The sequence below is a fragment of the Molothrus ater genome, chromosome 3 (genome assembly GCF_012460135.2).
Source record: "Molothrus ater isolate BHLD 08-10-18 breed brown headed cowbird chromosome 3, BPBGC_Mater_1.1, whole genome shotgun sequence".
Taxonomy (NCBI): Eukaryota; Metazoa; Chordata; class Aves; order Passeriformes; family Icteridae; genus Molothrus; species Molothrus ater.
The window spans coordinates 38205996-38278084 of NC_050480.2; the positions used below are offsets into that span (position 1 = coordinate 38205996).

Consider the following 72089-nt stretch of genomic DNA (forward strand, 5'->3'; position numbering starts at 1 on the left):
ATATCTTATGAAATAGTATGGTTTAAGTCCCATAACTGCTGCTGGGAGATTTCCTACCTCAGTATCTTTTTGTTTTGCTGTACTTTCTTTCAGACCAAAGGGGAGCTTTGCTGGTGCCAATACTGTGTTCAGAAAGTAACCTTACCCAATGTCCTCCTACAGCAGGAAAGCACAGCTTACACAGCAAGTGTGGTTTACAAGGGCATGACACAATGTGAAGCAAAAAACATCCAAATGCCCTCTTTATCTATCTTTAAAAAGAAGAAACTTAATTCGAAAGCAGAGAATGAATTCAAAGATCGACTAAGCCAGGTTGGACGGATTCTTGGTCTAGTGGAAGGTGTCCCTGCTCATGCCAGGGGAATTGGAACTAGATGATCTTTGAGGTCCTTTCCAGCCCAAACATTCTATGATTCTATGACTTCTGCCACTGTTAATATGTACCAAGGCCTGTGAATCTGGAAAGCCCATCCAGTTTTGGATAGGGGGCAGCTGGATGAGTACAAGCACATAGTGCATATCCAGTGGGTCTCATGAGGACAATTCTTAGTACCAGTTGCGGTATGGTGCAATTTAAGGAATACTTTAAAGTTACCAGTGGCCCAAAATGAATCATAATTCCAATTTAAATATATAGACTTCTTATGAGACATAAAGACTTTCTTGTGTAAGAATTAGATCCACAAAAGGCAGCATACTGAGGGGGGAGCAGGACCTGAACAAAGAGAAGTGAGAAATGACACAGAGGAGGTAGCGGTGGTGTCTTGTAATTAATAAAATGAAGAAAAAAGACATTCTGAAATAGCATCTGGTTACTTATTAATTTCAAAACATCTTTGCCATCCAAAGCCTCTTTATATGGGGGCCATTTTGGGCCTTTACTGTCTCAGTCTGTTGCTGATCATAATTCTCTTCCTTGTATTCGTCTTCTAAGAGTGATGATCCTCTTCTGTGAATTAGAGAGCTTGAACCCTAAGAAGGTATTTACAAATCTTGTGGGGCAAGATCCCTCTTTCCTTGCAAAAGCACAGCTCCTTATACTCCTCAGTAAAGCTACAGAGGTCAGTAGAATAAAGCCAGGCCCCATGTTCCCCTGGGTCTAGAGTAAGGCCCACTGCCTGCAAATGAACTTTTCTGTACCAGAATAACAATGAGGAGGATAGGTTTTATACACATCAAGTATCCTATCTAAACAGATATTTTTTAAAATTATAACAATAAACATGTCTATATTTTTAAACCAGTAGATTTTGTGTGGTTTCAAAATTTTTACATTCAGTTATGCATGGCAAAATAATGTTTACAGAACAGATAAAGGCAAGCAGGAAGCTGTAAGTAATGGATGTCTAGGAAAGCTGTCTTAAAAACAAGTGCACCTGTGAGGAACAATTGGCAGACTGTTGGGACTTTTATGGAAAATTACATTACACAGGCTCTCATAATGTCAGATGCAATATTGTTGCAGTGTGATGCCATTTCCTGTTTCACCTATCCCAACCCCCCAGGTTGAGAGGAAACCTCTCCTTTCCTCTCCCCCTTTGCCCTCCTGCTGAGAGCTGTCCATCAATCTTAACATTCCAGCAGGGTCGTCGTGTATAGTAGAGGTGGCCTTTGAGTCCTAGCAAAACAGAAGTATTGTACTTGAATATCTGTATAGGCTTTGCCCCGGGGGGTCCCGGTTGTCCTTGATGGGCTGCAGCTGTGATGTGCTTGATTGGGCTGCAGCTGTGACCAATGAAGATAACTGGGCTAAAAGGGGGCAGGTGGGCCAGTCAGGGAGAACCTTGAAGGAGCCCTGAACTAAGAAAGAACAGCATGCAGGAGAAGGAGTCTGTGCTGTGAATATCTGCAGCCATAAGAATGCACTGAGGAGGTATGGGACTTTAGAAATCTGATAACAGTATGGGACTCTAGAAATAGAACCACAACAGTCGTGTGATTGGCAGAAGTTCAAAAGATGCCCCTCAGGTCCGGGTTCATTGGCCTGTCCAAGTGTCTTTATCCCTTGAGCCTTCCCCTTCTCCCACCTGGTGGGTGCCTCACCTGTCCCTTCCCCTCCCCCTGTCCCTGGGGCTTAAAAGGAGATGGGACCATGCGGTCTGGATTCTGGTGGGAGCTGTTACAAGATTCAGAGGTTTATCATCCTGAAATAAAACTCTGGATTAAAACTCTATGATAGAATCCTCTCCTTTTTCTCTTCACCGTCGCCTGAACCTTTTCCACCAGAGATAAACTGAGTTCCTACTATGCCTAGATTTGTTCTGAGTGCCCAGCTGCAGCATCCAGCCAGCCAAAGGTATGTCTGGGGTGAAACACCACAGCTGCCGCCTTTGGCCCAGCAGCAAGGGTCAGACGAGGCCAGGCACGTCCCACCTGGAAAATATTTGGATTAATATTCCATACAATATAATAAATAGGCTGCTGACTTTGGTGTTCCCTATAGTCAGCTAGAGCTATCTGGGAGGCTACTCTTCATTTTTCTGGTTTGTGTGAAAATTATGCCTTTTTTTGTTAGGAGCTCCTTACTTTGCAGAACACCACACCACCCAGAAGCTGCTCATGGAAGCTGTAAATTGATTATACCAAATGTCAGTGTGGGAACACTGGTGCTTGTGTTGTCTTTCTCAGCTCTAACTCCTGAGCTCCTCCAAAGACCTAAGCTTGCCACAGGGATGCTTCCTTGGGATGGACCCTACACTTGATGGTCTTAAATACACCAGTCATCACCTCTCACTCTGTGGCTGCCTGCTGTGGTTGATGGTGCTCTGCACCTTGCAGAGGGAACTCAGGATCTCTCAAGATTGGACATCTACTTTGTTTTTTTCCTGGGGAACCAATGAAATTCTGCTGGGAAATTTCTGTGGGGAGAGGTGGTTTGTTTTTTGGGTGTTGGTTGTTTGGGGTTTTTCTGTTTGTTTTGAGGGGCTTTTTTTGTTGTTGTTTTGTGGGGGGTTTATTGTATGGTTTGGGGTTGTTTGTTTGTTGTGGTTTCTTGGTTAGTTGGGTTTGGATTATTTTTAGCAGTATAAGAATATAAGTCAGAAAAAAAAAAGATAAATACATATGGAACTTATATGCATTTTGCCCTGCCCTGAGCGCAGGTTGCTCCTCAGGCCTTTCAGGAAAGCATCAAGGGAAAAGAAGTGGCAACTCTTGAGCTGCTCTGAGGTAAGGATTGTTTTGGAGAGGCAAATCTCAGGCCCGTGTTTCTCATTGTATACTCCCCTGCATGCCCCTGTGGTGGATATCTGTGATGAAAAGGTGTTGTTGGTCAGCTCTGCATTCAGCTGGGCTCTCCTTCTCACCTGGCTGCTAATAGCAGACACCTGAAGGGATGCCTTTCCCTGCAGGAAGGAAAGTGCAGGATCTAGCTCCAGCTGGAGGTCAGCCAGTATCTGCTGATGCTTGAATTACTGCTCAGACAGGCACACACAAAAGACAGAATTTGTTAGCAGAAGTTGGGGTAGATTTTCTCTACAGAGCTCCCTGTTCACACAAGACAGGGATGGCAAAAAGACAAGCAACACTTCCGTGGTGTTTTTGTCCCAGCTTGACCAACATGGTCATGCCATCATGAGGTGGAGGATCAGCTCTTTCCTATCAAGTGTCTCCATGTCTTTGCTGCTGAGTCTTATGGATTAGAAATGAGATGGACACTTAAGCATGGAGAATTTCACTGCATTTATGGATAGAGCTTGAAGCAAGTAGGTTTTTCAAGAAGTGGGGTGAGGAGAGTACTGGTGAGGTTTTATTGATTTGCACTTTTTTCCCCCTTGTGTATATTTTATTCCTGCTCCGGTCCCCATCCCAAATCTATGGGATGCATGGAATAGATCTGCAAACAGAGAAATGTCCCAGTTTGCTCAATATTTACCAGGAACATAATCTTGCTCTAGGCATTTCTGGTTGTCATTTGAAGCAGAGAACAAAATAAATGCAGCCATCTTTCAGAGTCTGCTTGAGGAGCCAGTCATTTTATGTTGTAATGACATGTGCATTTAATAAAGATATAGAGTATTCTAAGGAGAACAAAACTGCACTCTTATCTTAGAGACATATAGACATTAAGAATGAAGATTTCATTTAATTGTGGCTTGCTGCTGTGCACAATTTACCAAAATGGCAGTAAACTGCTATTGAACTGTAACATCTAAAGATGTCTAAGTGCTTGTATAATTTGTGTCTTTTTCCTCCTTTGGAAGATAGTAATAAAATAGCTAAAAAATAGGAAGAAAATATTGCATCAAGGCTTTCAAAGCAAAGAGGGAAGTAGTCATATACTCAAGGACTAATACAAACATCATCCCCAGGAGAGGCACACCTTGATCCCCTTACCTTTACCATTACAAATAAATAAAATGATGGGCTTGTATCCCAGAGAGGTGCAGTCCAGCAGTACTGGTGCTTTTGTAAGTTTAAGAGCCCTTCAAGAAAGTTCCCATAGGTAAACTGTGGATTTAGCTTTCCCAAATTGGATTTTACAGGCCTCTTAAAAGTAGTGTGTGATCCCTTCCTCTCCTTAGCCCCCATTCCATGGACAGACGTAAAACCCAATGGCTGCAGATGCATAGGATTCTGTCCACAGCTGAATCCCTTTATTGTCACTTAATGCAGCTCTGAGGGTCTTGTCTCTGCTGGGGTGGCCCAGGGAGCTCCCTTTGATCCCTGCCCATTCATGGAATCCCTTTGGAATCAGACCAACACCCACTGACTTGCCCATGATGATTATCTGGCTGAAACACCTGAGCCCTATGGGACTGACAGAAGCTTTTGCACGTTTTCAGTGTCTCCTGTGGGGCCTTTGGTTGAAAATGACTATGACAAGATGTAAGTGGGTGGAGCTGACAGAGCTCTGAGTATAAAATGCAGAAGAGACACTTCACACCCTGGCATAGCAAAGAGAGCCTCAGCTGATGAAGAGAAGGCATGGCATCCAAGTAACTGGACAGCACTGGCCTCCTCAGTAACAGAAGCAGTATCAGTGGTGGCTCCAAGATAAGAGTTGGAGGAGATCCAAGCAGGCATTCAGGAGATGAGTTTGGGAGGAGCACAGACAGCAGAAAAGAAGTGGGAGAAACCAAAAGGAAGATTCTGTGAAAGAAGGAATGCTGAGTTTTATTCAGACTTTTCTTATCTATGAGTGTATTTGTTTGTTTGGTATGGGGTTTTGTGGTTTTTGTTGTTTTTTTGGGGGGTTTTTTTGTGGGTTTGATGCAATCTGTGGTAATATTTGTGTGCAACTGGTCATGGCAAGCATTAGTGCTAGGTGCAGAGATTTTATTAGGCTAAGTAATGGGCTCCTGTTCCTTGGATGGGTAAATGAAGAATAGCCAGCAGCCAGCTCTCTGCAGGGATGAAGCATGGGAGGCAGAGATTTTATAGATGGCAGTGTTACAGCATCAGTGTTGACCTACCTGCTTACAGAGACAAAGAAAATTGGCACTTGGGTAACATTTATCAAAGGTATTGTGTTGAAGCACAATCTCAGGATTGTGGATTATTCTTATTAATAGAAAGTGTAATCTGTCTCTAGGAGATAACAAATAAGTAAAGTTCATAGCTATTATTACCTCCAGATACATTCAGTGTGAGTATTTCATACTGAAAGTTATCTTGCATTCATGTAAATTACATTGACTAGAAAATACTAATGCTCTCCCAAAGATAACAAATGTAAATGTAAAATATTCTAATCTAGTGGTGCTAATGTGTCTAGGGAAGGTTTATTACACTATGAAATTTAGATGAATCAAAGTAGTGGAGTGTTGAATGAAATTACCAGGTAGTGATGTCTTCAGCTATGAGCCCAGGTAGGTGGATGGCAAACTGCAGAAATTAAGAACTCACTTTGCCATGAGAATCCCTCTTTCAGCCATCATCCAGAGACTGGACTGTCCACTTTCCTCTGCGTTTGCCAGTGGGATCAAGAAAACACAATAAATTCTTTATTTCTCCTTACCTTTGAAATTTTGTTTTGTGTATTTGTTTTGCTGTTTGTATTGAGTTGCTCATTTCTGACACGTCTGCTAGCAAGGAATGAATAAATAACGCCAAATGAGCTGAATGAGTTGTCTGAAGAGTAGTGTGAAATTTACTTGAAAAATCATTCAGAAGTTGTTTGAGACAACAAAGAAAACTGAGGAAAGTCAGTTGTGTATTTATAGAAGTGTTCTCAGCATCTTTCAGATCGGTCTGCAGTGCTTCTCCCATTTTCCCCACATGAAAGTGGGAGAGCTTGTAATTTTTTTGCCAGGCAGCTGTGCAGCCATCCATTAGCCAGGAAGGCTGCTCCAGAGCTCAGGGGAAAGATTTAAAAATTATTTTTGTTAGCGTAACATGCTACTTCCTAAAATGAGTTTTTCACTTAGTTTGCCCCAGGGCCTGAGAATTCAGAGCTCGCACCCCCTGGCCACACTGTAAAGTAAAACAATGCCCTGCCTGGCAGCTGAAGCCCTTTCTTTGTGTGCAGCTCTCTGTGTTTCCAGTGCAGGTGAAAGGTGCTAGGCTGGCATCCTGGGACAATAAAGCCCTTCACTAGTTTGTGTTGGTTTGCTACAAGGTTTCATACTAGATTGACAAATGCAATTCACATTACTGGCCAGAGGGGCTACCCCAGAGGTGCTGAGTAATTCTGTCACCTGCAGCTCCCGAGTCCTTTGCCACCTGGAAACTCATAGAGTTAGTTGTTAATGTAATTCCTGGTCATATGTTTTATATCACAGTCAGCATCTGCCCAGGACCTCACTGAGCCCATTGAGTGTTTGACACAGACCCCAAGCAGCTGTGAGATGGTGACAATGTAGAGTCACTGCTGAACTTGACCAGATCTGAGACAATAACCTTGAGAGCTAAGGCTCAGTATGGATTTGCAGCCTGGTGCACAGGAGACAAAAATATCGAGAGTGACAGAAGAAAACTACTTTTAGATAAGAATGAAAGGCAAGTGCCATGAAGAATGAAAACATTGATTCCACTTCTAAGTGCTTGCTCAGTTAGAAAAAATTATTGTCCCCTTCTCTTATTTGATGTTCAAAAAGTCATGATTTTCTGAGCTTGGCCTTGTATGAGAAGATACAATATTTGAATTTTCATATCAGCAAAATGACAAAGATCAAGGACTGAATCTTGGCTTGTTGAAGTCAATGGAGTTTTGCCATTGATATTCAATTGAGGCAATTTTCTTCCCCAGGCACATTGTGAATCAAGATTAAGGCATTTATGCTCTGATTTAATTTTTTTTTAGTCATCTGCGGTTCAGGAAATGTATTTATCAATCTGGGACTTTAACCAAGAGGAAGAGGTTTGTAAGCAACTAAAGTATGTTCTTTCAAGATTTACAAAACTAATAAACTAGCAAACCCAGTATTTATCCATGAATAACTTTAGCTAGGAAAAAGGATGAAACAGAAAAACAGAACTGACATTATTTAAAGGATTTGTCCACAATTTTTTTAAATACTAGGAAGAATTTGCTTTAACAGCAATAATATTTTCAGGGTTATTTATATAGGTTTCTTTCTGAAAAAGCTGACTCCTACAGCAGACATATAAAAGAAATAAAAAGAACTTTTTATTTCTTTACCTTTTAATCTTTAGATTACTTTTTGCCTTGAATCATCAGTCTATCCTTCAAACTTTTTTGATGTCATCAATAGTGGAGAAGAATGAAAATATGGTCCTTGAATATTATGTTCATTCTTAAGAGCATATTTTTTTCAAATATGTTGTATTGCATGACTATTTTTCAGTCCTAGGCTCTTCACAGATATCATTTACTTTGAAGAAGCCTCTAATCCTTTCTTCTCTCATTTCCTCTGTCTTACTGTTTTGACTTCAGAGAGGGAAAGAGGTTTCTTCTTTCACATTTTCCTTGACTGACCCATGAAAATGATGTATGATAGAAGCTTTAAAAAGAAATATGTCTGTTAGTGCCTTTGAAAATTAGTCTCTTTGTTCTTACGGCTGATGTTTTTGTTGCATAGCCATGATCTATTATGTGTGTTTATTTTGAAGATTCAGTTACCTTCCCTTATTCCACTGCAGTTCTCAAAGTCTGGAGTAGAAGCCCCAAACTTGAGGAGTGGGCCCATGAAAACCTCAGGAAGTTCAATAAATCCAAGTGCCAGGTGTTGCAGCTGGGTCAGGGTAATCCCAGGCATACGTGTGGACTGGGAGAAGAACCCATTGAGAGCATCCCTGCAGAGAAGGGACTGGGTGTTCTGGTGGGTGAAAAGCTGAACATCAGCCAACAGTGTGCGCTCGTAGACCAGATGGCCAGCTGCATCCCAGGCTGGGTCAAAAGCAGCATGGTCAGCAGGCTGAGGGAGGTGATTCTCTCCCACTACTCTGCCCTTGTGATACCCCACCAGGAGTGCCACATCCAGCTCTGGGGTGCATGGCACAAGAAGAATTAGGATCTGTTAGAGTGGGTCCAGAGGAGTGTGACAAAGTTGTTCTGAGGGCTGGAGTGCCTCTCCTGTGAAGGCGAGCTGAGAGAGCTGAGGTTGTTCATCCTGGAGAAGAGAAGGCAGCAGGGAGACCTCATTTTGGCCTTCCAGTAAGTGAGCTTATAAAAGAGAGGGGAAGGGACATTTTATATGGGCAGACAGTGATAGCACAAGGGGTAACAGTTTTAAACTAAAAGATGAGAGATCTTTCCTCCTCTAGAAAGGAGATCCACCATTACCTGTAAATTTCTAAATATGAACAAATAGGCTAAGTAGAGTAGGCAAATTCACATCTGACTGCAGTATGTATAAATTAAAGTTTTCTTGGTGCAGTTATCAAAACAGTCTTTGGTTCACCACAAAGACTGTCTTACTTACAGGAACTGTATCAATCCGTGTTATATATATGGATTTGTGCTTTTGAGTCATCTTCAAATCACCATCAGCTGATATTTTGCCAAGGATGTTACCACATCATATTTACTTAAAGTCAATTTAATTTTAGTAGAACCCATACACATTTCAATGAAACTGCTTTTATTGCATTTGATAACCATCTGTCTTGAGAAGCATCTAGTCTATTGGTCTTAGGAAATCCTTTGATATCAGTAGGATTCAAGATCAATAGAGAGCCAACACCTGAAATTCACAGCTACTGATATAGAACAATTTTGATACCTATTGATAGGCACTAGTACCTTTCAAACTTGACAGGCTACACCCATAGGTCACAGAATCCTAGAACATAGAATCATAGAATGTTAAGGGTTGGAGGGGAGCTAAAAGATCAATTAGTCCCATCCCCTTTGCCCTTGGGCAGGGATGCTTCCCACTTGACCAGGTTGCTCAAGGCATTGAAACCTTCTCATCTCAATAGGCATTTATTTCCTTTGGTCTAAGAATTGTTCTTTTCCTTATTGGTACAAATCAAGACCTAAAGATAACAAGACCTTCCAATATTTGTAGGCTTCAGTATCTACCAATTCTACACAATTTTAGTGATTGCCTTGTAATGTACTAGAATTAATAGTAATATTCTGTGCTCCCCAACTAAATAGTTCTGCAAATTGCTATTTCCCCAAAACTGAAGGGCTTAATAAGAAATTGTGGAAATAATGGAAGTTACTCTTAGACTAAGAAAATTGCAGAATATATTCCAGTTAACAATTTTTTAATGAAAAATTATTATCTAAGTGCACATGAATTTCCTGTTAAGTGTCAGTATAATTGTTAAAAATCATATAAGACATAAGAGTAATTGGAATGTAATTAACCACTGATCACTCCACTTCTTTTCATCCATTTTGCATGTGTATAGGAGAACAACTAAAAAGTTATAAAAGAGTTCATATTGATCTGCACAGCTCTGATTCAAAGTAGAGCCAAATCCCAGATGGGCAGAAAAATAAAAACTGCACTATGGCAAAATAAAAAAATAAATGTATTAACTTCCTTTTTTTTGCCCTACTTTTTCTGAAAGCCTGTAAATTAACTGCTACTTACAGTTCTAATACAGAGCAAAGCATTTGTTATCCACTTAGCCGTGCTACTCATCTCTGCTATGGAAAATATCAATGTTAGTGCACTTCCACTAAAAAGCACTCAATAATTTTTTTAAAAAAGCCAACAACTAAATCAGAAACAATTTCGCTTTGATCTAAAATCCAGCACTTGTATGTAAGAGAAATATAACTTGAAGGTTACTAATGCATTTTCTATGTCACTTCTATTTGTATAGAAATAAAAATAAAGTCACTTCATGGCAAATGCACTTATTACTTTCTCCTGCAGCTGAGTCCTTTTCAGGAGGACCTTAATTTCTTGCTATTGTTAAGGGTTGCATTTGCTGGGCTTTATGGACAATGTTTCAGTGAAATAATAATGAAATAGCACAACCTAGCACTCAGTAGTTGTTTTGTAGGCAGTGATATTGTTCTTTTATACATCATTAAAACTTGTTACTGAGATGCTGAAAAAACTTAGAAAGTCTTATATACCTAGATATACAAGACAGTGAGACAACTGAGTCCTGAAAAGAGGGGATCTTCACAACTGCAGGACTTTGTAGGGGCTCAGCTCTTTCAGGCTTCAGTCAGCTCCCAAGCCACATCTTGGTATGCACATATATTATTCACTAAAACAATTGTTTTGTTTCCAAATAAATATTGTGTTTTGGAAGTATTTTCTTTCTGTCTTTTTTTAAGAACTGAAAAACTGCATATGATAGAAGAGAAAGGCCTGAAATGATTTCTTAGGACTTTCAGAGTCCTAAATCTTGACCTGGGTTTTTACTAGGATGTACTTCACCATTTTTGTTTATTTCACTGTACATATTTATCCTTTTAATTAAATTATGTGCTTGATAAAAATTCTCAGCTTGAAAGTTTTGGCTCCTAATATGTTTCAGGAAATGTAATATCCTTCTCATTTTCCCCTCTGCTTGCATGCTGACTGGGAGAGTCTGCGTATTGTGACCCTGATTTACAGACTGTGAAAGCATGCTTTGCTCCTGGGTCTCAGCTGTGGCACCTTCCCTGGGATGTGCCAGCAGTGCCAGGCACTGCATTCACACAGGCTGTGCAGAGGTTTTCAGGGGGCTTCCATGAATGTGATGAGACATCAGATATCAGCCTTAAGTCACCGTGAACTCAGCAGTTCAGATCAAGATAAGATCTGTAGTTGTCTGTCATCCTCTCAGAAAACATTTTCCTCAGGTTCCCTTCTATGTTGAGGTACCATGGAGGGAATGTGCATGCCAGTAGTTAACTGTGTTTCTCAGGAAAGAACTTATTCTCTGTGGTTATGACAGGATCATCAGGGCTGGTCTCTGCAAGCTCAGCTAACAGATCTGCCTCCATGCTTAAACAAAGTGAGGTTTGGTTTTTTTCCCCCCTCATTCACCAGTGCCCACTGTGAATTGCACATAGTCCTAATTCACAGTTTGTACAAACAGTATCAATTTGAATGGTGAGTGGCCTGCTCCTGTGAGGATGTTACCTGTTACCTATTCCTCTGAACTATCCTGTATTACTGATTTTGTCATTTGCTAATTTTGACTCACAGAGTGCTCTAAGAGCATGGGTAGGTCAGGTTGTATGCATATTCTTTATTTTACTTGAACTACTAAAACATGATCTGTTTTCTCTCTCTGGATACATTACATGGCAAAGCATAAACAAATCATAAGTAATAAATTGAGTATGGTGTATGAATGCCCTCTGTGAGGTTTTCCCACAATGTCAAGGACACCTCTCCATTTTCCTGATGCATTTACAGTTGTTTTATTTCTACTTGTTAAGAGCTGTGGAAAAGTCTGTACAGCAGAAAGGTGTATAGACTCTAGCACTCAGACATGACTAAAGAAGAAGCTGTTGGCTTCAATGACCTGTTACTGAATGGGCATGTCTAGCAAGTCCCTTCTGTTTTACAGGTTATAAATAATGCACATCCCTCAGGTGCACATTCTCTGCTGTTTCAGAGTGAGGTACACATATATGTAATACAGAGCATGTTGTGAAAATACGGTCTCTAGCTGAAAGAAATGGGTGCCTGTGTTGTGATCAACATCAGAAATCCAATCTAGAGTCCTTCTGTTTAAGCATGTATGCAGACACCAGTCAGTCTGGGTCTGTTGGGGTTTTTTTTCCAGTGGTACAGATGCATCCAAAAGAATACATCACAAGTCTTAACAATGCACATGGGCATAAAATTTCTAACAGACAAGTTGCCTTCTGGAGCTGTAACAGGTCACACACATCCCACTTACTTCCATTGATATGAGGACATCATGGCTCCGAGCTCAGCAGGCCACAGTCCTCAAGAAAGAGGAACAATTCCTTGAGTTCAGCCTCTAGGATCTCCCAGAAAGAAAGCCCATGGGTAATGACTGATTTCCTTGCCCTCAGCCTGTTTACAAGGGAGTGCTTATCTCCTCACCAGAGCTAACACTGAAGGATCCACATGGTCATTTGAGCTTTTTTGTTGCTCCAACGAGAGTTGTGGAATCTTACTGTGGCAGATATCACTGTGAATTATGATTACTTAACTGGCACACGAGAGAATCAGCTGCTGTCCTCTGGAGCTTGGGAACCAGCCACTGTTAGGTGCCATGCAAAAGTCATGTTACGCCTATAAGCTGAAGGCTACAACAGCATTTTAATGCTCCAAAATTTTTATTGCTAGTTAAATAAAAGAAAACTGGAGCTTTCATCGCAATGAAGCCTGTAATTTTGTGGGACCCAGTGGCTACATTTTTCACATGGTTGTGGGAAGGGAATGAAATCTCCAGACAGCACTTATTATCCATCCTCCTAGGCATTCACTCCATATTCCGATAAAGATCAGCCTTGGGCTTTCTGGTTATTGATCTCAGCCGAAAGGCAGATCTTTTAGATCCAGCAAGTGTTTCTGCTAATATATTTTCCTTCTAATATTAATACTCTTTCTAATTTCAACCTCAAGAAGCAGCCATAAATTGCAATCTGAGGCTTTAGCTTGTAAAAGCAGAGTGGACTGTATGAATATGTGTTGGACAGCTTGTCACAGACTGCTGCAAAATCCAATTATTTCTGGGGTTATTTTACCTTCTTTCACTACATCTATTCTAATTGAGGGGAGGGGGAGGGAAAAAAGGTTGAATGTCCACCTCAGTGTTAGAAAAACACTAAATCTCAAATAATTAGCTGAGATGCAATCAAGCTTGCCTCTAGTATCTAATGAAATGCACTGTGTAGTTTGAGCTTGTTATCTAAACTGATAGGCAAAAAACACCAATGTATCTGTCTGAAAGTCAATAACTACGAAAGTTACTTTAAATACAGTTGTGTGTCTTAATTGCCTTGACTGGGCCAAGTTCTGGCTTCTTCACTGGGTGGGACTGTTACAGACTTGTGATTCTTCTGGTGGGCTATTTCCTCATAGACATCAGAGCCCTGAGCGTTGGCTCAACCTCCCCACGGAAACCTGCCAGGAGGAATGGGTCTGTACCCTGCAAAGGGAAGGTACAGCCTGGAACTCAAGGTGGGAACAGAGATGGTGTTGGCTCAAGACCAGGATACCAAAGATATCAGTCCTGGTTTTCTCCAGGCACAGTGCAGCCATGTGGTCTCTTCCTTGGGTTCCTGTCCAGAAACATGGAGTTTTACTCCATCTGAAGTCTTAAGCAAATCAATTGAGAGTACATAAAGGTAGGATAGAAGAGAAAAAAACCCAAAACATTGAGCCTGCTGTTCAGCAAGTCTGATACAAAAAAAGGACAAGCTCTTTTTTTAACTTACAACATTCTGAATTAACTCCTAAATATATGGAGGAAGGCGTTGCAGTCCGTACAGAGAGATTTAAGGAGCAAATCACACTTTGGTATACATAGTTTATTATGTGCACTGGTATTGTAAAATCTCAGTTAATAACTGTGAATTATTTGCTTATTGTGGATCCTTGGAATTTATGGGACAAAGATCAGGTTTAAACAAATCTTTTTTGATCTTTTAATGGATTTTGCAAAAGCAAAGGTAAGAAAATTCCATCTGTACTTCTACATATTTAAAAATTATTAGAATTGGGGTTTTTTTTTTAAGCTGTTGATGTAGAAACAAAAAGGAAATTTCATTTGCATAAGCTACAGAGCAAGTATCAATCCCAGCATTAAATGTTGTTACACAGCTCTGTGAATTATAATAACCCTTTGTTTCATTATAGAACTGACATCAGTTTTTCTAGATGATACTAACAGAAATGTTTTGGAAGCAGTTAGTGTTAAACAAATGGTCTGGCTCTTGGGTGATATTAGCTAATCAGATATAAATGAGGGCTTGAAAAATAGGATAAAAACAACTTAATTTGTAGACTGGATATAAGTCAAATGGCTTTTGTTTGCCCTTTATAGTCTGGAGGAGTTTTCTCAGAAACCAGCTACCTAGATGAAGAAAGAATACAGTGACATTTGTCTGGATCTGACGATAGTCCCTTGAATTTGTATGCACCATATTCAATTTTTTTTATTGTGTAGTTCAAGTTTACAGTCTTGAAGCAACTTATAGGCTGGAGCTAGCTTCTGACAATGGGCTACCAAGTCAGCTCAAGGCCATGCAGACAGTCATGAATTAGCCACCTCAAATTTGAAGGGCCAAGACCAAACCAGGCCTGTACAATTTCTGGTGTGGAATGTGAATGTGGCAGTGGGCAGAAACTGAAACACTGAGGCTCTATCTGAACATCAGGAAACCCTTTATTTTACTGCAAGTGTGACCAAACACTGGAATATATTATCCAGGGAGTAAGTGGAGTCTCCCTCCTTGGAGATACCCAAAAGCCATTGGGACACAGTCCTCAGTAACTTGCTCTAGGTTACCCTGCTTGAGCAAGAAGGTCAGACCAGATGACTTCCAGGGATCATTTCCAACCTCAGCAAGTCTGTGATTCCATGAAGAGGGGTAAGGACTCAGGGAAAGAGCCTGCCTCATTTTATATTGCCTGAGAGCTAGTGAGATAAAATGAGGTATCTTGGCATAATCCATAGTTCAACCTCTCCCTCAGCATGCAAAACTAACCCAGATATCGACAGGTCTGAAGCACAAGCCTTTGGCAGAAGCAAAATTTACTGGCACAAGCAACATCCCAGCACTCTCCTACCCTAAGCAGTGGCCTGCCATGCTCATGGCTCAAGATAGTCCAGTCTACACCTCATTTAGGTTATGTTCTTACACATCCAAATGCTGTTTCTTCTTGAGTGTATGCCTTTTCATTGCCCACTGAAGCTCTCCTCCAATTGCACATTTTTTAGTAGCTTCAGTGTGTTCTATCTAAAAGATTTCTGCAATCCATTACTGGATAATTGTTTTTCAGCAGAGGCAGAACCAGAAACATATTCCTATGAGTGACAATTTTTAAAAACTAGAGTAACTACAGTGAGTGCTCATCCTGACAAGGTTCAAAGGGTTACTAAAGCTTTTCTATAAGCTGAAATTGGTATCATACTTTCTACAAGCTAATTATACTGTATCTGTGAAAACTGATTTAGTGGTTTAGACTTGGTGAGAGTAACACTTGGACTTGATGATCTTAAAGATCCAGCCTAAAAAACTTCTAATTCTATGATTTTGTAGTAGGATAACAAGTTCCCTTCATGCTGAATCCATGCACACTGCAACAACCCCAGTCACAGCACAAGGTGCTGCAACCAACAGAATTTGTTGCTGACATTTTATGGCAAGCTGAGTTCAGATTTGTTGTGCAATGCAAGAAATTGCTAAAAAATTGATAATTGGACATATGTGACCCAAAATTGATCTTACACTTTAGAATTTTTTCTGCATATTTATTTACAATTCTAAGGAGAGAAAGAGTATAATCTATGGAAAGATGCCAAACTGCCCATTAAATTGTTAGTAATTAAATGGTAACACCAACCAAATTTCTTCATTCCTTAGACCCTGTGCAAGCTTACTTTAGATTCCTGACAGCTATTTTTTGTTTGATGATAGCAGATATGATAAAGAATGTCCTTAAGCTGGTCATATCAAAAAACTTCATGGACCGTATGTGTCATCTGATCTATGCACTTCATCAGCTTGGGACCCTCCACACATCTAACTCAGTTACATTTTCACATTGCATTTAGCATGCCTTTCATGCAGCAAAAAGCTTTGAGTGTATCTCAGAGGTAGGAAAAGGGCTAGAAAAATATTGCTCTGCTTTCACTGTCCTCTGGTTCCCAATTTCACTCATGCCTCTCAAGTTTGCTTCCACAGACAGCAAACAGTGTCACAGTTTCCCAGTGATCTCCCACGAACGTTCTCACACAGTTAAACTTTATAAATCCTGCCCTTAGACATTGAAGACACTGAATATTTACCTGGGTTCAAAGAGAGACAGGCAAATGAGTATCTTCTCTAAATTCATACAAACCATGGACACATTAGAAAGTCCACGTGATATGTAACTACTGGTAGGTGAAAAAGTAACTGAGGAAGAAAATTTAGATATGAATGTCCTATTCTCCTGCTGTTCCCCAAGCATCTGCTGTTGGCTATGTCAAAGGCAGAGAGGTGGCTTAGCTGGCTCTTTGGACTGACCCATTATGTCTGTGTTCATGCTAAAGAGCTTCATTTATTCAAGATATTCCTTACTCATGCACTTTGAATTGTTCCCCAGTGAATATGTAGAGGACCTCAGTGCCTGTATTAGATAACTGAAGTTTGGAAGTATGCTTCTTCTGCAGGAGCCTTGGGAAATGAAAAGCCTTCACAGCAGAGGAACAGATCTGCTCATTTTGGCCTGTCAGCTGCATAAAAGTATAAAGGAAATTATTTATCTTGGCTTTTAATTGGTGGCATGAGCTATTCCTTCCCTTTTTAAGTAGTCTCATCCTCCTCTCTTTAGACCTGCTGTCAAGGAGAATAAGATGGGCCCTGAGCCCTGGGTTTCAGGTTTCTGTGACTCAAAGCTGCAGAGCCATTACGCATCAAATCATCACCCAGACCAGGGGCTGTGATGTGCCTTGCCTGCAGCCAGTGTGTCAGCTCCCACACCCAGGTCAGGATGTGAACTCATAAATGTCATCTCCCTTCCTTGAGGCTACACAACAATGAGCCAAAATTTTCCAGCACTGGAAATTCAGATTTAGATATCTGAATTTGAATGTTTGTGACTCAGTCCTTTACAGGAGCTATCTGTAAGCAAATTATTTAAATATTTATTTAAAAGTTAACATCTGAAGACAATGAATAGGAAAAAAATTAACCAAGATGACTTAGATGACATTATTCTGGGAATAAAATTCTGCTCAATTGTGATTTGTGTGTTTAAATAGAAAGACCTTTAAATCATGGTTAACCTGATACAAATAATATTGGCTATCCACAAAGCACCACAAAATGTCGAGGCAGGTTCCAAACATCCCTGATGTAGTTTCAACTGTGGATTGCTATTTTTTTCCCTTAAGTAAAGGTTTATTTTTTAAATTTCTTTTCCTTTGATTGTTTTTACCTACAGAGATTATGTTTTCATGTCCTTTTTTGAATAAAGAAAGTGGGAAAAAAAAGGGCCAAATTCTCATATTGGTAGCAGAGATTTCTTGGGGGAAGGAAAAATAGAAAAAGAAAGGTAGAGAGATTTCTCATGAGCATAGAAAAGGGTAAAACATTAATGGAAATCTGACAATACAGTTCTCTGAAATTGAAAACTTCATTTTCTAATGCTAGTGTAAGTTCTCTGAGGGAGTGAGGGGTTTGCTTTTGAACTACAAAAAATATTCACAAGTAGTCCCCATGGAGGAAGGGAAGAAGGGAGGGAGGAAGTGAGGAAGGGAAAAAGGGAGGGAAAAAGGGAGGGAAAAATGGAGGGAGGGAGGGAAAAAGGGAGGGAGGGAAAAAGGGAGGGAGGGAAAAAGGGAGGGAGGGAGGGAGGGAGGGAGGGAGGGAGGGAGGGAGGGAGGGAGGGAGGAAGGAAGGAAGGAAGGAAGGAAGGAAGGAAGGAAGGAAGGAAGGAAGGAAGGAAGGAAGGAAGGAAGGAAGGAAGGAAGGAAGGAAGGAAGGAAGGAAGGAAGGAAGGAAGGAAGGAAGGAAGGAAGGAAGGAAGGAAGGAAGGAAGGAAGGAAGGAAGGAAGGAAGGAAGGAAGGAAGGAAGGAAGGAAGGAAGGAAGGAAGGAAGGAAAATGTTTCTGTTTCTAATTTAGATATGTGAAGAGCAAAGGACAAACCAGTTCCTGGTCTTGACAGATCACAACATAGGAAGAAAGGAGAAAACAGCTTTTCAGCTCTCCTGCAAACAACTATGATCAGGCTGCAGCATGAGACATGGAGAGTTTTCCTTCTCTCTCTCTTTCTCTGGTTGCATCAAGCAAACCAGTTGCCCGGAGAGAAAGATAACATGTGTCACCTCAATAAATGCTGAGCTTTATACCCATACTTATTTAGTTTATTCAGTTACACAGAGTAATGCTTATTGTTAAGTCATCTGCAGAATATTTAAGCACAGCCACAGCTCTGCACAGCCTTAGCTCTCATGCTATCTCTGTATAAGCTGGAAAATAAGAATAATGAGTTATTTTAATATATTTAAAAGGAAGAGGAAGATGAAGGTGTCTGTTTCTGTGGCTTCTTGGAGACAGCCCTGCCACAGCCTTGACTCTGCAGGGGGGACAATGGCTTGATTTCAGCACAGAGTGGGTGATTCCTGCTGAGAATACTGCTGTGGCCAGTCCAGCAATAAATGTCACTGAGGTCAGCAAGCAGGCATGAGGTGGTAATCACTTTCGGTTGCCACTGACCTACCTGGATCCTAGCCAGAGAACTAGAAATTGAAATTTTTGCAGGCTGCTAGCAGTCCCTTTAGCTGCCTTTTACTTAACATATTTCAAGCTGTGGAACAACAGAAGATGAAAAAGTCAAAGCCAAGCAGATGTTGCAGAGATGATAAAGAAAGAGTCAAGAGCAATGGGAAATTGGGTTGGCAGGAAAATGATGTGGAGAGATATAGATCTCAAAAGGAGTAATTTCAGATGTTTGTCAGTCACTGGTTTTGGTTGTGCACCCTTCCCACATAGTTTTAATAGCAAAAGATCATGAGCAGTGCTTGGTTCTCAACTATATAGTGCTTTTTTTTTTTAATGCAGCTGATTTTCTGATTCGCGAAGCAAAAGCCTTTTTTTTGGCTGGCAATTAGTAGTGCTGTGGTGAGTCACTGCTCTACTGGTGCTTCACTGGCTCCCTTTCTTCCATAAATGCTTCTAAGAATAACTGCTATAGAAATAACTTTCATCCAGGGGAATAGCCCAAAATAGCAAACTCTATCCCTAACAGTTATCAGACTGATTAGCCGTTAGCAGAATATTAGACTGGAAAGAATAAAAGCCTGAAAGTAGATAACAAATATGTTTCTTACCAGTTTATTTTTCACTATGATTTATGCTTTAAAAGTGCAACAATTTCAGGAAGTTCCTGTCCATAGAAAGGAAGTAGAAGGAGATTGATTTCCTTAAAATCACTTAACACCTTGCTAAAATCACATGTTGGCAACATTGTGCTTAGAAGTAAATAATTCTGTCAGAAATAAAAGGCTTATGTTGCATTGTGTCCTAACCCTGCTGGGGGGGGTTTGGTTTTGTTTTTTGGTTTTTTTGTTTGTTTGTTTGTTTTGGGTTTTTTTGAAAAGCAGTACACAGACCAGTACATGTATCTTCTCTGTGCTGAATTTTACAGACAGCTATAGTGCTTTAATAACTCATGTCACTCCAGTGACACCAGCAGAACTGGCAGAAAAATTTTGCCTGAAAATCTCAACACACAAGCCCCTTTTCAGTATAGTATCAATGAGAGGAGGATAGAAAGTGCTTTGTGCAGCTGAGAGAATAGTGCCCAATGGACTAAACTTCTGAACTCAGCTGATCTAGACATAGTTTTACATGGTCCTGTGCAGCTCAGTGGAATAGCAGCTCAGTCTCTTTAGATTCTGTGCTTTAGATATCAGAGTTGATTTGCTATCATGATGTTTGGCAACTGGCTAATCTCCAGGGATTTAAACCCAATGACATTTTATGTGGCACTTTTGCTACTTTATGTAGCCCCTTTGGAAGGCATGAAGGCATATAATAGGCATAGATTATTTATTTAGTCAACCAATAACTTCAGAGTTCTCTCCTCTTCCTCTGGGCTCCCACAACAAAGGAGCCCAGGTTATGCCCTCACGTGCACTGGGGTCTCAGTTTGCCAGTGTGTGAGTTCAACTCTCCCTTCTTTTACAAATAGCTTCTCAAATCCAGACACAATATAGAAATAGCCCCATCCTCATCTTAAAAAAAACCCACAAGCTGTGTAGGTCATAAAAAGTAACTGAGTCAAAGCAGCTGATGTCATGAGGAAAGCCTCTTAGACCAGAGGAGATAGAGAAGGGGCAAATGAACAAACGTGGGCAAACATACAATGAAGGATAGGGAGTGGCCTGTGCCATTTTCCCTGCCACCTATGATGTACAAAATGTATGTTATATTCCCAGGAACTGGGCAGGGGGGAAATCACAGCAAAGAGAAAGATACACTTCTGAGCTATCTTCCTGTCTCAGTCTCTTCTCTGAACACACTCTGTGTTGTTGACCTGCTTAGGAGGGCTGATGGTGCCAGCACAAGTTGTCATGAATTGCTCAGTTCACCATCCCGCGGCTTGCTGTCCCCTCAGGCATGCTTCAAACATAGGTTGGCACCATCCCAGGCAAGCTGAAAGCTGAGTTTAATTTCTAACATAATGATTTATTCATTGTAGTATTGGACAGTGGTACAGACTGACAAGACTGAAGTTTACACCTTGTGGTGTTTTTTTAGGCAGTTTTGCAGCTCTGTGCTCCTTCAGCTTGGCAGCCTTGCTCACTGGCTGATATGCTCAGCCAGACTGACTGATGATTGCATCAGTGTGGTGCTTTGCCCCTTGATTCCTAAATCACAGTGCCTGCTGCTATGGCAAATTCTGATATGGTGTCTCCTCACAGACCAAAGGGGATGCTGTCTGCACAGTTTCTTCTGTGTAAGTTCCTGGTACAGGAATGCATGCAATTTTGAAAATTAGGGACTAGTAGGACTGTGGTTTGTAGGTGATGATTCCCTCCAGAAAAACTGAAGGACTGGTCGTAGCAAGGGCACATAAGAGCAGCAGATATGCTGTGATGTTAAAAGAATTATGATGGGACAAATAACATTTTTTTGAGATTCCAGTGGCATTTATCCCATTTAGGATATATTGGGTTATATCTAGGGAGTGAAGGGAGGTACAGTCAAGGTCATTCATTCTATCAGATTTGTGTACTGGCTGTGTAAAGTAGATTTAATAGGACTGTGAAGCACTGTATCACTGTTACCATTTCATCACAGCTCAACATCTGAAAACTGGAAATTAAGACCTGTCTCTGCATTATCCCTGGGGTCAGCACTGACATATTTATTCTCTTTTAATTAGTCAGCCAACTCCAGACTGGGTCAAGGGAGGCTGGAAGGGGAGAATCTCAGAATGAGCATTTAAATCCTGCCTTACTGCAAGGGGATAAACAGAAGGGTATCTTTGACTCTCTGACCTCCAACACTGTGTGGACTCTCCTAAGCATTAATTCCCACCACAGCATTTGCTGCAAAGGGATACACACACTATTATCTCTCAAAGAGAGAAGGGCAGTCCGGGAGGGACAATAGAACATGCATGTAATTTTATTTTTGGTTTCAGAAAAGGCAGGCCAGGTCGGGTGTGGATACACTGGCCCTTCCCATTCCCACGATTTTCATGGGAGTTTCCCCTCACATAGATTCACTGCACTTACCGATTTGTACTGGTACAGAGGTCCTGAGGCTCCTCTCAGGCAGTGGTAGACAGATGTGTCAGTCACACAGCTCTCCCATCTCGCCCTGCCTGCAGTGAGGAACCGCAGCACCAACAGGCCATGAAGGGGAGCAGCCTTTGCAGCTGGCACAGCAGGTGCTGAAAAGGCCATTTTGCTTACATTATTGCATTCATTATTAGCTCATCCCCAATAATGATGTCATATGCAGACTCTTCACACTCTGCTGCAGGGGAAAGGACAGGGGAGCGCATAAAAGATACTGAAATCCTCTGTGAATTTCTGTTAGGTGGCAAGAGGGGACCAAGTGGAAATTTCCCTCTCTCCTTTCCTCTGCACAGAGGAAATTTTTAAGGGGAAAAAACCCAAAACAATGAAGCACTGCAGTGATTTGCAAAGGTAATTAGAACATGGCTCTGGTTTATATTCTCAAAAACCAGCTAGAATAGGAATTTTTCACCAGTTGGAAGAAGATAATGAACTATTGCAGTTGTCTGAAAAGAAATGACAAAGTTTTTTTTCATTTTTTTATTGACTGTGTTTCTATCCATTTTATGTTTGCTTCCTATAAATATTCTGGCAGAAAAAAATTACTGTCAAGAATGTACTTCAGAACAGTCAATATTTAAGATTTTTACTGATAGCAGATTTGGAATACTTTAAATTTCTTCCAAACACTTTCACAGACACATAATTATTTAGTAGTGTCACAGAAATACCATGTGAATAATACATTAAATCCAAACTTGTTTGATTGAGGGTTTTTCTTTTTTTTGTAAACCTACAGAAAGATTCTCACTATCAACCAACAGTTTTTGGAATTATTATCAGAGTAGGTTAAAATAAAAAGGAAGGAATATCCAAGCAGATTTGTGGACAGGAAAGAAATAGACTACATGTTCAAGTTAACTATTTAAATTTTTATTGCTAGAAATTTAGTTACTAAATTTACTGGCAACTATAAATCTATGAAGCATCCATGTCCCAATATGCTATGTATTTTGAAATTATTCTTCCTAGTGTTTATCAGAGAGATTTTTACATTAAAAGAAATGCTATAAATGAATGCAGGGAAAACAAACCCATAACAATTTTAGTGACACTACTTTTTCATAATATTAAACAGTGTCTTCTAAGCTACACTTTTTCTGTAGTTGTGTTACCATTAAACCACCTTATCACTGCTATTTCACATGGTGCACTGGACAGCCCACACTCTCTGTGGGTTTTCCCTGACCTTATGTGGCTTCTGGTGGTGTGGTTCTATCGTTCTCTCTTATCTCATAACTGAGTGCAGACCTCACAGCAGCAGCGCTTCCTTTGGCAAACTATTGATCATGTCAGTCTCTTCTCCCTTCCTCCCTGCTCCCTTCATCTTTCTAACCTTTTTACCAATTTACTAGTTCTTTTCTCTACTGTATTAAAACACGCCTATAGGCTGAGCCCTTTATTCTTTCTTATTTTACAACTCTTCCTGTTGAGTTGGAAAGTCTTGACAATGCATGAAAAGCTCCTTCAGGTGAAGAGAGGCTTCTGTACATAACAGCACATCATGCCATTTATGCCACAGAGGAACTTTGGGGCCCTCTGCAATGCAGCTTCTGGCAGATTATGCAAAACAAACAAGACAAACTACACACACAATTATAAAACACATGTGCACCTAAGTCAAATTAATTCAACTAAGTAAATTAATTGAAGTTGCCAATTCCAATAAATATATAAAAATTTGAGAAAAACAAACAAAAAAATCAGTTATATCTTCCCATACTCACATTTCACAAAGGCAGGCACCTTCACACTTTATCATATGTATTGCATGTTACTTTTCTGGAAAATAGCCTGGAATTCAAAATAATATATGAGTTGCTAATTTATTTTAGGGTCTATAGATCCATTTAAGGGATTGGCTATTGAAACACTGCTCTTATCCAGCCAGTCTGTAACTAAACTGATTAGCTGTGTACAATGCTGACAATGACAGCACTGAACACTATGAATTTAAAGAAGTAGTTTACTTCACAGCAAAAATTGTGGGAGTGAGCTAATACAACCTCGGGATGGATAGTAGAAATCTACTGATGTGATTTCTGGTCTGAAAATTTTTCTGACTATTGAAGCTCTTTGTGCTTTTCTGCAGGTTGCCAAAAGGACAAAAACTTAAAACAAAAGTTCAAGTTCAATCTCTGTTTGACTTCCTCTCTTAAAACAAGAAAATCAAACCTTTTTTTCAGTTTCACATTGTACTTCACACTTTGTTGTGAATTTGCCCCTCTCCATAGTCCTGTCATTTTCTCTGTGTGATTTGGCCTGGGGGTGGAGGGGTTAGAGAAACAACTTGAAAAGAAAATCTTAGGTAAGCCAGACAACATTGTACTGCCCCAAATAAATTCTGTGCCCCTTCTCCACAGGGAGACATTGAAGGTCAGAAAAGAAGTTTCTCTTGCTTTTCATAGAAAAGGATCATAGAATAATTTTGGTTAGAAAAGATCTTTGATAACATTGAGTCTAACCACAAATGTAACACTGTCAAGTCTATCACCAAACCATGTCTCAAAGAACCATATCTACATGTCTTTTAAATACCTTCGGGAATGGTGAATCAACCACTTCCCAGGGCAGCTTGTTCCACTGCTTGACAACCGTTTCTTTTCTTTTCCTAATATGAAATCTAAATCTCCCCTGGTGCAACTTGAGGCTATTTCTTCTCATCCTTTCATTTGTCACTTGGCAGAAGAGATTGCCCCCCAGCTGACTACAGCCTCCCTTCAGGCAGCTGAGTGGTGTGGTAAAACTTCCCTAAGCCTTCTTTTCTTCAGGCTAAACAACCCTAGATTCCTCAGCCACACCTCATAAAAACTGTGCTCCAGATGCTTCTCCAGCTATGCTGCCCTCCTCTAGACTCACTCCAGCACCTCAAAGTCTTTCTTGTAATGAGACATCCAAAACTGAACACAGGATTCAAGGTGTGGCCTCATCAGTGCTGAGTACAGGAGAATGATCACTGCCCTGGTCCTGCTGTCCACCCTATTCTTGGTAAAGGCCAGGATGCCATTGGCTTTCTTGGCCACCTGAACACCTTCTGGCTTACAGTCACTGGATGTCAATCAGCTCCTCCAGATCCTTTTCAGCCAAGCAGCTTTCCAGTCACTCTTCCCCGAGCCTGTATTGCTGCCCAGGGTTCTTGTGACCCAAGTGCTTAATCTTGCTGGACTTCATCCAATTGGCTGTGACCCATTGATCCAGCCTCTCTGCAGAGCCTTGCTGCCCTCCAGAAGATCAACACTCTTAATGTCATCTGCAAATTGACCGAGGGGGCACCTGATCCCCTCACCCAAATCATGGATAAAAACATTAAACAGTAATGCCTCCAGAACAGAGTCCTAGGGAACACCACCAGTGATCAGCTGGATTTAAGCACATTCACCATAATTCTCTGGGCCAGGCCATCCAGACAGGTTTTTACCCAGAGAAGAGTATAACCATCTAAGCTATGAGCAGCCAGCTTTTCTGGGAGAATGCTGTGGGAAAACAGTGGCAAAACTTTACTAAAGTCCAGGTAAACAACAGCCACAAGTCTTTCCCTCATGCAAGTGGGTTACCTTCTCATAGAAGGAGATCAAATTAGCCAAACAGGATCTGGCTTTTCTCTTCCTCTCCAAAGTGGCTTGTTGCCTTATGTCTTTTTGACCACAAAACTAATTAATTCAGAGCCTGACTTCCTACCATATTGCAAGTAGGAATGAGAGCTCAAATACTCCCTAATTGTCCTCAATTTATCTCTGTTTCTCTTGTTGGAAGGCTTTTATTTCCATAGATAATGTTATGGTTGACTTATTCCTGCCACTATTCCAAGGCTTCCACAATCTCCCGTGCCATTGAAGTCAATAGGAGCTTTGCTATCAAATGAGCAGCAAGCCGGAGGCAATCCATAATTATTTAACTCCAGTTGCTACATGGAACTTGCTCTGTAACAGCCACTGAATTATTATTCTCTGCTAATCTGTAGCTGACTAAAGACTCGGATAGAGTATTCCTGGGCACTCCCTGTTCCCAGGGAGGTTAATCAAATCACTATTGCTGCTCTTTTATGTCAGAAATAGGCAATGAGATAACTTAAACCACACAAAATTTAAGCTAAATAACAGGTCCAAAAGAGACAAAACCATGGATGGGTGTCTGCTGTGGCCAACACATTCAGTAGCACCAAGGCTATCCACACATTTAGCATGAGGAGCAGCAGCAGCACCAGCTCAGAACTCCTCCACCACCCCCACTGCCACAGCACTGCCTGATCACCTCCTGCCTGCATCACGTCTGACTAACAGCCAGCTGCCTCAGCCCTGCGCTCAGAAACACTCGCCAAAAATTCATTTAAACCAAATGGGCCCTCATTACTCTTAGAGTCCTCTCATTGCAGCACAGCATGATGCTGGGACTAGGTATTATTTTGTTTTAATCAGTGCTGCTGATATTTGAGAGAGAAAAGGGAGGGAGAGTGAGAGGATTTCACTGCAGTCTTTAATGTGGCTCTAGTGAGATGCTGTTATATATTGGGCTGTGTCTCAGTACAGGGGCTTGTTTGACAGGCCCTGTCATCATCTACCTCCAAGATTATCATTCATGCTGCTGGAAAGACAACATTATTGGACCAAGTATTGGCATGTGTCTGTGTGGCCCACACAGGTAAAGACTCTCCCTGGGCCGTGCATCTGAGTCACTGTGCGTGGGTGTAACAACTGCACTAGTTATTATTAATCTCTCTGAAACCTCTTTACAGTGATTAAGGGAGTACTGTATGAAAGCAATCTGCTTTGTGGGCTCTCGCCAAGGAAGACCCACTAAGCAGATTTTGTTGGATCCTCCAGCCAAACTGCTCTTTTCTTGGCAACTGAAATGTGCATCAACATAGATGTTATGTCAATTTCCAGCATTTTTGTAATGTACTTTATTCAGATTACTTGGATGCTACACAAACCACTAATTCAAATCACAGTATTTAACATTGCCAGTCATTTTTCTGATGTGCCAATGTATATAAACAAACCTGAGCAGGAGACAAGGTCAATTTACAATATATCTAGAAGGGAAAAATAATCTGAATAATGTATTCTTTTTTGCCTCCAACCCCCTTTTTGTGAATAAGAGACCTGAGTGAGGGATTTCAATGGGAGATGAATGGCAGGCATATGTCAGCAGGTGATGGACTCCCTGCAAACCATGGCCAGAACAGCTCAGCAAATTGCCAGGGATCTGCTCAGCTTTTCTCCTAATGGGGCAGTTGGGGATGAGAAGAGCCAAGCTCTCACTGAGAAAGCCATGAAGCTGAGATCATGTGACCTTAGCTACATGGAAGGTCTGGTAACCCTGGTTTTGGATGAAAATAATGATCACACAGAAAGTTTTAACCTATGTATAATACTAAACAGGGCTGGTAGCTAGTTTGCTTAAGTCCAAGGAAGACTCTAGTAGGTTTCACCTGACTCATTTTCTTTGAGCTGTGGTATCACAGTAACTTCTGTTTACTCCTGTAAAGAGTCATATATAAATATATATATATATAAATCTATCTTTTAGAAAAGCTCAACCTTTTTTTCTCTTCCCACATCCACTTCTAGCAATAGATCAAAGCCTGGGTTTACTATTGTACTATGTGCCTCATGACATCTTGTCCTCACATACCAGAAAGTGACTGTCTCTAAAGCAGTAAGTAAAGCAGAGTAAAATAGCAGCAAACTGAAGTTTTTCTATCTTTGTCTTTCCCAGGAGGGTTAAGCTGAAGAAAACTAAGACACTCTGAAGGATGCAAAAGCAAGAATGAAAAAGAAGTCATCTCAAGAAGGGAGGACAAAAAAAGAAGAATATAACCGTAGGCAGAATGTCAAATTGATATTTGGAATTCAGAGTGTTACACTAGCCTGACTATCCTCAACTTTGACCACCTACAGCAGTTTTTATATCATCAGTTTTGTGTCATTAAGTAATTAATGTTGAGGTGATGTGCCATTTTCTTCCATATAACTTGCATTCACTACACATCATATGGTCATCATTTCAGTTTCTATTGCATAAAAGTACTTAACAGAAGTCCGTTCCTTTCTGACTTCATATATTTAGTGTACGTGGGTTGTGTTGTGGGTATTTTTTTTGTATTTCCAGAGAGCAAGTGACCCAAAATACCAAACACTCTGAAACACATTTCTTCCATCTAGAAGACAAAGAAGCTTACACTTAAGAAAACAGTAAAGAACAGACACACAGAAAACTCTTTACTGGCTTAATAGGCCCAATGTCATACCATCATAGAGTCACAGAATGGTTTGGGTTGGAAGAGGCCTTAACAACCATCCCGCTCCAACCCTCCTGTCAAGGGCAGGGACACCTTTCACTAGACCAGATTGCTCAGAGCCCCATCCAACCTGGCCTTGGACACTTAGGACATTAACAACTCCTCTGAGAAACCTGTTGTCTTGGTTTGAAAATACAGGTGTCTGCTAAGGGAGGCAGAAGCTTCTCTCGAAACAGAAAATGTAAACCCCCTCCCTTTGAATTATTATAATTTTGAATTAAGGGGCTCTCACGCAAAGATATGGGAGCAGGAGCAGCAGTTCTTTATCTGGAAAAATAAAAGTAAAAATAAAAATGCAGTAATACAAAATAACACTGACAGAGTCAGAATACAACCTGACACCCTGTGGGTCAGTGTGTCGGTAACAGTCAGATTAAATGGTGGCTGCAGTTGTCCTGTAGTGACAGATGTGGTTCTGTTGAAACAATGAACTTGTAGAAATATGTCGTTTTTTTCTGAAGATTCAGTGGTGTTGTAGATGGGCCTGGTCTTCTTCTGGGAATCTAGTGGGAAAAAGCTACTTCTCTGGGAGCCCAGTGGGAAAAGGCTGACTGTGGTGTTCCAACTCTCAGATCATATCCAGATTGGAATTTCTGGCTCCTCCCCCTGTGCGGAGCAGCTCACAATGGGAGATAATCAATGTGAGACTCAGTGGCCCATTAACAGAAGATATTTCCTGGAGGGAGGATTGGTTGTGGAAGAGATAAAGAAAACTGCCCCACCTGGTTTTAACAGGTGGCCCAATTAAGAGAAGATAACTGCCCCACCTCTAACAGATGGCAATAGAATACACACCCCCAGCCACATCTTGCATTTACAACGTAAAACACCCGTTCAGTGCCTCACCACCCTTACAGAACTTCTTTTAATCTAAACCTACTCTCTGTCAGTTTGAAGCCATTCTCCCTTGTCCTGTCATGCTCTTGTAAACAATTTCACTCTACCAGTCTTGTGGTCTTCCTTCATGTACTGGAAGGCCACAGATAGGTCACTCAGAAGTCTTCTCCAGGCTGAACAGTCTAAATTCTTTTCCCCTTTCCTCTCAGGAGAGGTGCTCCTTTCCTCTAATCTTCTTAGACTCTTCTGGACTCACTCCAACAAGTTGATGTCTGCCTGTGCTAAGGGCCCCAAAGCTGGGTGCAGAACTGCAGCTGTGGTCTCATGAGAGCAGAGCAGAGCTGAGAGGCAAAATCCTCTCCCTGCTTTTGATGAAGCCCAGGGTATGATTGGTTTTCTGGGCAAGTGCACACTGCCATGCCATGTCCAGCCTCTCTCTCATCCACCAGCACCCCCAAGCCCCCCCTTGGCAGGCTTTTGATCTGCTCATCCCCAGTCTATATTCATAGTGGTTCCCCTGACCCAGGTGCAGGACCCTGCACTTGGTCTTCTTAAATCTCATGAGATTCCTATGCAACCACTTTTTGAGCTTGTCCAGGTCCCTCTGGATGCCATCCCTTCCTTCAGGTGTGTCAACCATACCACCCCACTTGGTGTCTGAGGGTGCACTTAGTGACGTCATATTCTGCCTTTGCGTAAATAACCACGAAATGACACTGACTACATAAATTTACATACAGAGGAGTATTTGGCTGTATAAAACTGTGCATCCTTGAGTGACTTTCAAAAAGAGATATGTAGGTAGGTATCGGCCTGCTTCTACAGCAGGCAGAGGAACTATCCTTGCTTTACCACATTTGATACAGTGCCAGTTATCCCACCATAGTTTCATCTGTTTAGTCAGCCTGCAACAAGAGGCTGCCTAGTGATGAACTCTCCCTTCTCTACTGCCCACAGAGGGATGTACAGTGCAACAGGATGAAACATCTCCTCTGTTGTGGCTCTGGACCTTGCAATAGCAAGCAAACCAATTTTGGGCGAGCCTCCTTTCTTCCTCCTAAAACATCTGCAACATCTAAAACCAGTAATGTCTGTTACTGGAACCTTGAGCTGATGATATTTAAATGAAAGACAATTTCTGAACTTCAAATAATGTTGAAGAAATAGGATGATGAGGAAAATTCTTCTTTTGCCTGAAGAAAAAACCCAAATGCAAGTATGTGCATTAATGAAATAACACTATCCAACACCAGTCCTTGATGAGTTTGCCTGTTAACGGTGGAGGAGGAGGGGAAATGTTAATGACCCCTTGACCTCCACAGTAAATCCACACTTGAAAGGGAGGGGATTAAAATGTCTTGAAAATCATGTGCTAGAAACTGAGAAAGCTTAACATTTTCCTTATGCTGATGTCAGATGACTTTCTCAACCCCTACATCAATTATACATGACTCCAGCAGGTTAAAACTGAAGGACATGAGTGCTGGTATGTTAAGGTAAGAGTTCTTGTAAAAAACTTTAGGTCTCTTGACTTGGCATGGCTCCACCTTACTGCCTTTGTCCAGTGGACTGCTATGAAACATCTGAATTGTCTACACAGATTACCATGATTCTCTTCTCCATTTTCACCAATTTTCCATTTTGTGAGTGTGGGAGTACATGAACATGTAATCATCCCAGTGGAGAAAACCCCTTCCAGTTTTACAGGCCACTTGTGCTGGGCTCAGTCAGTTCTTCTTCCTGAAAATGCAGTAAGAATTCATCCAAATTACCAGCTCTGCTTCGCAGCATGAAAACAAAATTAAAAAGAAGAAATACAAGCATAGCTATAACCTACCTGAAAGAGGAAAAATATAAAGCTCTACTGAAGAATATAAAGAAAAAAAGTTCAGTGTGGTAAAAAGGAGAAGATATAATAATCAACATGCTAAAATGATACGTGTTAACAATTATAAGGAAATATTTTATAAGATACACAGAAATAAAATAAAAAAGAGATGTTCAAATTATCTAACTCAGAATCTCTCAAGAAGACTAAACCCTTCTGCATAATAATAGCAAATGTCTGTGTGACACCAGTAAAACCTTGTCTGATATTACAATAAATATGAAGAGGAAAAAACATTACCCTAAAACATCAGCAATCTGCCTTTGTTCCAGTAATAAAGTTATTACTTCTGTGACTAACACAAATGACTGAAGATTTTTACATCCACCCTGTCTGTGCAACTCTCAGCTGCAATGAAATTGCCTTCTTACTCCAGAGAGACAGAAAATTTAACTTGTAGGCATCTGAGAGCTGCTAGCACAGTGCCACATTTTTACTGGGGAGAAAACAAAAGAACCAAGCCAGGCTCACATTTTTTGTTCACATGATTTCAATTCTTGTAAAATTATATCCACCGGAGCTTGGAAATGTAATTTACTACTTTACGTACTATACATATATATATTTATATATATTATACATCTTATATACATGTATTAAAATATATATATAATTGTAGCTATTATGTAAATATAAATAAGTGATAAATTTGATTCCTGGAGGAATCCCTCCATTGCCATCCACTGAGTCTGAAACCAGCTGCTGCTTTCTGACCAAATTGGAGGCAGATTCAAATCTTGGTGCCCTAAACGTATTTCTGAAGTAGCATCAACTACTCCAAAGCCTTTTGGGGAATTCATAGCATGTGTTGCTCCGTTATGCTGTATACAATGATATATCAGCTTGTGGGCTGCTGTGGCTCACTGACTGGTACTTCTGCCATCCATAGTCACCTTGAATGGCATCTCACTGTATGAATATTCTCCCTGCAGGAAAAGTGACCACCTGTAAGCTCTGCAGCATGTTTGCAGAAAACCAGCATGAGTTCTTCCTGGTGGGGAACCTGAGCACTCAGCCACCATGGGTGCTCACCAGCACACTTAGAGGAACACACTTTTTGTTCAAAGCCTGGCTGCAGAGTCTGAACCAGGAAAGGCTGTGGGCTGAGTCTGCATGGGGCCACAGTGTGAAAAAGGACTGTGCAGTGCCAAGAGCTTAGAAGACTAAACAAAAATTATATATAAAGTATATTAAAAAAATATATTTTATGCTGTAAACTTTTGAGTTTGCTTTAAAAGCTGTTTCATTCAATTAGACTCTTTTCTATTTTTAGTTATTTTTCTATAACTTTTCAATAGAAAAGTTATCTTCCAAACAAAAAAGTTATTTATCCCTTTGCTATTCTTTATCTATAAGGTGTTTGCATTTCTGAATAAGGGACTATAATATACAACATGTCAGAAGCAGTACATGTATCTCCGAAAAGTTTCAGGACAACAGGTGGGTGAATTCTTCAAATTAACCTAGAGATCATTTTTAGGATGCTAAATATTTTTCCAGTTTGAAAATTCATTATATTTTGCCATATGTGCAAGGTAGATGAGGGACTGAAAACGGCTTAATAGCCATATTTTTGACAAATAGCCTTTATCAACAACAAGAAAAAAATCCCCAAACTATACAACATCTTAAAGACTAGCATTATTCTAAATTGTACATTTAAAAAAATGGAAAGTAATTGTGTCTGTCTTTGACAACCATCCATCTCCAATATTAATGATTCTCAAAAAGTCAGACAGGAGTGGTTTATCTGAAATTCCTTTGAACAGCTTCTCTACTGTCTTCCCACATAAAAAGACTTGGCCCACTCTGCTAAGCAAGCATAGAGGAAATTGGTATTGCTTTAATTTCTTTGTGTGCTGACATCATTGCCTAGTGATATTTTTCCCTTTACCCAAGGGCATATACATCTTACCTCCACAAAAAAATTCATATTACACAGGACCTTGCACATAATTTAAATAAAACAATATACCCTCTTTAACTGAGCAGGGTGAAGCCCCATTTGGACATTCGAAAGGCACTCAAAAATCCAAAGGTTTGAGGAATGTCTCCTGCAGATTGTGTGAAGCTTGAAAGTGTCTTAGGGCAGACTTTCTAAAAGGATGGGACAGCTCTGGAGCACTGGGTTGTGTGCAGCCCAGAAGGCACCAGCTCCATTACTTCCCCTGCTGCCTGGTGAGCAGGGAACAAGAACACCCCATAGGTACAGCAAAACATGACAGAGGTGATGTTTTAATGCTGTAAGCATAGACAAATCATGAAGAGCTTCTTTATAACCCATACTCTGCTCTACGCCAGTGCCCAGATTCAGCTCCCTTTTAGCTCTCACTGTTGCAAGTGCAGAGTAGCTGTGAGAAAAAGTGTAGGATCCTGCAGGACATAAACCACACTGCTGCTAGTCTGGGTTATGAAAGCAGCCAGGACTTGTTCTTTCCAACCTGAGGGAGTTACAGCTGTCATGGAAAATAATTATAGAAAGATCCTTCAAACAACAAAATGGTTAAAAATCCCATAGGGCTTCCAACTGTTTGTTTTGTTATTTTGGAATTTCTGGGTTGTTTTTCTTTAAATTTCTAGCTTTGTTCTCAGACCATTGCTATAAAGCTTTATAATATAATCTGTTCAAGACTCTTGCTGTGTTTCATTTGCAGCTGTACAGTGTACATAGCAATTAGCTGCTGATGTGCTGTTATCTGGTCTCTAGTCTTTAGCATGCTTTATTGTACTTTTCATTCTCCATATGCCGCAGAAAGACAGTCAAAGTCCTAATCCCTTTACACAAAAACCAGCTTTGAATTTGGGGCCTATCACATACTGAAATGCCTGATGAACTTTCTGTGCACTTGCCCTGGTGTGTGTTTGTGCCTGTGGGCACACGTATGTGTGTGTGTGCCTGTGAGAGGCCAAGAGAGGGAAAGCACTCTTTCAGATCCACCTGGGCAATACAGGAGAGCATACTGTTAGAGATTTTGGCAAATGTAATGTACAAAAATATATTGAAGAAACAAATTTGATTTGTATCTGAAAACAATTATCTTTTTCTGAAGGTGAGTTTTCATAGTAGGTAGGCATATTCCTCCACAGCAATGTAAGCAAACACCAGCAGAGCCCCAGACTTGCCTTAATTATTGTGATACATTTTTGTGCCTTGTAAACAATTATTTATTGTCATGTTTGGATTAAAAAAGTGGTAACACAGAATTGTGACTGCTTAAAAATTTCAAAAATTAGGAAAAAGTAAGACTAGGATCTTAATAATGAAGAATATGGTCAACAGAATGACTTTCATGAACAAGGTTCTAGAGAAAAATATGATATTCAAACAGACCCATGCTCAGTAATTTGGATGAACTCCTGATCTTGCTAAAGCAAGTAGCAAAATTAATTTCCTAAAGTGACATGTGAAAAAATATATATTTCAGTGCAGCTTCCTTGTATTTGGACAAGATATGATTGGTTTTTTTTAAGGGTTTCAGGAAACCCATTGCTTTTTGGCAAAATTAAAACCTCTCTCTTACAACATATACTGAAAATAACTACGGTTTTTCTAGAATCCTAGATTTTTTGGGGTGTGTGTGATAGAAAAGTAAACAAAGTAAAGGAATTTCAATATAAAGGAATTAAAAAGATATTTTGCATCAAGCTCTCTTTCCATTGTCTCCCTTGACAATAATTTCACAGTACCTTTACTTTCTGCTAATGTATGGCTGTGACTTCTCTTGAGCAACTTCAGCATCTGAAGTACAGGCTGAGGTTTCAGTGTTGCCTTCCCTGCAACAAACCATCTACTTCATGAGCTGCCCATGTTATTAAAATTCGTGATAAAGATGTGCTCCTCATGGACAGAGGTGCCAGTGCCAGAGGAACTTCTCTCTGGCAGCCTTTGGAAGGCAGCTCATCGTGCTCACAGTTTAATAAGCATTAGCATACTGCTCTCACCAGTATGACATGCAAACATTATTGCATTTAAGTTTCACAACATCTCTGCAAAAGGAAAATATCTGTGCCACCTTTGATTATAAAGGGTATAGTTTAAGACAGGAGTGGCTACAGTACAATTTATTTGTCTAAAGGGCGCTGTCCATAATGGAGATGCCTACTACAAACATGGCCTCCCTGAGGTGGCCAGAGAGAAACAATTCCCTCTGAGAGATATTTATCTCATCCTAAAACAGGAATGAAGTAAGTCTGATACACTATGCTCTAGACATATTTCCTTCTCTTAATTTCTGGCTTCTGGAGGGAGACAGACATTACAGTCTCAGATACAGAGTAGAATCATCTGTGGGGAGGTGACCCTCACATAATTTCCACCCTACATGCCAAACTAATAGAAAGCTTGCACTCCAAGTGAGACTTGCATCAAGGTCATCTAAATGCCAGACACAAGCTAACAAAAAAAAAAAATCTTTGTCCAGTAATACAGGGTACAGGTGTGAACAGAGCTCTGTATATACAGTGTGGCATATTAGGAAAAAGAAGGAAAATGGGAAGAGGGGAAAGAGAAGGATGCTATTTTAGCAGTACGACTTCCCTCAGAAGCTCTTGGAAGCCTTCAACCACAGGGAAATTGAGTCTCCTCTTTCAGCTTCACACACAGCAGAATTCTATGTGTGCAATCTGGAAGCCAGGGTGAATTTACAGTAAAACTTCCTACAAAGGAGGAGAGACTTAAAACCCTCCTGGCTGTTATCACAGCAGCTGAGTTTCAAAATCAGAGAGTGGAAGAAAATCAGGGAACCAATATTTAAAGGTCCTTGAGACTGTCTTCTGTCCCTGCAGCCCTCAAAACAGAATGGTTGGAGAGACTTTGTGGCAGGGAGTTTGTGCTGGGCACAGCCTGGTCACTCCTCTCAGCACAACCAGGCAATAGGGATGGTCCTGGGCTGGTCCATCCGTGTCTAAATTCAGGCACAAGCTGACACTGTTTTCAGCGGATGATCCATGTACCCAAAGTCATTTCTCAACTCTTAATCAGTTTCCTGGGATTCAGCTGAGCTGTTAGCAAAAGATTACATTCTGCTTCCTCCACCACTAGTGGTGTCCAATGCCAACAGTACTCAAGTGCCCTCAGGAGCATTACTGTTTCCATAAGCAATGACAGGAGAGGGTGAGCTTTATGAGCTGGATATTTTATTATTTTGTGTCTGTAAGAAAGGCTGTTTGCCATACTCAGGTAAGGCAGATACAAGATGTTCCTTAGCTATATAGCACAACATACAAACACAAGTGAGAGGCACAAAAATATAAGATCCAGCTTTGCCTTAGTTGCTACCCCCCCATCCCTTTACCTTCTGATAATTTTTATGTACATAAACATTAATGTTTTTTTCAGTCACTTGACCTTGTTTTCTACTAGATTTTCATCCTGCCTTCCCTGTTGCCAAAAGAATGTACAGTTTTGCAGATGGTTTAAAACAATTTTCAGTTGCAGACAACTACAGAAAAAACATGCATGGATTCATCTTTCCCCTTCCCAGCCAAGGAGAGCTGACAGAAAGTAGGAATGATCCCACATGTTTGTGTGACCATGTACCTGAATTTGAGGCACAGCACAGAGTTTGTACTTTGTTCTGATCTTCCCTGGGCAAAGAGGCTAAAGGCAGTTAGACCAGCTTTGTCCTCATCTCACAGCCAGAGTGATGGACCATAACTCTTGGGAGTTATCAGCCTTGCCTTCTCTCGGGTCCCAGTAATGTTCATTGCTCTCATTTGGGAGCAAGACAAGGGTTGAGGAGGCACCAAGGGCGACCCACCTCTGTGCTCTAGGTTCTTCTAGGCACTCTAATTCCTTCTGATTTTAAAGGCTTTTCCTATCATCACATCTGCCTGTCTCCCTGTTTTTCTTCTCTGCTCCTTTTCTTTCTCTCCTCATGCACCCTTCCAGCACCTCCTTCCCAGTAAAATGCAGCGCAGGGAGGCAGAACAGTCTGGCATTGGCCTTTCAATATATTTAAATACCAGTGATTCACTGAGCTGGAAAATTGTAAATCTGCAATTTTATTGAAAAAGGTGGTCACCCTGTTCTTTGGAGCCATGTTCAGAGACAGCAGCATAATTAATGGACCTTTATGCAACACAGAAGCAAAGAACGGCAAATTTATTAAGACCGGTAAGACGATATTTTTAATTTCTAAGAAACCAACTTTCCATATCTAGTTTTGCTTATTGCTACATGAAAAGAAAGGCTGTTTAAACCACCCTGTGCAGGTGAAAACACTGTCACATAATTTTTTTTCCCCCTTTGAACTAACACGGGTGAGGACAGCAACTGACACTGAGGGATTACTAATGTCTTCTAATCGTGTGCATGTGGTGCCTACTCTGCACTGTGTCTAGACACCTTCCTAGCATTTCATGTAATAGTGTTTCAAACCAAACCAGAGGCAGACCAGTGCTGTCAGTACAGCTCATTTTAGTTATAAAGGGCATGCTTACTTGATGTGCTGCTGGGAAAGTTAAGCGAGACACTCGAGCCATAAAAAAAGCTTTCAATTGGGCAATATAAAAGGGGAGGCACAAGCCACCAAGTGGAAAATAAAGGTGAAAGGTTTCAAAGGTAGGATAGGAGTCTTTCACATAGAGGGTGAGTATAAGTGAAATTAAATGAAACGAAATAAAGCTTGTCATCATCCTTTTTACAAAATGTGGGTGGACTGAAGTAGCTGTAGTGAATTAGGGCAGTGCTGTGAATTATGTGTGCAAAGAGCTACTAGACAGATGACATAACCCCAGTCTAGAGTATTAAAAGGCCACAGAGCTGTGCAACTGGCCACAGAAATATGGAAGGTATGATCAAAGATGAAGCACCATCTTCTTTGGGGAAACGCTTTCGAATTGGACACCATATGAACTTAGAGTGGAGCACCTCCTCCAGAATAACTAAAAGTGCACATCTCATTATTCTGACTAAGAATACTTTCTCCAAATTAGCAAAGCCACTATCACAGCAACATGTCTTCCAGAATAAGTCCTTAAGCAACTAAGCCCTGTGAGGAAATAAGTACTCTACAGAGAGGATGGGGAATATAGCAGCTCTAGAACAAGCTCTTGGTTGCTGATGGCTGCTTCCCTTTTCTAAGTAATTAAGACTTCCTAACACCCAATAGAAATGGTTGGCTAGGGCCTGACACTCCAGTGCTCTTGGAAAGAGTTCTGCCAAATAAACATAACTGAAATGCCAGGAAAAAAACTGATTTCTTCCATCCTTTCTGTTCTCCTTATTCTGGCAGTTCTGTCATACAGTCTCCATCATTCTGTCATCCATCATTCAGGACCTGAGTCATGTGCTTAGTTCCTCATTTACACAGCAAGCCCTCCAAACACTGAGCATATCTGAAAGGGTATGAGCTAATGGTATCTGTAAAGAGAAACTATTAATTCGACCCCATGATATTTAAAAATATTTATATATTTAAAAGTAGAAGAGCATTTCAATTTATTTCCCTACCTATGTTAAGCTGCATCATTTATGAATATAGCCTGTGGATAAAGACAAGATCATCTGCTGTGAGCTTGAGATACCAAATTATCATTGCCTGTTATGATCTTTACATAAATATTTGGCAAATTTATATATTAATGCTATATTTTGTCAAGGATTCTCTCTCCTGTTAGCACCACAGCCTCTTCAGGTTCTTACTTTCTGTGCTCTCAGTAGTTGCATATGGTTATAGCAAACCAGGCCTGATGAACCACAGGCACATTCACACTTGTTTCCATATCTGGGTGCAGCACACAGTGAGAGGAGCCACTCAGGCATATGGCCTGTAATAAGCTGAGCTCCAGTGAGTTGGAACCTCCTGCTTCAACTGCTACTTGGCCATTTGTTTTCTTGCTGCAGCACTTTGATTGTTTTCCTCCCTTTGACAGAATGATGAAAGCAGCTAGGGGGTTTATGTACCACCTCCACCAAATGTTACCCATATTCCAGTAGTCAGGTAGAAAATGGGGGGATGATAAGGGAAAAGGTGCCCACTGACTCTGGAAGTCCTGAGCATTAAAAGCTTATATCCTGCTGGAAGAGAGACTAATGTACATGCAGACAAAACTTCCCAAACCAACTATGGTGGCTTTTGTTGATCTTTCAGCTGAGGTTGTCCATGCAGCAACTGGCAGTCTCAGTTTTCTCTCTTACACCAAAACTGGGATAATTATTTTTTCCAGTATATATATTTGGTAATTATTACAGAATGTAGTTTAGAAGCACATCAATGTAAAGGTATTTGAATAGTTTAATCCACCTCAGTGAAAAATATAATTAACAGCAAACAGGAGACAAAGCTAGTGCAATGGCAAAATAGGAAATAAGGCTGGAATCTTTCAAACAAATGTGTGGAAAAAATATAGGCCTTTGAGCAATGCAAGCAGACAGCAGAAACAAGCAAGAAAAAGCTAAGCCTTATTCCTGGCCTAAAGAATGCCAAGTCATATAATTTCTGAGGAGAATTCAAGGGGACTTCCAGTAAATTTGGCCTTGTTTCCTTCCTCTCATGCCTATATCTTAACTACACAAGCTGATCAAACGTTTATTGCTACTGAAGATACAGGACAACAGCTGTGTTGCCTTTTGAGCCCCAGGACAGCACAGGGAGAGTTCTACATTTGTCCTAATTGGAAGAAACTGAAAAGTTTTACATCAAACTGTTTTGCAACAGAGAGGCGAGCTTTCAGTTGCAGTGAATTATTCATGAAATGGTTCTGCTTCCCACAGAACATTTCAATTTTTCATTGAAAACCTGAGCAGGCAAACCAAGAAACTGCATGAAATACTTCAATTCTGAAGAGCCATCACAGCACTCCAGAGATGCCAGTCTGTTTCTCTGTTGGGGACTTTGCCTCTCCCCCAAATTCCATTTCCCAAATACACTGGCCAGGCAGCAGCGCTGATGCATACGTCCCCAGCTATGTGTTAATTATGAAAGATGAAAAGAAGTCAAGGAGTTATAACTGTGTGTTTATTTGTTGGGACTTGAAAACTTCTACCACCTCTGTCATTGTTTCCACTGGATAGGGAGCAAAAATGCAGGAAGAGAGGGCAATGTGGAAGAAAAATGGGCATGAAACCTTTCAACTGCAGCAGCTAGTTTGTGTAGGAAGTGGAGCAGAGCTACAAGGCCCTCCAAAAATGAACAGGAGAGTCACTGAAGTATGAGAAACCAATGAGCAGAAAAAGAGGCCACTCGGTCTTGCTCAGTGACAACCATAGGATGTGTCAGACAACTCTCATAGACAAGTCAGCTCAGCACCTAGTCTAAAAGCAAGATGCAAGTGAAAGTGAATATGTAGTGTGAAGGTGAAATTATACCCAAATAGGATCACAAAAAAGTACAAAAATTCAGAAGAAAACTCTTTGACATCCTCAAGCCAAAGGTATGCATTGACAAGAAAAGCAAACTTAAAATCAATTGCTTGACTGTACATTCTTTCTAGAACAAATTGCCTTTGATCTCTCCAACCAGAATCTCAGCTGGTCTTAGATAGCTGATTTCTGTAAAATTCATGCCCATTTGAACCTCTTGCCCTTAGTGAAGTGGAATATTATCTAAGGTGAAAGATACATCCTTTGGTTATGCTTAAACTTCTGTTTAAGCAGAAAATACCATGAGCTGGAAGCTTCAAAAGTGACAATGCTTCCTCTCAGCTATTGAAAAAACGGAGGTAAGAAGTCAGTTTCATTCCTGAGATCAAAATAAAAATGGCATTTTTTTTTGAAAAGACAAAGGAATCATCTGAAGCAAGGCAAAGACTGGGGATGTTAATGTAGGGGAGCTCTTAAATGTATCTGTAAAGAGGATCAGAGATAAACATACAAAAGGAGTTTGACACGTTTCTCGGAGGGAGAAGTTATGAATGACTGGATATGTTTGAACCTTGGTGTGATGACTTTCAGAACCAAAAGATCAAGAGATTCTTGATCAAGGGAATCTACGAGAGACAGAAAGAGAAGCATGGGTGAAAGAATATAAGCCCATAGCAAAATACCTTCCCCTCTGTGTGTCAGAATACCTTTTTCTCTGTGGTGGGAAGGAAAGGTCAAAAATATATGAGCACCTGTCTTTGAAACCTGGGTAGCTTCCACTGATAGCATCAGAAATAGTTTGATTTGGGCTCTGTTTGAGGAACAAGTCCTGATCAATTCTCATCTGAGTGGTCCTTATGTACTCATCCTCTGTACAAGGGAAAATAATTGATTATCTGATCAGATAAGGAAATGCCAAACAGGATACTTGATTATAGCAGAAAGCTGATCTATGGAATTAATTAGCTTCATGATTCTCTGAGTCACATAGAAAAATGGAGAAAGCTAAAAAAAATTATTAGATGTTGACAAGGAATATACAGGATTGTTTTGACTGCTCCAAGTGATTCCCAAGGCACAAAGTTCAGCAGTGCTTCTAGGGCTGCCCCATAAAAGCCTGGCATACAGTCTCCCCCTAGCTAAGTGGGCAAGTTTGTCTGCAGAAAACGTGGATGACTTGGTCACTGATAGGAGCTCAGTGACAATACACAGAGTAGCACAGTTAGAGATCCACAACTACCCTGCCTTTAGCCATTCCTTTTCCCTCGGTACTGGTCATGCAGAAACTAGCTGTAACAGCAGAGAAGTGCCTAACATAGCTGGGAGGACATGCACCATCTCCATGTTCTCCTGAGGTTTTATATGAGGCTGCTGCTGTGCATAGGTGCTGCCTGCCTGGCTGACACCTGTTGGCTCTGTCCCTGTGCCAGGGCTCACTGGCTCAGCTGCTGCAGCTGCCCACAGACACTGCTGTGCTCATCTTTGGGCAGCTGACCACAATATGACAATTGCTATTGAGACAGGCAGCAACATTTCTTTCTCCAAGACAGAGTGCTGGCAACTGTTTCAAAATTCCTTGTTGAATATTCCCCTGTGTGTGTGCATTCTGTTACTTGCAGTATCTGCTTAGAGGTATTAAAGCAAAATGTCTTTGTCAGTTTTGTCTTTTTGTATTTGACGATTGCTGATGTCATTTTACTTTTGTTTGTGAATGGAAACCTGTTTGCTGCTGAGTCACAGTAGAAGGCAAGACATAATAAATATATCTCCTAATCAAACCAGAAAGTTGTGGATCACTGGAATCAGAAAGGGAGTCTTCTTTTAACCAGCAACAGCAGAACAGAAGGACCCTGTTTCCTGTGCAGAATTCCCTGTCACTCACATGCTTTGACTGATGTGAGTTGCATTCCCCAAAACACAAATGTCACTATCAAGAGCCAGTAGCAGATACTACCCTTTATATGAAACAGGAATAGAGGAAACCCAGTATTCCCCATATAGGACCCCTAATGCAGCTGTCTGCTGAAAGAAATTATAAAAGGCAAACCAGGAAGCTGAAGCACAGAATGATAACTTTCATATCCATGTTTTGATTTCCAGAGTGTTTATCCCTCAGTATTCCTAAGTCTTTCAAATGGGTTGACCAAGGCTTTGAGTATTTGAGCCCTTGTCTGCATTTTTAGGTTTTAGGAAAATTCTACTATCACTAATACCAGCACATTTCTGATCCACTGGGAGACAGCAGCATCACAAGAGCTGATTGTGTATCCACATGGTGTTGAGTCATTGCTACTTGATTCTCTGAGACTGAGAGGACATGTCCACACAGTGTGTGATGATAGAATTCTTAGAAAATTGGCAGGCTATAGAGTCCACTGAGGCATATGCCATCCTTGCAAACACAAAGTCAGGTGAAGTAATAACCATAATGAAGACATTGAGCTAATGAATGAAAAAACCTGAGAGCAGGAGCCTACTACACTGTCATTATGGAGATTACAAGGTAGTCCAGCTGGTAGCTTGAGGGATGGAATAAGAAAGCAAGATATCTCTTCCTCAATATAAATTAAAGGCTTTCTTGGACCTCTAGAATGAGAGAACAATATTACTAGGTGATCTCAGCCTTTTTAGAGACACTATGTAAACCTTCCAATGTTCTTCACCAGCACAGTACAAAATATTTTCCTCAACTCTAGTGGCTTAAAAACAGCTACCACAAAGTCCTGTGTGTTTTCATGAGAGAAGTGGTGTTGCTGAAGTTCTGTGGAGATCCGCAAGAGGGATCATGGTGTGCTTCTGGAAAATGCTGGTCTCAACAACCCTAGTGGTGGATCAAAGCTCAAGATGTGCTCAAAATGATCCCTGGATTAAACTCTCACTACCAAGAGAAGTGTCTTCATGGGTGTTCTGGCTTGCAAGTATTTTCTGTTTCTTACGGCCAGGTTTATTTTGCTGTAAAGGATTCACTGAAGCAGACAGCAAGGTAATGCACAGAGACTTCCCTCAGGTCACAAAGAGAAGGAAGTATCATTTCCAAAACTGTGGCTGGCCACTCACCATGGTGGAAGGCTGTAGTGCTAATGCAGACTCTTTTACATGCACAACTAGGAATGTAATGCCTTTGAGAGGCTTGCAACAACTACAATTCTCAGCTTTCTCCTTTCCTCTCTTTTTGAAATTGCCTCACACCCAACTCAGTGCTGCTACTTCCAAAGTCCATTCCCCTGAGGAAGACCAGAAAGTCATTCTGGTTTTCCCCATTTTATTTGCATCCACAGTAATTATTCAGGCAGTAATTGAAGGGACTTTGAATATTTATTAAAACTACATCAAAGGTGTAGCACTGCTTTCTCTTTCTATATGACCTGCAAGGAAACAAAAACGCCCCAGATAATTGCATTCAAGTTCAGGTTATTTAGTCCCATAGCTTCCATCTGGGTATTTTTATCTACAGTGGTGATAGACAGGGTTTTGTTGTTGTTCATGGGTAATTTAGTTCTCTGCATGTGTTTCAAGCATTTTGCTAAGGAGCCACATTGTTTATAACGACATTGATGGTGAAGTTTCTTCACCACCAGCCCCTCTCTGCGGTCCTACACTGTCTGAGGGGAATGGTCCCAGACTCACAATTTCTTTGCAGGCCAAAAGGTACACTATAGCTCATTATCTCAGAGAAGAACTCCAGAAGGATTGAAATCTGCAAGTTTGCTCAATGTGAGCAGCAAAGAGAGGCTGATCCCCTGCCAAGCAAGAAAGTTCAAGCTATGAGAACATCAGCCGGCTAAGCCACTTGATTGCAGACTAAGGAGGGATAAACACATTTTATTCACTGCAACATGATAGCTTCAAATAGATATTCAAAATATATGTCTGAAATAATTTCTTCTACTCACATTCTAAAAAGATGTCGTTGCCTCAGTGCCAGGGGAGCATATTACATTTTTCCTTTGTCATGCCTTTTTCATGGCTATGACATTAATGGACGAATAAGAACAGTATTGATTTATCTATTTATTTAAGAAAAATCCATGCATTGATTAGAAAATCATTAGCATCAACCAGTCTTGGGTTTTTCTGACTGTTTATAATTCTTAAAAATATGCATATATTCCTTCAAAAAATAAATGGAGGTATGGTTTTGTTGTTAAGTGTGAGCTATGATTTTCCTTTGTTACAGGTTATGGCAGCAAACTGAAATAGATGCCATTCTGAACTCAAAAGGGAACTAAAATTGCAGCAATTTAAAGTTTTTCTGGTGTCTGGTTCATCAAGGACTTCAGTCTATCTTGTCTGGGGCTTGATATTTTGGTTATAGTTGTATGTTTAAAACCCTTTTAGCTTTCATGGCATAGAATGGGAGTTGAGCAGAAATACCTACCACTGTCTGTCTACATCTTTCACAGTGCCTGGTGTTGGAGTATTTTACAAATTTATTTCCCTCCAGCCCAATTACACATGAAAAACTGAGGATTTTGGCTGTTCCAGCATGTCTGTTGTGTTAGGGTACTGTTCTTTCCTTATGAGAATCAGCCTGGGTCATAAATGGGGTTCACTTCATTTTTGTGCAGATATGGAAAAAGTAAGGAGGCTTTATCCTTGGTATTTGGTTTTACTTCTTTGAGAGACAGATATTTCTGGTTTAAGCTGTCTTCCAAATAGCTGGGATTCATTAACCTGTGGAGCCATCTTTTGTGCTTGTGCCTCACCAGCCTCTAGAGCATAAGGGATTAGATTTGACTAGACATTTAACTTTTTTGACAGCAGTGAGTAGTGGAGCTGAATCCCACTGTAGGTAACATCTTCTGCTGGTTTTATTAGTCAGGGCTGGGTCCAACTCACTTTAGCACACTGTTCTTGCTCACATCCTGTCTGTTCTGTACACTTGCCACAACCAGTTAATTCTGTATGAGGCACTTTCTTTCTGCAGTTCCATATTGTATTTTCATAGGTTTTTCTTCCTGCACCAACTGAAAACTATTAAAACCATAAAGTGCTTCAAAACAAGCAAAAAGAAATCTCTCTCCTAAGTATCCCACTTGCTGCTGGCAGCTATTACTTCCAGTTCAAGTCAGATAATTTAAACTTTGTCTAGATATCTCCCACATTTCTAAACTACCTCCTTCCTGATGGAGCTGTAACTTTTGCTGTCCTGTTCTTCCACTCAGAGTGTTTTTTTTTTTTTTTTCACATTACTCCTGTTAACGTATCTTGTTGAGCAACTACTCAGGGCCAAGGCATCTGGCAGAGGTCTGCTGCTCTCAGTGCCTATGTCAGTCCCTAAGTGCCTATGTGGTACTTAGTTACAGAGGTTGCACAGGGCCAAACTGCTCTGTCTGCATTGGTCCTTGCTTATCTGGATTGGGGAACATATTGCAAAACATTGCAAACCTCCCCAAGAGGCTCCCACCCAATCAGGGGTTTTTTGCCTTTTTTTTTTTTTCCTTTAGCTTTGGATGGTTATTTTGGGTTTTTTAAAGAGCCAATAAGAGGATGGCAAGTACTCTGAACATCCTCATGATGTTCAGAGAGGAATCAGACTTCAACTTGAGAATGAATTCAGGTGAAAAGTTCTGTCCCGTTGCTGGCAGTAAAAATACAGACTGATATCAAGAGTCTTGTGACTCAATAATATAAAACTTTTGATTTTCTGATTTGTGTTATATAATGCAAATCCAAAAGGATTATGTTGATGTAATTTCTGAGGGGTCATTATTAGATGCTGATTTTAAATACAGTTGTGTTTTGACAACTTAGAGATAAATCCCCTGCTTACAGAAATGATGGGTTTACACAGAGTAGTGTAAATTATTTTGATGTACAGCAAACCTTAGTTGTTATTCTAATCAGGTTGCAGTACATTTGATGTATAACTCCAGTCCTCCATTTACACTACAGCACATAAATTTGTGCATGCGTGTGCATATTTATACTTATAAATACACATGTACCCAAACTGTACATACAGGTACATTTATATGCACACCAAAACTTTATACACACAAGCATATATGAAAATATATACACAGAAGCAGATGTATATAAATCTGTGACCTCTAGTGATCTATGATAAAGAATTACAAATTTGGTAGGGAACAAATACAATTTTCTTTTTTTTTTTCTTTTTTTTTTGTTTTTTTTTGTTTGTTTGTTTTGTTTTGTTTTTTGGGTTTTTTTTGTTCTTTTGTCTGGAATGGGTTGCACACCCTGTGAATGGAGCTAAAGAAAAGCATAAGTTACAGCACAGAAGGGAAATGGTTTTGATGTTTATGAATCACTACTGTCAAATTTCTGCAAGTAAAATACAATAGACAGGGTATATATACACAGCAGCCCCCTTCATGTTTAAAACATTCTAGAGAGCTTAACAAGTGATAACCTAAGATAAAGCTGCTGTTGGGTCAAAGAATGAATTAAACAAGTGTTGCCTTTAGTCTTGACATGAAAGCATTTACAGAGCCAATGTTCTAAATCTCTGCTGGCAGAATATTCAGAGGTAGAAAACGATAGAGCACTTAAGATGCACAGGCCCTTTCAGCTATGGATTTATAATGATATTTCTGTAGAGCATTTGTAGAACACAAAACCTGACTTGGGCAGTAAGGAAGTAATACTTCAGCTGGATATGTAGGGCCTGGAAATTAGATATGCAGCTGGAATTTTAAGAGCTAATGAAAACCTGAGAATAGTTCACCTTCTGGGGGATGGACAGAAACAGCATCTGACTTTGTGAACCTTCCCCCCCCACCCCCCCAACCCTTTGCTGCTTTCTTAAATTCACGTGACTCAAGGCTTTTTCTTGCTTGTACATTTTGCAGGTACACTTCATGATTACACAACTGCCAGGCTGAAAGCTCCTAAATGGGTGTCACTAGTGCCATGGTTCAGTCATAGTTCATCCAACAAACTACTTCCTTTTATCCTTAGTGAATCAGCCTGAAGCAGGGGAGAGGGGAAATTTCCCTCTGTGCCCAGTCACAGAATGCAGCTGAGCAGTTTATTGTGTTGCTGTCATTGTGTGGACAGATACCTGTCAGCCAAGATTTAGAAAACTGGAAAGATCTGGGTGGATGCCCCTTCCTATACAGCATCAGAAATCTGAAGGATGGTTATGGCTTGCAGCTGTTCCTTGACTGATCCTAACAATCAATCCAGCTCTTTGTTATGGGCCATACTCTGTTATAGTCTTGGTCTAACATTATATTAGAATGTAATTAATTAGAATTTCTCTCTTCTTGAACCTCAAATGTGCTTTTAAATAAATTGCATTCACTTTTAAAAACTCTGTTTCAAGTGTAAAAAGCCTCCAGGAAAACCAGAGTGGATAAGAACAGAGAGGAAACTCTGAGGAGGCTTAGAATTAGCCAAGCCTCCAGTCCCAGACAGAAGCCTTTCATCACTCCAAATTTTTCATGTAAAATGTAGGGCTAAGGACTAAATTGTCCTTGATCAAGATTTGATTTTTTGAACAATGTGTTTCAGGATCATTCCAGTAAAGAGCGAATGTGGATGAATTTGAAAGAAAGTGGACTTTAACTGCTTAACTCCAGATTTGCTATCCAAATCTCCTTGGTTGCCCACACTCCATCAGTGTCATGACTTTTGTTTTCCTTTCTGTAAGCTCTATAAATGCCCAGTATTCCTGACTGCACACAAAACCTCTTTCTGAGCATATGCAGTCTGAGATTCTGAAAAGTATGTGAACAAACACTTGTTATAGAGTACACCTCACCCACAGGGACAGGATCATCAGACACCAAACAAACCAGACAAGCACCTGTATTTCCTATGAGACACTGCTGGTTAGGAATGGCCGTGTACGGGGTCTGTGCCCTCGGCATCCTGCCAGAGACCAAGCACATCACTCCATGCTGGGCAACGGGCCCTAACCTTGGCAGGACATCTAGCCTAAGCACAAGGTCATTCCCCTGAGCTTACTGTACCCGCACAAAAAAATGCAATGTGAGAGACTAACAAAATCAGAAGCAGTAAGGGCACTCACCTGCACTCTTGGAGATGTTGGGAGTTCAGGCCCTCTCACACAAAAGACAACCTTTGGACAAAAAATTGAACTTTACAAATCCATTCCTTTGTGTAGATTCCATTTATATCCCCAAGATTTATGTAAGGTGTGGCAGCACTTTTACTCAATGTACCATTTCATTTTACCTTCATAAATGGCTTCAAGGAAGTTTACCTGAAGAGTGGGTGCTTCCTAAGGATTGGCAGCTGATGGCAGTAACTCATTAGCACTGTAGATGAAGGGGGCTGCAGCACACATTTCCTACCACAGACATCACTTCTCCATAGTATAGAGCAACCACTCCATGACCATGCTGCCCAGTATCATTAGGTGTAAAAACTGCTTAAAAGGCTGCTGCTAATATGTACTGGAGGTTAATTGCAGGACTAGGGAAAGCTGATGTTTGCCTGAAAACAAACACCATATACATTTGTAGTGGGAAGTTGTAAACAAGGAGGCATGCTGGGTACGTAGCCTCAAGCTAGCAGAATTTTTAAAAAATCTTGAGATTTGTCTTTACATTATTTATAGGCTGGAGAAGATTCATTGTTTGTGAAACAACAGGAAGTCTTTGTGCTACATCTATCGACAAACTGAAACCTTCTTGGAGTGAAATTTGCTTTGATATCCTGTAGAGATTTCCTCCTAAATTCTGAGTTTCTTAAATATGCTGCTCTGAAGACTGCTCCTTCTCTCACATGCTCATTTTCTTGCTATGCCTCGTATGGTGCGTGAAACATTTCACAGTGAACTAAACCCCATGTGGTGGAAGAGAATTATCAAGGGTGCATGGTATCTTTAAAGAGAAAATTAGTAAAACATTGATTCTTATTAACTCAAATAAAAACAAATATCACTAAAGCACTAGCAAAGAGTGAAAAAACTGTTATGTACACAAAGTTGGTGTGTTCTCTGCAGAACCCAGCATAAGCTAAACATGTTACTTTTATAATATTATCAGAAAGCAGGGAACAAAGCAAGAAAGAGAACTGAAAGACTAATTCCTCCCCCAGGAAAACAAGACACAACATTGTGTCCTAAGAGAATATTCTCTACTCACTGTGATCCTTTATTCTTCGTGGCAATGCGAGAACAGTCAGCAAAGGCTCAGTGGGCAATATTCCATTGCTTGTAACTCTTCTGAAGTCCAAGATAGCACACCAGAGATTAACACAGCCCATATCAGACTAAAACCTGGGTTTGCATTTTATATATTTTGATTTATTGAACTGCAGTAGCCCCTAGAGGCTCTTCGCAGGACTGCTGTCCCATTGTGTTCCATGTGCTAACAGGAGAGGACAATGACGGAACAATGACGGAACTCTTGGGCCCTCCCTTGGACTTCACTGAGGTCTGGCACAAGCTCAGAACTTTTCTGTGCTTTCTTTCCAGAGATCAGCTTCTTGTCCTCTTTTGTATGAATCACTGAGTGAGGTTCTCTAATAAAGACCCTCAAAGTTGGTGGAGCTACTACTACACACAGCTTGCAGTTTGCACCAACTCATCCTCACCTGTTGCAAACAAAATCTCCTTTGCCAGAGGGAAACAATGACCCTGCCATGTTGTAGATGGGCTTCACAGCAGAGATCTTCTATTAGCCAATCCCAAGAGCTAAGGAAAAAACAACAACAACAAAAATAGGAAGGCAAAGCTAGCAGTACAGCTGCCAGAAAAGCACTAGAATAGTCAAACAGGAGATTCAGTCATTCCCTCTGGGCTGGGAAGAGAGATATCTTGTCATGTGGAGCTGTTAAGAGAAAAGTAATTAAAAACTAAGGAAAAAAATAAAAGGAGACCAGCAGGAGTAACCCCTTTAGAACAGATGCTTTAAATTGATGGACTTATTTTCCTTTATGTGGGGAAAGTTGGGGTTTTTTTGGAAGGGGGAGGTGCTTGTGTCTCTTCCTTTGCATTGCCTAATTCTTGAAGCTATTCAGTTGCTCAAGAGAGTGCTCTTTACTACTAGATAGACTTTATGCAATACGAAAATACCACTACATACTGCAGGGACAGTCAAAGGATGGAAGTAAATGTGACAGTAATACTGGATCCCTGCCCATTAAATATATCTGAAAACAGCCTCTGGTGCAGCTGGCACTGGCTAATAGGCAGTTTAACTTTCTCAGCATACTGTTGAGTCCTAAATCTGCTTTGAGCACAGTAAATGGCTCTTGCTACATTGCACAATGTGTTTTATATAAATAACATTTTCTTTTTATATTAGGTTTCTTCAAAGGATGTTAAATAGTTTAGAAAACTTTCCAAAGCTCATTAAAATCTTGCAAAATCAGTAAATATATTTTAAAATTATGTTCAATGCAATCATTGAAAGCAGTATTACTTCTGTCATGGAGATTCATCCCAAGGTGGATTTACTGTAGTACATTTAAAGTCCAGAGGTCTGAAATTCTAAAACAACACTACTCAATTGGGTGGGAAAGGATGTGCATGACAAAAACACATGTATCAAAAAGACAGCAAAGAAGGCTCTTGTTTTCAGAAGATAATCTTCAAAAATAAGAATGACCTGATCCAGAGGGATAGGGCTTCCTAGTCACCTGCCAACATCAGCTCTGCAGAGCTTTCCTCAGTGACCTCTTCTATTGCAAATCTTTGCCTATCAACGCTTACTGAGGCTGGAGGGAGCTCACACCTCAAGATTTTCAGTTGTGGCAATTTAATGCCAATTACTCTGCTAGCTGTGACATGAGGTCCTCAGAGGGAGATGTAGAAGGCACCTCTTTGCCTTTTATGTGTTTTTCTCAGTAGCAAGCCAAGACTGGTTTCTGCTCCTCAAAGATAAGCACTCAGAGAAGAGGACAGAACAAACAAGAATGAACAGGAAAAATCATCCAAGCACAGAGTAGAAGAGTAAAATCTGACTTACCAGAGTGTGTTAGTGTGTTACTGCTGCAGACCTGCTATAGACACATAGGAGATTAAGGAGATAGAATACAATCCAACCACAACCACTTGTTCTGTAGCTATTTTTTCTTTTCAGTTAAAGAAATCCAAATAAATTCACTTTTCAACATTTTAGCTCTCTAGTAGAGGCTCAGCAGTGGAGGGGAGGCATGGACCCTATCAGTCTGCTGGGGCCAGACACTCAGCTAGTTGTGGAAGGGAGCACACACACACTGCTTGGCAAGGATGCTCCTTGAGTACAAGTAGCACAAAGCCCACTCTCTGCTCATGGACCAAATTTCATACCTTGAACCATGGGTTCAGCCAGACATTTGTTCTTGCTGGGAATATGATTATTCAGCTTTTCTTTGGGTTTGATCTACAGACCCCATGCACAAAGGTAGGGGCTCAAGGCAGGAATGCTTAGAGGTTTCACTTATATAAAAACTGGGATATAATATAAAATTTCACAGAAGGTAAGCAGTACAAATAATCATTTATCACATCAACATGTGAAATTGGTGGTATTAATAGCATGTCTAATAATTTTGTTAACTCAGAAAAGACGCCCTGGACTGGTATCACTAATGACAGCACTTCATTGTTCTGTAGATGAAGCTTTGAGCCAAAAAGTGGAGTGGTACTCTTCATACTACATTTTTGTCAAACAAAGACAAATCTAGCCTTGCTTTTAGCATCTCTATAGGACTTTTTATCCATAAGATCCAGAACAGTTGGGGCTACCCTTCTGCTAGGTATGACCAATACAAATTTAGCAAGAGCAGTTGCAATGTACTTAAAGATGTAGGGATGACCTTAAAATCCAGCCTCTCTGGATCCATTCTCATCTGCCTACCACAAAAGGAAATCTAGCCTGACATAGTTGTTCCACATAAAGTGAGCAAATCCTAAATACTACAGTTGTAACCCCAGTACAACTAGTGCCCCTTCTAAACTCCTAGTGCCTCTACTAAACTGCTTAAATACAGTTCTTCCAGAGAAATGCTGACAATAGGAGCAGAAACCATTGCCTGTAATGTGCACTTAGAACTAGCCCAGAGGTAACCAAAATATCCCCAGCCCCTGGTGAGCACTTCAGACCTACATGGTTTCCAGCTCAGAGGGAATTCACAGAGCTCCAAGACTGTGCCAATTGATTTGATGGGCCACTGCAACTTGAAACCTGCAGTATGTAATATAATAATGTGTTTTCCTTGGGAGTTTAAATTTTCTTCAGCCCAGGCTCTGTAGCTAGTTTGCACAATGTAATTAGCAAAATTTGTTGCTGCAATTGGAGTTTGCAGTAGTGCTTCAATCAGGATATGTGAAGCACAATCGAATCTAATTCATTTTGTCCTGACTGTATGGACTGCAGAATGCTAGTGCAAGTAAAAGATTATGAAAATCCATTATTTTGTCATTATTTGTCAGAGTAAAAGCTCTGCCTATGAATACGTACACAAAGCACACTAGGTGTAAAAACAGCAGCCATTTTACATGGTCACTTCTGGAAAAGCATTTAACTTCACAGAGTGAGAGAATGCAACATGGGACAGTTGTGGGTTTAATTCAGGCAACTATCTTCTGTGATAAAGATCCTTAGAGAGAGGTTCTACCATTTTAATCACAGCAGTAGAGTGGTAGGACTCTGTGTGTAGGCAAGTGATAAATTCTGAGAGCCTATTCTGAGCTATCACATTCCTATGCTCTCACTTTACACTTCTTTTTGCAGCCCTCCATGAGTTAGGATGAGCTATAATATAATATTGACTTAGATAAAGGCAGAATTTGCAGGTGGGGCATGCTGAGAGAGGTTTGTGTATTTTGGGTTGGTGCTCTGTATCTCAGATCTATTCATTCACTTCTGACTTGTAAATAGCAAAAACATTTGTTATTCAATTTTCAAAGACAGCATAATGTGTTGGTCTATCACACTCTGTAAGTTGGCTGTCAATAGGAACTTCTGAAACAGCCCACCCCTTCATGGCTGGAAAATACTAAATAGCAACTACCAAAATGTAAATGCTTGCCTTTTGTGTTTTTCAGAAAACAAGAAAGCAAAATTTGAACATTGCCTTTTCCAATAGATATTCTTTTATGTGCTGACACTTACGAACTTTTTAAATATCATCACCTTCTAGCTTCATTCACTATATCACCATTAGCTTTGTGCTCTGAGTAGCATGGTTAAATCATTGTGAATGCTGTGGTTAAATTATTAATGTTGCCTTGGTTGCTAATCCAATGCTGACTGCTTGTTACTTTGGATTGTGTGGCTGGCTACAGCTCATTGCCTTTTGTCCCTGTCTTCCCAGGGTACCATCTCTAACCAATTACCTAGTCTGATGCTTTCTTCTTATTCTTGCTAGCTTTTCATTTGGCATCACACCAACAGTGCTAATAAAACCTGGATTGGACCTGGAATGGGGAAGCTACATTTTTTTCCATGGAGCAAGCCCAGCTCAGTCTGAAGAACAATAGGCTTCTCTGCTTTGCCATGTCAGACCTTGGCTGAGATACTGAGGTAGACTAATTAATGCTATTTCTGCTACTGTCACCTACACCCAGGGAGGTAAACTCTTACCACATGGCCAAGGTCGTGCTATCAACAATTCCTTGTACCCATGCAGGCCCTCTGGATTTGAACCAGCAACCCAAAACTGAGTCTATAGCCTGCACAAATTCCTAGAGCTATCTAATGATTTTGCCATGGATTGTTTCAGCAGCGTCCAAAATGTCACTTAAACCAGTGAAGTCAGTAATGGATCATTTAAAGGTATTTTCCTCTGAACTATTTCATTTTGGTTTTTATGACATTCAGTGTTGTATTGGTATATCTTTAGTATACCTTATATTATACACAGATAATAGATAAGAATTGTTTAGAATACTTTAAACAACCCATCAAAATTAAATGTCTCAGCAGTGTATTTTGAATTTTCTCCATAAAAAGTAAAAAAAATTCAACTTGTGCAAAATACTCTGATTTATGTAAAACAATATGTTTAATGGACAGTTGGTATTCATCTACTGCTACAGTAGCTAGAGGCACTACTGTGATACATTTATTTGGCATACCAGAATATACTTGGATGTTGTTTTTTTAGAAATATCAATTAGTTAATTAGTGAATTAACATTCAAAGGTTAACCTGACATACCCAGAGCATCAAAGGCTACTTACTTTGTGGATCTAAATCTTCTCTCCCTTCTATGGTATCCTTGGGCTTGATTTGGCTGTTCGCTGGCTGTGCCGGATCACAGAAACACAGAATATTAAGGAGTTAGAATGGCCCTTAGAGATTACCCAGTCTCAACCCCCCTTCCATGGGCAGGGCACCTCCCTAGACCAGGCTGCTCTAGGCCCCCATCCAATCTAGCTGTGACCACTGCATCCACAACCTCCCTGGGCAACCAGTTCCAGTGTCTAACCACCATCACAGTAAAGAATTTCTTCCTAATATCTAAGATAAATTTCCCCCTTTTCAGCTCGTACCCATTATTCCTTGTCCTTTCACTAGAATTCCTGAGGAAGAGCCCCTCTCTGGCTCCCCTGTAGGCCCCCTTCAGACACTAGAAGGCTGCTATGAGGTCTCCACACAACCTTCTCCAGACTGACCAGCCCCAACCCTGAGCTTAGCTCATGTTGGTTAGAACATGGCACTAGTAGCATCAAGGTTTTGGGTTTAAACCCTGTTCAGGCAATGCACTTCGGAGTTTGACTCAAAAGTCCATGTGGCTCCCTTTTAATTTAGAATATTTTGTTTATTCTTTCCCAACCTGTTGTTTGACATGCTCCAGTCCTCTTATCAACTTTATGGCCCTCCTCTGGATTTGTTCCATGTCCTTATGTTGGTGGCACCAGAACTGTGTGCATTACTCCAGGTGGGGTCTCACAAGAGCAGAGCAGAGGGGCAGAATCATCTCCTTTTGGCCATACTGCTTTTGATGCAGCTCAGTACGTGGTTGGCTTTCTGGGCTGTGAGCACACTGCTGGCTCATATTGAATTTTTCATCAACCATCACCAAGCCTTTCTCTTTAGGGTTGCTCTCAATCCCTTCTCTGCCCACCTGTAGATGTGTCTGTGATCACACCAGGGACACCAGGTAGGAACCTGCATGTCTCTTTGTTGAACTTCATGAGGTTTCATGGGCCCATCTCTGAAGCATGTCCAGGTCCTTCTAGATGGCATCCCTTGTCTCCAGTGTGGTGACTGCACCGCAGAGCGTGATGTCTTCAGCAAACCTGCTGAGGACACACTTGATCCTGCTGTCCATGTCACCAGCAAAGATGTTGAACATTTCTGGCTCCAGTACTGACCCAAGGCATACCACTTGTCACTGGTCTCCATGTGGGCAATGAGCTGTTGACCACAACTCTGGATATCATGGTCCATGCCTGCTTTCCAAAACTTGGGAAGCAGAAGCACAGATGTGCCCATTGCAGTTGCCTTGATGGGAGCCTGTCACCCACAGGGCACTGGAGTCCAGGAGAGCAGAGCAATGAGAGCTCACCACAGTCATCTCCTCTTTGCAAGGAGGTGCTCATGCTAAGAGGGTTGCTTGTGTTTCATGGCCCCATGTAATGCCTGCTTGTTCCTCTCATGTGTCAGGAACTCATGATCTAAGTGGAAGAGGCCTGTGCTGAAGTGATTTTCTATATATGTACTAAATATGTATTTCTTTATTTATCCATATCTATATAAATGTATTTATATAAAATCCTCATTGTATTTAGATGGTTTTGCCCATATTTGAGGAAAAAGATGTTATAGTGAAACACTAAACAGTCTTATTTGCTTTCCCAGATTATGTTATTCCTTGGTATAACTGGGAAATGCAAATTAGCAGCCTTTGTCAAACTGAGGGCAGCTAAAGTGCCAGGAAGGAGGACAAGCCACAGCTTCCAGAGCAAAGAACACAAGGCTGCCTATCACCACTATCTCTACTCCTGTAGAAAGCCACCCCAAAACAGCCCATACCAGCCCAGCAGAGGCAGCACTCTCTGTCCACCAGCCTACTTGCAATCCCTCTGGGGAAGGCTGATCTCCTGTCCACTCTTGGCAGAAAGCTCAGCAGAGGAAACTTTTGTACCAAGTGTGTTGGGCAAGCCAGGCTGCTGCATTCTGAGTTTGACCCAGAAAGAAAATTAGCAAAAGCAGCAGACAGATGTATTGACCTCAGCTACCATCAAAGATCCCCTGCTTGACATCTGTGTCCGTACAAAAGGTCTTTGCTGTAGACATTGAAACAGATGCCAGGCCTTCCCGGATCTTTTGCAAGATAGAAGATCTTTAAAGTTGACTGCCTGCTATGCCTTAGATACACCTCTTTATCATCTTGTCTCTGTAACAATTTGCTACTTATAAAGTATGATAGCACCAGTAAGTCAAGTAGCTCTTTGCTTTGGCTTTCTTGTGGAACATCTGTCATGGGAAGTCCGCTGCTTTCAGTAGTCTTGTCAGAACAACCTTCTGGAAGAGAGTGAGGAGAGCATTTACTTGTAAAGAGGCAGGAACAGGGATTCATCCCAGAGGGAATATTTTTTTGCCTACACCACAGAAAAAAGCCATTCCTGAAAAAAATGGCTTACAAGGAATAGTTGAATTAATGGTGAACTAAGTTTTTCTCCGTGACAGGCAAAAGCAAAAGATATTTGCTATATCTCAGTCAATGTTATTTGCCATCTGGTAGTAAAGGGTTCATTCCCATCTGTACTGACAGTCCAAGTCCAAGAGTCATCCTGATCTCTGCAGCAAAAGCCAAGAAGAGCCTCTCATTGGTGCCAGTGAGAGCTCTGAACTGAGGCTCCTCAGTAGCCCATTATGTGCCAGGTCAGCTCAGGACAGGCCAAACAAATGATCTGCTTTGGGACCAGGGGAGGGAGGGACATTTCTTTGACTTTCTGTTTCTTAAAAAAGAGCAGATAGAACTTTATGGCAGAAAGCAAGGAGAAAAAAAAAAAGAAAATTAATCATTAGTACATAGGATTCATTTATATTTTAGATCAATTTTACAAGAAATCTGAAGCAAAACTCAAACACTGACTGCCATCAATGAAAAAAAATTATAATGAAAACTCATGATTTAAGGAATCATGAGTACTCCTTGCATATCAATTTGTCCCTTCCTTTGCTCAAAGTTGTATTTCTTGCCTGAGTTAAGTGAAAGATACAGAATCCTCAGAAATAATAAAAGCTCTGCATATTTCTTGGCTATCTTCAGAATAAACTTTGGAAGGCTGAGCAGAAAGAGTGAGACCCTGTCAGTGGCTCTGTGGAGAAGAGACAGCAATGTACATTCACACATTTAAACATCAAAGAGTTCATGCAAGAAATAAACACTTTTTAAAAATGTTCCAGCACTTAGGGATTTTCCATCAGAGCTCTAAACAACCACAAATTCAAATCCATAGGAAAACCAACACACTATATCAACAGCTTACAGAACAGCTTCTCCTGTTTTCTTTACACTTTTTTTATTTCCATCCCTAAATGTATTACAAAAATGAAATGCATATATTGTCCCATTTTCCCCAATTTTCTTTTTCTTTCTTTCTTTCTTTCTTTCTTTCTTTCTTTCTTTCTTTCTTTCTTTCTTTCTTTCTTTCTTTCTTTCTTTCTTTCTTTCTTTCTTTCTTTCTTTCTTTCTTTCTTTCTTTCTTTCTTTCTTTCTGCTTGTTTGCCTCCTTCCTTTCTTTCTTTCTCTACTCATATATTTTCAAAACTCAGCCCATGTACAAATGAAAAAAAGATCATGAAGGTCTGTCACTGGTGCTTGCTAATTTTTCTGAAAGCAAGAATTGCCTTGACAAGGAAGACTTAGTAAAAACTGAGATTTGACATACAGGGAATCTTTTTTTAGAGTAGGGAAAAGCTAAAATTTATAAGAGAAATAGGAAAATAAAATGCTTTATTTCCAAAACAGTCATATAAATTCCCTGACATGAAACTAATTGATAATTTCTCTGTTTTGATATTTCAGGCAACATGACTGAAAGGTCCAAGAAACTTGGTCATTAAGTGAAGGCCTCGTTTCATATTCAAATGCAAAAACATCCCCTACAGTATATTTCCTATGATGGGTTGCTCTTTTTAGGCATATAGTTATCAGTGACACCTGAAATATGTGACTACAGCTTTCATTCCCTTTAGGCAGTTTGTTACAAGTATGCATGTTGATAATGGCTAGCATGTATTTATATCTTACTTCCCAGAGCCCAAAAGGGCACCTTGGTCTTTCCCTATAAACAGCACTTAAATACAGTTAATGGATGCTAGCAGCTGCTTTGCCATTAACTTCTCTTGGGCCAAGAAGGCAATGCAGACTTTAATTATGCAGGTCATTGTGGAAAGCATTCCCAGAGCCCGGTGAGATATATCTTGCTTATTGGAAATTTTGTGTTTTCACATATCTGAATATGAGCCAGGGTTTTTTTCCCTCTGCTATGAGGATAGAAAATTCACATTTGGGCCAAGGCATAGACTGGGGTATTTAATTAACAGTATACCCAGCTCCTGTTTTTCTGTTCTTCTGAGCCTTCCTTCCTTCCTTCCTTCCTTCCTTCCTTCCTTCCTTCCTTCCTTCCTTCCTTCCTTCCTTCCTTCCTTCCTTCCTTCCTTCCTTCCTTCCTTCCTTCCTTCCTTCCTTCCTTCCTTCCTTCCTTCCTTCCTTCCTTCCTTCCTTCCTTCCTTCCTTCCTTCCTTCCTTCCTTCCTTCCTTCCTTCCTTCCTTCCTTCCTTCCTTCCTTCCTTCCTTCCTTCCTTCCTTCCTTCCTTCCTTCCTTCCTTCCTTCCTTCCTTCCTTCCTTCCTTCCTTCCTTCCTTCCTTCCTTCCTTCCTTCCTTCCTTCCTTCCTTCCTTCCTTCCTTCCTTCCTTCCTTCCTTTTTTCTTCTCCTTAAGGAATAAGAATATCTCTTGCCTTAAAAGTAGACTCAGTTTTTCAAGACCAGCTAATCTGGGTAGTTTGGTGAGTTTATTTTCTAGGAAACAACAAAATGCAGAGTGCAAATGGAATTGCTTTAACAGCTAGCAGGACAAAATCTGTGTGAAATTTCCCCCACTGTCTCAGCTGTTCTCACTGTATGCCAAATCACAGTTTCAGATGGCTGAAATAGATTAATCTCTCCAGTCTTTGATTTGGTTGCTACAGAGCCCCATACTTCACAAAAACAAAAGCTCCTTCCACAGTCTTATACAAATTCCAGAGAATTTGGATTAACAGATTAAAAGCATACAAAGCTTCAGAAAACAAGGGTACATATATTTAAAAAACATAGTCCTGTGCCAGCTAACATGGCTCCTGCCAAGTGTTTTTTGGGAAAGCAGACAGTATGATCCCATGGTTGACTCATAAGTCCCTTTACTCTCATTTTTCACTGATTGGGGAAAAAAAAAGTATAAATTTGAATCTCTTAATGTCAGGTGTAAGCAGTTCACCTGTCCAATCTGAGTATATTTCAGCCTTACAGATTTTATTTCTAAAGCACCTCTTCTTGTAGCCTGCCAAAGTGCTGACTGGCATTGATGTCCTCTATGTGCCTTTCCACTCACATGGCCTCCTCTGCATCCCTCCTTTGGGGTAACTTAAACACTACATACCACGGGGGCACTGGGACCTCCCAGTTCCCTCTTGTAGTCTGAAACTCCAGACTGGTGATGGACAACAACATTAGTCCTCACATCACTGCATGGTGTCAATCCTGACATTCAGGAAGCCCACAGGATAAAGCATGCCCTGTCTTTACCAGCTTGTGGAGGGTAGCTGGGCATTAGAGAGCTCCCAGAGCCTGGGACTTTAACAACCTCCTAAAGATGAGTGAGGAGGAGTGGTGTTCCATGGAGCACCAGGCAAGAGCTGTAATTGCAGGGGAGTGGTATGGACTTCCCAGCAGTGTGTAACCTTTGGTTCAGGAAGCACCACCAGTGATTGTCTCTGCCCCCTCTCTTTCACAAGCTCAGAAGTGTGTCCCTTGAGCGCTGGACGTGTATTGGTTTCACGTCAACGACCACAAGCAGCCCACACCCAGCTCCAGTAAGTCTCTGAAGTTTGTCTACTGGCTATGAAGCATGTGATTTTTCCAGATATTCTAGTTTTGGGGTGGTTTGTTTTGCAGTGTCCCTTCACTAGCTCCATTTCAAAAGGTTCATCCCAGAGCCCTCAAATAAAAGTGACTTCTAATTATTATCTATCCATATTGGATTTGAACCAGTGACCCAGAGATTGGATCTGAACCAGTGACAAAGAGATTACAGGAGCCATTCCTGATCCCATGACCCGTCTCCTGAGTCCAGCAGTCCCTGAAGAATGTGATTCATTAACTGAACTGCTTCTGCTGACTGTATTTTTCCAGCACCTCATAACCTACATGAAATTACAATATTTTTCCCATTTTCAGTCTGTGTATGTCACATACTTACTTACACCAGTTATTTTCCTAGCTAGCCTCATAGGAGTTGTGTAAATGGCATTATCAAAATTGCATCTCCCTGATTCATTATTTCCAATTTTACAAAATAGCTGAGTTAGTAAAGACACTATCAAAGGGGTTTTTAAATAAACATGCTTAATCTTCTGGAGATTAAAAGAGATAGTATGGGTGACATATAACGATTATTTTACCCCAAAGCCATCAGAAATACAACGTACAAGAAAAACACATCAAACAAATAGGCACAATAGAGAGCATTTCAATGAGAAGATAATCACACTTCAGGATTTGCTTCAACTCAGTGGCCTAAATATTGTCCTATATGTATAATAACATGAAAGAGGAATACTAAAAACTTCTAGATTTATACTCACAGTCTGCTAAAAAAATGAACTGCAATAATATCTATACTCATTTATTTTCAAATTAATTATTAGGAGTTCAATCTGGTAACCGGCAAAAATAAAAATAATTTAGGAAGCGACAAAATAAAAAGGAAGGTGATCAATTTCTGGCACAATGAAAATTTTGATTGATAAGAGTAAAATGATTAGGCAATGTGTCTCTAACCAGATATCAAGAAAATTACACTGACTGTCTGATTATCTTAACATTTTTCACAGAAAATATATGATATGCAGAAGAAACTCATGGCCTGCCAGTGTAGAAACTCATGGGAAGCAGAATAGATTCAACTTTGTAGAGAAGGAGTTCTTTTAATAAATCACAAATCCTTCTGCTATTCATCCTGGCTGCAAAGGGATAGCTGATGCAGAATAACGCCCAATTTTCATACGCTGTGTTGGACTATTAGATATAGAGATGCTATTAGCTTTTGTCCAGATCCTCTGTTGGTGTAACTGGCATAAATCAACTGCAGTTAATTGAGCTATGCAGATTTACCCTGGTAGCTGGGAGAAAATCACATATTCATTTACAGCATGCCTGAGAAGCCTGGAGAAGGGTATTTTAAGGCATACCATGTTCTTTGAAGTGAGGGGCCTGATTAACTCTTTCCAGCAGCCACTTTGTGACTAATGGCTTTTCCACTGACTATATATGTGGACTCATATTCCAGAGGGCTCAAGCTTCTGCCAGATTTTCAGAGACAAGATCTCACGTATACTGTGCAATTATTCTGTTAATTAAGTTTTCACACATTTCAGTCATGTGCACTGTGACATTTCATCTGCCCTGAATCATTCTGAGTACAAAGAGACAAAGTAGGAAAAAAATTCAGAGATGGTACCTGTCTATATAATTACAGCAAAAAAATGTGGATCATAACCCTTGCCAGCTGATTTTCCTTATTGCCACCTGACTAGTCCATAGTCTTAGTAAGACACAATGTTTTCCAAACAGCTGAAGCCGATGACCCGAAAGAGCCATGGATTACTCAGAGAAGGTTGCTCTGCTTGAGGAGGAAAAGGGCTTTTTTTGATCTCTCTAAAAGAATGGGCTAAAATCCACTGTCTTTGTCCCTCCCTCCCCAATCCCTTTGCTTTAATACATTTTTCTAGGACAGCTTCAAGCACTGCAATTTCAAATCCACCCCTCTAATAATGTTTGCTTACCTAGTGTTACAATAAAAACCTCACCTCAGGTAAGGAGCCCCACCACAGCTCTTCTTATCAGTCATCACCTGTGAACAGAACATGCTGTGTTCACATCAGCATCAGGAGAGAAGTTAAGTAGGTACCTGCCTTCTGCTTGAAGCTTCAGACAATAGACTTTTACTCTGTTTGACTTCTTTCAGCCCAGGCTGTATGACAAATGCATTAGACATCAAGCAGTGGGCAGGCTCACAGCTGCTGCTGGAAAAGCAGTTGTTACTGAGACTGTTTCACTCTGGGGCAATGCTCCGGTCTGCTTAACAGCTGAGAACATCAAGATTCATCACTGCTGGGTTGCAAGAATTTCCCTTGTAATTGAGCACAATATTGACACCAAGTTAGTGTTGGATCAGAGCCCCAAATATACAGAATTCCCAATGTATATTTAGGCTTAAATACAGGGAGGACACGGGAATATTACTTGACTTAGTTCAGTATAATATCAAAATTTAATTTTGCTGTATAGTACTAATAGTTTTTCTCAGAAGTAGTAAAATACATCATACTCTTCTTGGCATAAAAAAAAAGAAAAAAAAAGCCAGAAAGAATATCAGTTGTTTTATATTCAAACACAACAGTCACATATTTGCATTGACATGAATGAGCAAGGTTTCTTAGTCATTGCAATGGGAGCTTGGATGAAAGAAACAGATCTAAAGGCTTATTCTACCACCTTTTTTTAAGACTGCCTGCAAGGTACTTTGCTGCCTTTTTTTTTTAAGCTTATCAATATTTATTTCAGAATTTCTTACTTTTATGTTTAACACATCTTTTTTAAAAGGGAGCACGATCATTTTGTAAGGACGCTACTTAGATATACAGTGGTACAAAAAGGCAGCCCCAGACTGGGAGGAAAGCTTTTGAAAGCCCTCGGGAAGTGACAGGGGTGGAAAGCAGCTCTTTCCAGAGCAACTCAATCCCTGGTACCTTCCCATTATACCCAGCTGGTGTTTATTGCGGCCTTTCACAGGTGCCAGGTAGTTCTCTGGACTAGGATACATCAGTCCTAAGGACATGCCCAACATTGTATAGTATTACAGTCACTCATCAAAATGAGAGCTCTGAGGTCTGTTTTCCCCTTCAGAAAGCACTTGAGTTCATTTATCCCACCTTTTGATCAGATACCACTTCTCTTTTGACTAAGGTTTAACCTAAGGGAAAATCTGAGTACAAACTGAGGGAAAGAATCCTACCTTTTTGTCAAAGAAGAGTGGTTTGTTCTTGATTTCAAGCATGAGGCAGTTTGATCTTAATAATATTGTGCTATAACCTCCTCTCAAATTAGGACATTAAGAATCCTTCCACTTTTGTTTCTGCAGGTCTTCAGCAGGTGGTTCTGGTTGGAAATATGATTAGCAGCCTGTACAAAAAACATGGAGCTAAGAATAAAAGAGGCAATTAGGGTTACATTCAGGTGAGCACACCACTCTAAAATAGTACGGATTTCGATAATTATACAGTTCAAGGATAATGCGTATCAGTGCCTCCCTTGAGAATCTTCAGTTCATCTCCTGGTCTTTATTTCTAATTAATCCTTGACTCCTTTTGTAGGTTAATACAATTAACAATAGGGATAAACTCATTGTAGTGTATAGCCAATTAGATTTATAGAGCTTGCTTTTTCTTTGCTATGACCATCAGGGGTCTGAAGAAACCCTCTTAAATCAGTCTTAGTTTCAGCACTAGTCAATGACATGCACGCTCAAACACCTCCTTTTAACCATGCCGAGAATACCAAAGAGACAAAATCAGTTTTGTTCAATATTTTTTCAAAAGACTACTCCAGAAACCAACATTTGCCACCCCTGAACACTTGCTATATTCTCATTGCACTGTGACTATCCAAAATGAATAGTCAGCATGTCCTTAAAGACATAGACAAATCTTACAAAAACTCAGGCTTAGATATAAACCCAAAAATTGTACAGGAAAATCCTGTTTTCCTCACAGAAGTGTAAAGAGAGAAAGGCTCTGTGGGGTGAAACTGTATTTGGCACAATATTGATTTATTTTCTCTTTGCTTCTTACCCTTATTTTGCCAGTCTGCTGCTGTTTCTAGCTTTTCCTGGTCTTAACAGCTGGATGTGAACCAAAACATATAGGTGCTGCTCTCACTGCTGAGATTTAGATTTTCTTTTTAATCACCCACAAATGTATATTGAAATAAAATTTAGAAAATTAAAACAGCAAAATGAGACAGGCTATTCTTATAAAAGAATTGGTTATACAATATAAATACTGAAAACTGAAAAATAAAAGAGTAATTTTTAAGGGGTTTTTGATTAAATCTCTATTCCTACTGTCCTCTGTCATTTTGTGTCCATGCCTTCTTGGCTCCCTTTCTCTATTTTCAAAAAACATCTGTAGTGGTGTGAAAGACTTAAGAGGTAAACATTTTCATTTGTGTGGTTATACATTCAAAATATGTGACTGCAGAGTGGAAGCCTGAAATGAATGGGCTTATTAATAACACATTTTATTCATTCAGCAGTAAGAAAAGGCTTCATTCGTTCATCCCTTGATTGCCTTTTTCTTTTCAATTACCTCTTCTAAAACGAAGTTTAATGTCATTTCTGGATTCCAGCAGGTCTCCAGTTAAACAGAAAACAAGACAAAACACTTTTAACTTCAGGTAGGTTTTCCTCTGACTTTTTCCCCATCATGTTTTCTATTTAATGTTAATGAGGCTGCTGGTATGCACTAACTTGGATTGAGAAAAGCTAATTTTTGTGTGGACCAATAAAACTTATGTCTCCTAGCCCTGGTGCCAATCTCCCACCCTGGGCTGCCTAATACCAGAATCTCCTTCCAATCCAAGACATCAGGGGGACCTTGCCCCTGGTCTCACTAGCAGGGCAAGCTGTCCCTTTTGGGGCAATCCTGTAGCCCTGCTCTTCAGTGTGTCCCACTGCAGAGCTTGCCTGGGCCGTGGGTTGTGCCCCCACTGCCCTCACCAGACTGCCCGGTTGTGGTGGTGCTGCAGGAGGGCATACAGGAGAGCAGGGCTCACTGAGTGTGAGGTAGTGGGGCAGGCTTGATCCTACTCTAGGGGGTCTTTGCACCATTCTCCTTTGCTGTGCTGCTCCTCCCATGGTTTATAGTCCCAAAGTCCACAGCAGCGTTCCCTGTTTTTTTCTCCAAGACCCCAGTATGTTCCCACAACACTGACTGCAATCCTTTTTCTTCTGAGACAGGACACAGAACCCCGGATTTTATGAGGCTGTTACAATGAAATGAGGGCTTCTAAGCTGAGACAAGCCTCCACTGAAATAGGAATGCAAACTCCTTCCAGAATCTAGCAGAAGAGCAACAAAGAAAGTAACACATTCCACCTAAACGAGTCTTCTTTCCAGTCACTCTCTGTGAAGGACTGCCCTATGAAAATGGTTCAGAAGATTTTAAAACACCTTGAAGTGAAGTAGGTCATGCACTTCAGGACAAGTTGAAAGTGCATGGTGCTCCAAAATCTAAAATAAATTAATGCCAAAAACTTTCCATGATTCTTAGGCCTAGACTAGTGTCAGAAATCAGATAAGTAGAAAAGAGGAATTCTTCTAGATAGTTTTGTATAGATGGTAAATGATCTTTAACCCATCATTTCAAACTCAACATGCAGCCCAGGGCATAACTTTCTGGCCACTCAAAGAAAGGCTTTTCCTTTTACTGTAACATTGGAGCAGATCACCAACTTTAATTAATTTATCTTCACAGTATTTCTTGTCTTGCTCTAGTGTTTACATGACACTGACACTAATACCAGTTTACACATATATTACAGAAGATCATCTGTATTTCAGCTCGGGGACAATGTTTCTGGTAGTTGGGTTTGCTGAATCCTAATTAACACTAGAATAAAACACTTCTCTAAAAAATGTTCAATAATATGGTGTTTGGCTGGTATAAGAGTAAATGGTGCTGTTCTTTAAAATCATGATTATTGGTAAATCAATTGTCAAACAGAAGCTTCTTAAATGTACTTCCAGGAAAGCAAACATGAAAGAGAGAAAAATAGGCAACTAAAACCTCTAAAAAGCAGCAATCCTTCAGGTGGTGATGTAAACTCTTCAAAGGCAACTTACCTTTTCCTTGTTAAAGAGCTGCAAATGATCTCCTGGGATCCTGGATCTTCACTGAGATTATTCAAGACATCTTGGAGAGACCCTGCGAGAAAAAGGAATATTTTTTGCTCTGCAAAATATCTTGTTTCTTGGTTCCTACATGTTAGAAGTAAGAACATTCCATTTAGAGAAGAACCATATGCAGTTGGATGTTTTCAGTACATCTCAATATCTTGCTGCTCTTCATCCAAAACATAACTGCACACTTGTCTGGCTTGCTGATGTTGCACCTTTCTCACCTCTCCCAGAAATCTCCGTGATCAGTCTTTAAAATGTCCTGAGGCACAAATAATGGGACAGGAAAAGAAGCATAAAACCAGCTGATTTGTGATGGGTTATTTTGCTTCCTCTCTGATTATGCTTTGTTGAGTTGTTAGAGAGTCTGTTATAGGAGAGCTTTTGATAACTACCTGGGTTGACAGAGACAGTCCAGTTTTTCTCAACTGTGGACTTATTGCAGTAGAGTTTGCACCTTGAAGTAGGGAAATAAGTGGTTAAGCAGCTATTTTCATGGCTCTGTAATTTTATCTCACCTTTTCTCCCTGTGATTTTTCTTAAGTCTGATACTTTAAGAAGTAACTCACCTCCTCCTTGCAATTTGGAGAGCTGTTATTTTTTGACAAAGACAACTGACTGCTGCCGGCCTCCTATTTATAGTGGCTATTTCAAGTATTTATCCCAGCATATAACATTGTCTGTAAAGAAAAATATAGCTGCACATTGAGCAGGTCTGTGTCATTGCCTTCTCTCTCTGCAGCTTTGTTTAATACTCCCTTCCTCTTGAGTCTGGTGTGCTTAGGAAACCCAGATTCAGCCTTTTGTTCTAGCAGAGATCTGACATGTCCAGCATAAGAAAGAATATCCTTCTTGTAATCAAGCCATGGGCTAGGCTGGGCCAGACCTCCTTCGCTTGTCCTTTTGCATACAGACCAGGAGGGCAAACACAAGAACAACGATATCACAGAAGGGAGTGCCACTATCCCTTTGCCTTAGTTGCTCATTTCCAAATTTTCCCATGTGTTAGCACAAGTGCTTATCCTGCCACATGAATCTGATTAATAACTGACATGCTGAAACTGGATAGGTTTCCAACAAGGCTATTGTTAATGAGAACTGGTTGAACAGAATATTTGCTTCTGGTGGGGTGACCCTGGCAAGACAACAGGTGCCCACCAAAACCACTCTATCACTTCCCACCTTAGCTGGACAAGAGGAGAGAGAATATACCAAAAAGGTTCATGGGTCAAGATAAGGACAGAGAGAGATCACTCACCAGTTACTGTCATGGGCAAAACAGACTTGACTTGGGGAAAAAAATTACTTAACCTATTACCAATCAAATTAGAATAGGATAAGAAAAAATAAAAAGAAATCTTAAAACACCTTCCCCCTACTTCTCCCTTCTTGCAAAACTTAACTTTGCTCCTGACTGGGGAATGGGAGCTGCAGTCAGCTCATCACAAGTTGTCTTTGCCACTCCATCCTCCTCAGGGAGAGGATTCCTGACAACCTTGCCTGCTCCAGCATGGGATACCTCTCACAGAAGACAGTCTTCCATGAACTTCTCCACAGTGAGTCCTTGCCACATTTCCTTATGACCTGCTCCAGCATGGGGCTCTTCCACGGAGTGCAGTCCTTCAGGAACAGGCTGTTCCAGTGTGGGTCCCCTGTGGGGTTACAAGACCTGCCAGAAAACTTGCTCCAGCATAGGCTCCTTCTCCATGGATCCACAGGTTCTGCTAGGAGCCTGCTCCAGTGCAGACTTCTCCATTGGGCATCCATCTGATTCTGCATGGAGTTCTCCAGAGGCTGCAGGTAGATGTCTGCTGCCTGTGGAAGTACATGGACTGCAGGGCTCAGCTGCCTCACCATGGTCTGTGCCACAGGCTGTGGGGAAATCTCTGCTCCAGCACCTGGAAGAAGCCCTCTCCCTCTTTCTTCACTGAGCTTGGTATCTGCAATATTGTTTCTCACATATTCTCACTTCTCTCTTCTTTGGCTGCAGTTGTCATTTTGCAGGGTTTTTTACCCCCTTCTTAAGTATTTTAGCAGTGAGACACTACCACTGTCACTGACAGGCTCAGCCTTGGCCACTGGCAAGTCTGTCTTGAAGCCAGCTGGAGTTGGCTCTGTCAGACACAGGAAGCTTTAAGCATCTTCTGTCAGAGGTCACCCCTGGCACCCCTGGTACTAAAGACTTGCCACACCAACTGAATAAACATAATTTCTATGCTTAAAACTACCTTTTAATTTTGGTAAGAATCTTATTTGAATACTATCTATGTGAGATCTGGTCCTGTGGTTAAGCGCCGGAAGGCATGAAAACTGAACCGTGTGAGTAAAGATTGCTTAAAGAAACCAGTCAGAGAATTATATTATTACCAAAAAAATCCAGCACCTACTTGTTTCCTGACATTGTGTGTCATTGGAGTTCCGTGGTCACTTTGCTATGTGGGAACAGAGATAAATGACACTGAAACATCAAATTAATTGCTTGGCAGTCAACAATCTGTCTGCTAGATGTATTGGACTACACATTACCTGACCACCATTTCTAGAAGATATTGCTTTCTAAATTACATTCAATTAGTTGCAATTATCCTAATTTGAACCTAAGACCCCTGTCCTCAAGATATTATCCAATAAAAGAAAAGGAGTTTTGACACTAATCTCCATGCATTTATTTTAATGCACTACTTCTGCATAATTCAAGCAAGAGTACGTCATTACACTAATCTCAGACACATTATACTATTTTCAGACACACAAATCTGAATCTACATTGAATGAGCAGGTAAGATTAGTGTGTCTCATTACCACACATAAACCCTTCTGCAACTGTCTTTTACACTTGGGCAGTTAAAGTAGCAACCTTTTTGAAAGGAAGAGAAAACAGTTTAAATACCAATCAAATAATTTGACATAATTAATGTAGTTTGAACATCTTGGCAAGATCATCAAAATGGAATTAGTTGCTAAATGATAGCACAAATGTGGTAATCGAAAGGATTCAATATTTCTGGAGCTTATCTATGCTCCACTGAAATTCCTTAATGTATCAACACTGAATGCTGTGATTTCAGAGAAACTCAAATGAAGATTTTGCATGCCTATTTACATGCAAATTATTGCACAGAAATTGAATTACCAGTTCTTCCAAAAAATTAATTTTGGCCAGGTGTTCTTGAGCAAGTTAGATATTATATCTGTGGTGTGTTCTATACAAAATCAAGGGAGTTTTATATCAGAGATCTTCCAGAAAACTCAGACTATTACCTTGAATCTGAGGGTAAAGGGATTAAGATTTAATTCCATGGAAAGGATTAAGAACCTGTAATAGATCTTGGTGGTTAGAAATTAGGCACAACAGCATTTACATTTCAAATGCCAGATTCTCACAACCTGTAGGGGCGTCGGAGTCCAGATTCTAGACTCTGTAGGGGAGACTATAAAGTAGCAACAAACTAAAAACATGGAATCTTCTCTTGTTCTGGCACTATGCACCAGCAGCAAAGAGGGACTGTTTGGAGTCTGTTCCTGAAGCACAGCCTCTCATTTTCTTTCTCAAAATTCATTCATGTCTCATGCCCATTCATTCATTTAATGACATTCATTCCTTTAATGACTGGCAAAAGGTAAAAATATGTCTAGGTAACAGTGGTGGTGATAACAGTAGCACATATTATTCATTTTGCACTTAACACAAAATATAGAAACATCCTATAGAGTAAGCACTGCTGTCCCCTCTCACTGTTGTCCCTGTTTCTCCACTCTAGCATTACATCCCTTTTTCCATGCCTTTCTGTCTGTCTGTCCGTCCTTGACTCTCAGTAAATTTTCTGGATTTCTCCTTTCTGCAGAAAAATGACTTCAATATGACATGCAGAAAATACCTCTTACTCCCATATGGTACTTAGGACACCTTCCTGGGAAGTGGCAAATGTAGTTTTGAATGTCCTCTGATCCAGGAGTAAGTCAAAGCCAGTTGACAGTTCTATCCATGAGATGTTCCCTTCTAACTATTGAAATTAAGCTGTAGTTTATGTTTTGGGTGAGCCCAACACTCCTGGTGTACCCTACATGAATTATAAGAATCTCTATTGGTCAGAACCACTGAGAATACTGAGATAAAGTTTGGGGTTTCCCTCATAGATATTCCTATTTTCCTTCTACCTCTGAGACACCTTTACATCCCAAGGATCACACAATGCTGCTGTCTTTTGAAGAGCCACCAGTTCATTAGTCATTTCTAATTAACACTGTGGAGGACCAAAAATAATTTTTAAGGATGGAGAATACGTTGCCAAAGGAAATAATGAGACAGATTTTTTTTTTCCGTCCGAACTGTTTACAAACAAATCACAGTAAAATGAAGCAGTATTGCAGACTGTGTTTCACCTCAGAGTGGATGGAGGCATGGATAAATTAAATAGCTTCAGTACACTCACACAGGAAGTACAAGTCAAAACTGGAAAATTCAGCCAAAGTTGAAGTCCCTGGCAGTGCCTTGGCTCCTTACCCTTGTATCATCTGTTGGACTGACCTCTTCTGAACCAAAGAAAAATTTTCCAATGCTGAGTCAAAGATTGTAAAAAACAGCCTAGGTATAGAGAGATCCTGCCTCTAGAATCCATTCCCAGTTTCAGGCATAGTTGTGATGGGTGCTGAAAGATCAGCTGCAGCCTGGAATTCAAATTCTAGCCTCTCCCTATTTTAGGAGTAGCAAAGTTAGTTCAGACTAGACTTCACCTGGCTAAGATGACCCAGCTGGAGTGGCTGGTGCTGTGATGGGGAGCGATGTACTCAGTTCTGCTTATGCTCTGTCCCACCCCCTGTATGTTCCTCAGAAATGACACCCAATAGTGACCCTCTAAGTCAGCTCTGTGCTGGCTCTTACCACATTAGGAATGAAGAATGCACTGGAAATGCTGCTTGCCACATGACACCATTTCCCTTCCTTTGCTTGTGCTTCACTTTTCCCTTCTCTTTGGAACACAGAAGAATCCCTCAGATTGATGTTGACATATATGAAATTGTATGAACTTTTTAATCTGTAACATAGAGATAGATATACATACACATATATATATGTATGTTCTTATTATCAAAGCATTTTTATTTGTTCTACTTATTATATTATTATAATATAATAATTTCTTTTGCTTTGTACAGGTTTCTGAATCTATTCTCAAATGTTTTTTACCTAAGTCTCAATGTCACCTTAAATTCAAATGTCAATGTATTTGTCCAGGCCTACTTGCAGAACCAGCCAGCTGAGAAATGGAGCACGAATTCATTAACAAATCATACCAACTGACTGACCTTACAACCTGCATGAATCGAAAGGAAAGACTTACCTTGGCTGGCTTCTTCTGTGAAAAAGCAGAGGCTAACCAGCACAGTCAAAGAGAGCAAGATTACCAAAACACAAAATGTTGTTATCAATCATGTAACATCAAACCAAAAACAATGGAAAGAAAGAAGAGAAATAAGAGTCTGGGACTATTCCAGTGAGTTTGGCAGTTTCTTACTAGCTTAAAAATCAAGGCACAGGTAGCTTTTATCGGTGTGGAACTGTAGAGTCACATAATGACAGCCTAGACATTTTCACTCAACAGAAGTAAACATTTTACAGCATGAAAGAAATTGCTGTAGTGACCCAGGGGAGCTACCAATGTTTCTTGGATGTGGACAATTAACCAAACCAATATAGTTAATTTTGCCACAGGTCTTAAATGATCTAGAAAGCAGACTACACACTTCACCTTAGTAGATTTAACTTAGGTACTGCAACAGAAGAAAATTTCAGTAAAACCTCACAGCAGCCAGGGCTGCAATTGAGAAACACCTGCAGGAATAGATTTG

At 40.5% G+C, this 72089-nt stretch overlaps 1 long non-coding RNA gene across 1 annotated transcript; it reads right to left on the bottom strand.

Annotated features, from left to right (window-relative positions):
* Window positions 1-28351: 28351 nt before the first annotated feature.
* LOC129046640 (uncharacterized) lies at window positions 28352-48285 on the bottom strand. Its single transcript, XR_008508278.1, has 2 exons — window positions 48139-48285; window positions 28352-30687 (listed from the first exon to the last, which is right to left on the bottom strand). It is a non-coding gene; the product is annotated as an uncharacterized LOC129046640 (long non-coding RNA).
* Between the last annotated feature and the right edge of the window lie 23804 nt (window positions 48286-72089).